Consider the following 72,089-nt stretch of genomic DNA (forward strand, 5'->3'; position numbering starts at 1 on the left):
TTGGGACGGTTCATCCAGGGTGCGTCTCTTTGTCTCCCCGGATTCCAACTTCCATCGGGATTCCAACTCCCCATCGCATTAGCTTGGGCCTGGCACTCTCCTTCCTGAGGTCCATAATATTGCTGAAGTTGACTATCTCCTAGACCTGGAGGTTTTTCCTTCGCTTGTGAGGTTGGTAGTTTGGTCTTCTCGATTGCGTTCAATAGTGCTTTCTCAAGCCTGTCAATACTTGCCTCTACCTTCTCATCATCTTGCTCCCTCATTGCATTAATTGATCCTCTCTTCACAAAATTCCTTGGGTTATCGTATGCCTTCTTGGCATCTATCAATTTCCCAGGATTTCTCTTGCTTCGCTTCCCTTCTTCCTTGTAAAATTTCCCCTTCTCGAGGAGTTCATTAATTCCTTTACTCAGGGTTTGCTCCTTCATAGAATAGATAATAGGTCTCTGCCTCTATCATCCTGTGATTTGGGAGCACGCATCCAACAACCCTTTGAACCTCGACCAATATTGACTCAACGATTCGTCGTAGTCCTGCTTGCACTCCACTATTTCTTTCTTCAGAGCATTTGTTTTGTTTGAAGGGAAAAAGTAATCAAGGAACTCCAGTTTGAAATCCTTCCATGTGCGGATAGAATCCGGGGGTAACCTTAATAACCACGTGTTGGCTTCCCCCTTCAAGGCAAAAGGAACCGCACGCAGGCGATAGTCCTCCTCTGTTGCATCATATGGCCTCTTGTGAATGCTATACAATTTGCTGAATTCGTTCAAGAACTCGTACAGGCACTCATTCCTACGTCCAGAGAATGTGGGTAGGATACCGAGCCCGTTCGTCTTGATCTCAATGGACCTCTGTCATGGATTCATCACTATGGCTTGAGCTGGCTCTCCATCTAGATGGGCAGTGAGCGAACCGATTTCCGGATCTGGATCGACTATGTTTGCCATGTCCCCTATTTCTTCCTCCTTTGTACTTGTTTCTGAAGATGATTTAGGATCCTCCCTTCCTGACGAGTTCCAATCCTCTTCACTTTCCGAACCAAACGGAAACGGATCTCCAGTAGATAATCCCGATCTGGTGGTGACCGTAGATGCTGTGTCCTTGACCTGCCAAATAAACTGATTGTTCTTCCACCCAGACGAGTTACTATGTCCAAACCGTGAGCCTCTGCTCATAAACTGAAAATAAAGGAAAAGAAAGAAAAATCAACGGCGCCATTTGAAGCGCGCCATCCATCCCCGGCAACGGCGCCATTTGAAGCGCGCGAGTGTGCTGATAAACATGTGTTCGTGTTCTATTGTTCTAGGTCGAGCCACTAAATCTAATGAATCCACTAGATCACTTGGTCTAGGAACTCAAGAGAATATAGAAGGCTCAGTCGTTGGACACACACTTCTCGCTTTCAAAGATCCCTCAACCCGTTATACTATAGACTAGTATAGAGAAGTAGGGGTCGATCCCACGAAGATGGATACCTAGGAGAGCATCTGAGGAACTTTGGATTAGAAAACGGCTGTTGCCACGCAAATTTGGGTTGAGCTTTAACTACCACTAGACCTAGGCACGAAATTAACCTCTAGACCTAGGAAACTCTAAACATCATGCTGACATCGAACAACCTTGTGGTAACAAAATAACTAACTAGCTTACTAGACCGAGCAAACGACTCCCTAATATCACTAAACAGAAAGCAGGTAAACAGTGGGGACCATAATCCAGAAACAGAAACGTACGAAATTAAAGCTGCAACTAACTAACAAAGCATTTAACTAACAACGACTCCCCACAATCCAGAAACAGAAACGTACGAAATTAAAGCTGCAACTAACTAACAAAGCATTTAACTAACAACGACATGTATCTTAGGAGCTGAATCAAACTCGAACATGAAGAAAACAGAGCACATATCTAGATTCAAAGAGAATATAGAAATTCAGGCGTTGGAAACTTGCAAACAACCGGAAATAAAACAGATCTACATATACTAGACGGAATGAAATGAAAACACGAAAGCTAGACATAAATCTCAATCACTCTGTTTCAGATCCAACGTCGGATGCTCAATCCACTCCGGATCCAAGCAGTCCGAACCCAACAACAACCAAAATCAGCTCCATAGTTCCCGATTCAACAAGATCTACTCCGATCAACACCAGATTCCAACGATTTCACCCAAACTCAGCAACCAATACGAAGTTCAAACATCAAACTCAGCAATCACAACAAACTCAGAATAATAAACATCCATAATCGAAATCGACATAAGCAGAGAAATTATGGAAAACAGAAATTTAATAACCAAAAGCAATTCAACCGCAAACAGGGCCGAACTTCGAACGGCGAAACTCGGTGAGATCCACGACAGGAAACTAAAAATGAAAGCGTTTAAATTGTATCTTTGCCCTCCTTGAGGACGGTGTTACCCAACTACTGTCTAGCAAACTATAACCCAGAACTACCCTATGATTCCCTCATGAATACCCAAGTGTGCAGAAGTGAGTGAGCTATGAGCTACGATCTGTTAATGAGGCCTCCACCGAGAAGGTCCCTCCAGATTGCATGTTTTCTCCCTTATATAGGTGCGGACATAATCTTCTAGAAGACTTCGTAGAAATCTCCATTCTACCCTTCAACATCTTGATTTCCTCCGTCTTGTAATTTTTCTTCAAATTGCTCACTTATCCGCCAGTTCCTTGGACCATGCAAATGTCCTTCTCTTTTCCTGGATCTGGCTAAAACCTTCTGCATACCTAGCTTAAAACATGTGTTAGACCCCGCAAATGTGTGAATTTAACCCCTTAACCAATGCACGAAATTAGCCTTATCAAGGCCCTTCCCCGCAGGCCCCCTCGTCTCATTTCTGCCATCCTCAACAACGGCGATTTCGGCCTCGATTTAGCTAACCGACCTCGAGCCGCCGTGGATCGAAGCGACTTCTTTCTGTCAGAGCTTCAGCTCCCCCTTTCGCGCCCAGGGACATCCCTCCTCGTTCATCACTTTCCGAGAAAAGGACCCTAGATCCCGGCAACCCCCCCGCCAGTAGATCCTCCATTTCTCCCTGGACCAAGTAACGCAGGGCGAACCCTAGCCCAATTCTCCAAAAAAGAGCAAGCAGAGAATCCACAATCGTGTGTTTAATATATTGATGTTTGCAAAAAAAATATATATGCAGAACTGTCATGCGACCAACATTACATTACTATGATTTTATATCGATCAAAATGATCTTATCTTGATGCAATTCCGTAATACAGATCGTACAATGAAAGTTTATAGGCCAATTGGATTGAAATGGTATGCTTTTTTTTTATCGAACACCTTTCACGGTGGAGGGTTAAGTAGGACCCTCATCCCCTATATATCATCAGAAAAACAAAGAGTTTTAACAAAGACCATCCCAAAAGTGGATTGTCTTGCAATCAGAACCTAAAAATAGGGAGTCCGAGTTGATCCAATCTGCATAACGCCTTTACTCTAGCTGGCGCTTCACATCCTGTGTAAAAATTCCTCGTATCTGCCTGACTGCCCATCTCCGCCAGAAAGTTAGCCGCTTTATTGCCTTCCCTAAAAATGTGCGAAACCCTCCACCTGACTCCTCCCAGTTCCCGTCTGATTTTGGCCAGACTTGTGCAAACCTCAGCCGAGCCCAGCATCCCCGATCCCAGCCATTGAACAACTATCTCCGCATCCAGCTCAATCCATATTTGGTTCCCATACTGTTTAGCCAATGTCACACCCAGGAGTAAAGCCATAATTTCGGCCTCCAATCCTGACTTGCTTCTTAAGATTAGTAGAGAAAGCTATCAGAATTTCACCTTCATGGTTCCTCACCACACCTCCACCTCCTGCTCTGCCAGTAGCTGGTATGAACGATCCATCCACATTCAGTTTGATCCATGGAGGATCAGGGGGTCTCCATTGTACTCTACCCACTTTCCTCGTTCGAGCTTTAATCCCTTCATCATTCATGACATCCAGCCTTGGACAGCAATCTCTCCACTGGTCCGGACCTATAAGCTTTGCTAAAACTAGATTTCTTAGCTGAGAGTTAACTCTCTTGATCACATTCTCCGCCTCAAACATTTTATCCCGGTGAAGCGACTTCTTTCTGTCAGAGCTTCGGACCTCCAGAGCTTTGGCACCCCCTTTCGCGCCCAGGAACATCCCTTCTTGTTCATCAATTTCCGAGAATAGGACCCTAGATCCCGGCAACCCCCCCGTCAGTAGATCCTCCATTTCTCCCTGGACCAGGTAACGCAGGGCAAACCCTAGCCCAATTCACCAAAAAAGAGCCAGCAGAGAATCCACAATTGTGTGTTTAATATATTGATGTTTGCAACAAAAAAATATATGCAGAACTGTCATGCGACCAACATTACATTACTATGATTTTATATCGATCAAAATGATCTTATCTTGATGTAATTCCGTAATACAGATCGTACAATGAAAGTTTATAGGCCAATTGGATTGACATGGTATGCTTTTTTTTTTTTATCGAACACCTTCCCGGAGGAGGGTTGAGTAGGTCCCTCATCCCATTTATATCATCCAAACGAAAGTTTTACAAAAATATTATCCCAAAAGTGGATTATCTTGAAAGCAAACAAAACTAACAATTATTACCACGAAAAGAAAGCAAAGCCAAGTCACTATCTGATATACGAAAAGAAATCCCAGCTGCTCCACTCAAAGGATACACAAAGAGATCAGAATCTGAAATTGGGTAAGCCCGGCTGGTCCAGCCTGCACAAGGCCTTCACCCGAGAGGGAGCCGAGATACTAGAATAAACCATTCTTTCCTGCGACTGGGCTCCAACAACAGCCAGGAAATCTGTTGTTTTATTGCCTTCCCTAAAAATATGTGATATCTTCCATTCTAGACCACGTAATTCCTCTCTAATCTTCCTCAATTCCATATACACCTCCGCCGAACCAAGGTGCTCATCAGCCAGCCATCGCACCACTTTTTCAGCATCCGATTCTATCCAGGATTGAAATGGTATGCTTATTGGCCAAGTAAACTCAAATATGAAGAATTAAGCTTTAAATGAACTTGCACGAGACAACATCGATTATTATGCTCTATTGACAAAAATGATCTTGTCTTCATTGCCATTAAATTACAGACATCACAAAATGTATGATTATCGGCAATTTCGATTCAAAAGGTTTGTTTGTTGGCCATGTAAACCCATATGTAGAACCGTCATGCGACCAACATTACATTACTATGATGTTATATCGATCAACATGATCTTATCTTGATGCAATTCCGTAATAGAGATCGTACAATGAAAGTTTATAGGCCAATTGGATTGAAATGGTATGCTAGTTGGCCAAGTAAACTCAAATATAAAAAGTTAAGCTTTAAATGAACTTGCACCAGACAATAATGATTACTATACTCTATTGACAAAAATGATCTTGTCTTCATTGTCATTAAATTACAGACATCACAAAATGTATGATTATCGGCAACTTTGATTCAAAAGGTTTGTTTGTTGGCCAAGTAAACCAATATATAGAACTGTCATGCGACCAACATTATATTACTATGATGTTATATCGATCAAAATGTTCTTAACTTGATGCAATTCCGTAATAGAGATCGTACAATGAATGTTTATAGGCCAATTGGATTGAAATGGTATGCTTGTTGGCCAAGTAAACTCAAATATAAAGACTTAAGCTTTAAATGAACTTGCATGAGACTACATCGATTATTATGCTCTATTGACAAAAATTATCTTGTCTTCATTGCCATTAAATTACAGACATCACAAAATGTATGATTATCGGCAATTTCGATTCAAAAGGTTTGTTTGTTGGCCAAGTAAACCCATATGTAGAACTGTCACAACATTATATTACTATGATGTTATATCGATCAAAATGTTCTTATCTTGATGCAATTCCGTAATAGAGATCGTACAATGAATGTTTATAGGCCAATTGGATTGAAATGGTATGCTTTTTTTTTTATCGAACACCTTCACGTTGGAGGGTTGAGTAGGACCCTCATCCCCTATATATCATCAAAACCGAAGAGTTTTACCAAAGACCATCCCAAAAGTGGATTGTCTTGCAAGAAGCAACAAACAAACAAAACAACTATTACAAAGGGAAACAAAAAGTAAGTACATATCAGATGAGACTGCATAGTCATCGAACCAGCAACAATCCCCAGCGCCACCCCAGGCCAGCACCGCGCCTCCTACCCCTACCTCCCCATCCATGTCTCCCAAGTAACCAAAGGGAAAATCCAGCTGATCCACAAAATCAGAACCTCCGTCCATTCGGCCAGCCTCACCAGGAACCCCTGCAGCAAAAACCAAAACCAGCAGCCACTTCCAGACACCGAACCAGCCGCGACTTTCTGCACATCAGCTTCCAGCGCCAGCCCCGTACCTTCCTCACCAACCTCCCCACCTCTGTACCCCATCAAAACCGAAAATTCGGTAACCCTAGCTGATCCAGTCTACAAAGAGCCTTGACCCGAGGAGGCGCCGTGGAATCCGTAAAGACAACCTGTTCACCAGCCTGCAGTCCAGCCCCAGCCAGGTAATCTGCCGCCTTGTTGTCTTCTCTGAAAATGTGAGACACCTTCCACTCCAAATCATGCAACGCTTTCTTAATCTTTAGCAGATCAGCACAAACCTCCACTGGACCAAGCTGCCCCGAAGAAAGCCAGCGCACCACCTTTTCAGCATCCATCTCGATCCACAGCCTGCATCCCTGCTGCTTGGCCAAAGACACTCCAAGGAGGAGAGCCACAACCTCAGCCTCCACACCTGAATTCCTTTCAAAACCTGCAAAAAAGGCAGAAATAATATAACCCTTAAAATCCCACAGAACCCCTCCGCCACCAGCTCTTTGTGTTGTCTGAGAAAATGCACCATCCACATTGAGCTTCAACCATCCCGCATCTGGAGGCCTCCAATGCACCCTCCCCACTGCCCTCCTTCTAACCTTACGTACCCCATCAGCCATCACCCCCAGTTGCGGGTAGCAGTTCTCCCAACTTTCTGGACCTAACACCTTAGCCAAAACCAAGTTTCTCAAGTGAGAAGTAACCCTCCTAATCACATTCTCCACTTCAAAAATTTTCTCCGGGTGCACATTTTCATTTCTTTCTGACCAGATAAACCATAAAATCAAGCAAGGAATAATGGTGCATAGATGGTACCCAGCCCGAATTCCTAAATGTCTTTGCCACCACCTAAATCTCAATTCAATGTTCTCCCCTTCTTCCATGAAAGGCGGGACCTATGGGAACCACCTCGCAAATGTTGCCACACTCTTCTAGCTGCCTCGCCATTAACAAATAGATGTAATCTTGACTCAACCTGCGGCTTTTCACAACATCTACATTTCGATGCAAGAGAAATTCCCCTCCATTGCATCTTTGCATCTACAGGAATTCTATTTGCCAGGAGACGCCAAAGGAACATCAAAATTGATAATCCAATGTTTTTACCCCAAATCATTTCAAAAATCAGCCTCTTACCTGCTCTATTCCTTACCAAATCCCAAGCCGAAGCTAATGAGAAATCCCTATTTCCAGAAAGCTTCCAACGTCCCCTATCTCTAGCCCCCCTATCAAAGGGCGTTTGAATACTCTTCTCAGCAATCTCCTCCGGAAAACCCTCTTTCTCCACCAGCAGCCTCACCTTTTCCTCATCCCACTGCTCCCCCACCCAGAGCTCGTTAACTTTCAACGAGGGATATGTTGGGCTTGAGCTGCACAAGCTTGCAAGGGGTGTATTTAGGACCTAGGAGTCATACCATACATTATGTTGCCATCTCCAAGAACCCAACGAACCTGCTCCCGACAAATATTTCCAACCTTGAGCAGCCTCCTCCACATCGGGCTGAACCTATTTGATCTATACATCACCATCGGGAAGGAGATTGAGCAATACTTCTGGAACATATAATGAGCCCACAGAGAATCCTGCTTTCTAAAACGCCACCACATCTTGATACTAAAGTCTGCCAAGCTTCTGATACCCAAACCCCCCTCATCGGTAGGGAGGCATACTCTCTGCCATTTAATCCAAAGGGTCTTCTTTGAGGAATTACAAGATCCCCACAAAAAGCGAGCCATCACTTGTTCTATCTGCCTCAACGCCCCCTTTGTAGGATCTAGCACCTGAAAAATATGCATTGGGAGGGCCCCAAGAACACTCCTTATCAAAGTGAGACGACCCCCAAAAGACAAAAGCCTATGACTCCAACTATGGATTCTTGCCGATATTTTATCCCGGATAAACATGAATAGACTTGTCTTTTTCGGTCCCCGAAAAACAGGAACTCCAAGGTAAACGAACGGAAGACTTCCTTGCTGAAAACCACTCACCTCTTTCACTTCTCTTGCCCAAGCGATATGCTTCTTATCAAGAAAGAAGCAGCTCTTCCCCACGTTTACTTTATGTCCCGAGACCACCATGTAATGGTTTAAGCATTCTTTCACCTCTAGAATAGCCGAGCTTTGAGCCTGAGAAAAAATAATAATGCCATCTGCATACGCCAAGTGAGAAATCCCCAAGGTATATCTTGTCGTGCGATACATCATTTCCTTACGTCCCAAAATGAGGCGATCAAGCAACCTTGACAAATAATCAGCAGCCAAGACAAACAGAGAGGGAGAGATTGGGTCCCCTTGTCTGAGACCTCGTGTAGACTTGAAAAAACCAGCCACGCTCCCATTAATTAGGACTGAAAACCAACAAGGAGAAATGTTGTTTTCAATAAATATTACCCATCTGTCCGAGAAGCCCATCTTTCTTAAAACTTTGAGTAAAAACAGCCATTGGACTCGATCATAAGCTTTCTCCATGTCCAGCTTTAGAACCATATTTGGTGAGGCCACAACTTTCCATATCTCATGGAACATCTCCTTGGCCAATAGCACATTATCGCTTAACAGACGCCCTTGGATGAAACCGCTTTGATTAGGAGCAATAATCAAAGGCAATAGAGGGGCCATCCTTGAAGCAAGGAGCTTGGATATAATCTTATTCATTACGTTGCACAAACTAATCGGCCTAAACTCAACCCATTTTGTAGGGTTTTCCTTTTTTGGAACCAGAACAATTAAAGTTGCCGCAATACCTCTTGGGATTTGAGATCCCGCAAAGAAGTCCAGCGCCGCCGCAGCCACGTCAGCCCCTATGATCTCCCAACAAGCCTGGAAAAAGATGGCAGAATACCCGTCCGGCCCTGCTGCGCTTTCTGCATTGATACTAAAGACGGTCTTCCTTATTTCATCTATAGTAGGAGCCCTCTCCAAAAACTCCATGTTCACTTGAGAAGGGAGGGTAGGGAGGATTTCTAGATCCGGCTCCTCTAAGAATTCCACATCATCAGAAAGAAGACCTTTGAAGAATTTTTCTGGCGAACTTCGAATATCAACATCTTCAGTTAGAGTCTGATTTCCATCCTCAATCGAGAGGATTCTTGATTTTACCCGTTTCTGTTTTACCCAGCCTTGAAAAAATCTTGTATTTCTGTCTCCCTCCGCCACCCCTTTCAAGCCGCTTTCTGACGCCAAAAATCTTCCTCCATCTTTAACCTTAACCAAAACTCAGCTGCCGATTTGTTCATTTCCGATTTAAGCTCAGGAAGAGGGTTCTGCTCATATCTTTCAAGAGCTTCCTTGGCCTCCAATTCGGCTTTTTTCAATCTTTCAAAAATATTTCCAAAAACTACTTGATTCCATATTCTCAAGCTCCTCTTAAGCCGGCTAAGTTTGATTTGCACATTAATCATGCCACTAGTACCAGTTCTCTCCCTCCAGCACCTTTCAACTTCCTGAAGAAACAAGTGATGTCAAACCCACACATTTTGGAACCGAAAGGATGGCTTTATTCTAGGACCCGGGACTTGACTCCTCACCAAAAGCGGGCAATGATCAGACAGGATTCTGGGAAGGTTTGTTACTCTAGAAGACTCAAACATACTCGCCCATCCATCACCGATGAGAACTCGGTCTAGCCTTTCAAAAGTTTCCCCCCTTGCCCAAATAAATTTAGGTCCATCCGCACCCAAATCAAGGAGCTGGCAGTCACTAATAGTCTCAGCAAATTCCAACATTTCTTTGATTTTCCTTCCCTGCCTCCGTACACTTCCCTGTCTCTCCTCTTCCGAAATAAAAATATTGAAATCACCCCCACCAACCAGGGAAGGCCATCTATCTTTGCTGCAAGATCCCGAAGCTTATCCCACATTCCCCTCCTTCCCACCTTAGAACATTTACCATAGGCAACAGAAATGAAAAAGGGAGCAGGAAGAAAAGGGGAAACATATCTGCCATGGAGAACTTGATCTGAGTCATCCCATCCATCCACCTTAATGCCCTCAGCAACAAACAACCATATTTGCCCATTACAAGTAGAACCCTTAAATTGCAAACCAAACACCCTGCTGAAAAAGTCCGGTCTAGGAGCACCAAGTGGTTCGGTTATTGCTAAAACAGAAATTCTATTCTCCTTCACCAATCTCTTGATGATGCTCTGGGTGTTTACATTGGAAACTCCCCGAGCATTCCAAATCAGAATATTAAGCGACATGAGAAACCTCAGCCACCAAAGCCCCTGCATTAGTTATGCCCTTCTTTAACACTTTTTCCCCCTCAATCTTTAAGACATCCCTAGCAGCCCCCCTTTTCTCCACAACTTGGACCTGCTGCATTTCAGAGTCAAGGTCCAAATCTTCAACCTCATCCCCACCTGTCTCCTCTTCATAAGCCTCAGGGTCAAAGTCCCCATTTGGAAGCATCTTCAAATACCTCGGCTTAGACGACAGCCCCCGAACAAGAGCCCCCAAGGAAGCCTCATCCGAACCCAAGGAGAAAGAAGACAGAACCGCAAACCTGTTGGCCGAGGTCTGCAGAGAAAGGTCCTCAAGCCCACCCCCCTACCACACCTTCTATACTGCCCTGGCCACCTTCCCAAGGCTAAGAACCAGACTCCAACGCCAAGGATCCCATGGAGAATTCAGTCGAGCCTACCAGCGGGAAATAGCCGCCAGGCAGCCCACTTCCTCCCCCATCAGCCGAACCCCTCCTTGAACCACCCCCAACCCCCTGACCTCCTTCCCCAGCAAACGCCTCCTGCAACCCTGAGCCCCCCTTCCCCTGCCTCCCTCGTCTCCTTCCTTGAAGTTGAAAACCCCCCTCATCCTGTCCCAGCCTGCTCCCGACCTTCACAACAACACCCCCAGGCGCGTCCTTACACTTTCCCACAGGCGGAACTCCCAACCCCTGAGGGACATCAGCCCCCCTCTCCCCCATCCGAGAGCTCTCAACAACAGGCCTATTAAAAGCCCTACGCACCGGCTTCTCCCTGTTACCATTTGCATAACTCACCTCACTAGAATGACCCACGTGCTTACATTCATGGCAGAAAAGAGGAATACGGTCCCATCTAACTGACTGTCTTATCTCCCTCCCCTGTATGTTTAGGATGATCTCTTGAACCTGCGTTTTGGAGATGTCAATTTCAATGCAAAGCCTTGCAAAGGACAATCTAGAACGAGAAATTGTTGCATGATCTACCAATAAAGGTTCACCAAGAAGCCCTCCAATCGTAAACAATGCAGACTTTTCAAACAAATGAATGGGAAGCCCTATCAAGTTGCACCATACCGCCGCAATAGGGGATTAAAAAAACAGATCAAAATCTGTTGTCCATTTAAACACTCTCATGGGGTGACGATCCAAAAACCAAACCGGCATCCCATTAGGCCCATTTAACAGTTTAGCATAATCCTCAACCAAGGAGAATTGAATTAGCACATGCTTAGCATTTATATATTTCCACGAAAACTCACCCTTGAATTTCATGCCCATGAAAGCCCTCTGTATGTGAAGAGACGAGGGAATAGAATGAGAAAATTTTCCCACAATTGCAAAGCCCATCTTCTCCGCCAAATAAGAGGTCTCCGCACTTGAAAATTGGATTGAAGGAAGCCCACAACTTTCCCCCGGTAAACCCATTTTCCTGATCTTCACTGGATCAAAGCTCACCGGCACCTTCCCCCCATGTTCACCCCATCTGCCACAGCAGCTTTGAATAACTTTGTCCCAGACCAACTGTTGCCATTGTTCTTCGAGCTCGAGCCTTCCTTGTTACTGTTTAGGTTCACCTTGACCGAAGAATCAATCACCCTAGGAACCTCTCTCCCTCCCATTCCTTTGATCCTCTCTTTCTCTTTAGCAACCCTAAGGTTATCCTTGCTCAGCAAGGGAAAATTCTCAATCACTCCCTTTCCCTTATCCCCCTCCGTACCCCCCTTCAACATTTGACTATCCATCCCTGCATACTTATCTACACTTGAAGGGGCTAGCTCACCAATAAAAGCCATCTCCTGTAGAGGTTGTGCAGAAATAAGATCCAGAACCAGATCAGAAAGCGGTCCCGCCAGAATTACTTCTGCCTGTCCCACAAGCTCAGATTCCCCAGATATCACAGTATCCACACCATCAGAAGCACCACAAACCCCTACCTCCCTCTCCTCAACACCAGACCCTGAACCAACAACCATTTCCCCTGCATCAAAAATTACCATAGCGCTATCATCCCCCTCGCCAGCCCCACAACCTTCCAACTCCAGACCACCCAGAGACCCCTCCCCAAAAATCTGAGCATTAGCATTCAAATCTTCCACCATCTCTACCCCATCCCCCTCCAAAGCCCCATCTCCAGCCATCCCCTCCCCACACCCATTAACTTCCCTCAGCCCATCCTTATCTTCCGGAATCGGGTCCATAACCTGCAAAATTTTCCCCCCGCCTTCTTTTTTCCAGAAAATAAACTCAGATCAGAACCATTAAATCCCTTCGATCTCGATGGTCGCAGCGCCTTACCCTTCAAGCCCCCTTTCCTCATTTCCGCCATTCTCATCAAAGGCGATTTCGGTCTTGGACAATCGTTGCGACCGCGAGTCGAGGTAATTTTGTGGCAGTTTCGATCTCTCCGATCGCCTGACCTCAGGCAATTTTGTGTCACCAACCAAAGGCAAAATTTCTTGCCCCTCACTCTCCGGAAGAGGATCCCCCGACCCCGCAACCAGACCCAGCACCTCCCCCAATTCTTCCGACTCCGCCATCTTAGATCCCTAAAACGTCTCCGGTGACCCCAACGACAATCGCTAGAGCACGTGGGGAGAAAATGGCAATCCGAACAGCTATCAGACGGAAAAAGGAGACCCAGCAGTTCAAACAAAAGTTGGAATCAGGAATCAGGAAATTGAAATCGGAAAGCACAGAGAAAACGGAATGAACAGAGGAAACGGAAAGCACAGTGCAAATGAAAATGAAATCAAACGCAAATTCAGTCAGTGTGTGAAAATCGCACACACTGAAGGTGAAATCACCTCAACATTCCTCCTCCGATTCTTTGATTAAAATAGTGAATTGGTTTCCTTGTTCGCCAAGTAAACCCAAATATACAGAGATAGAATCTGAAAGTAAACGTGAAAACGGAAGCTCCACCTTCTCTCTAAGAGCCTTCCACCTATTGTCCCACGTTATTCCTTCTTCCGCCAACCCACCACTCGTCGGCGGCGGCCGACCGTCACCTTGCCCCACGTTAACCACCATCACCCCCACCGGCTCCCGTCTCATCATTCCTCAACATCCGTTCCGAGCCCAAACTATCTCCCAAGCAACCTTCCGTCCTTCCGAACATGCCGGGCGACCCGCCAAGTGAACCACCCCCTTGCGAGGGAGAACGAACCCCCTCGGATCATCAAATGAAGTTTACCTCGAAGGAATCAAACTCTCCGAGGGAGCCTTCTAAGAAAATGGTGTTGAAGGCTGCCAAAGCAAAAATCAAGGCTCGTAAGAGCACTCCGGCCCCGGCTACTAAAGGGGACGGTCGGAAAAGATATGTTCTTTCTCCACTTCCCGAAGACAAGCAACTAAGGAAAAGAATCGACTTTGGGGAGGATGATGGCTCCCCGGTTGAGAGCCCTAAATGTAGAAACACCATCTTTCCGGCGTTTGCGAGCCCCGACATGGAGGACACTTCTCAAGTGGAGGAGAATGAGCACGATGGAAAGGAAGAGGAGATTGAAATGGTAATCCCACTTGAGGTCTGAGATGGAACTTCTGACTTGGTGCCTTTCTCCGGCCAAGATTCCGTCCAAGATGCCGGAGAGGGGACGGCGGACCACGACATGAAGTCCTCTCAACCGAGCCATGAAAAAACCATCGTACTTGGTGCTGCAAAATTACAAGGAGCCTTGGGGGAGGAGAGAGTCAACTTGCCCGATTTGGATATGGGAACAAAAATGCTTTTGGAAAGTAGTTTGATTCCTTGCCACAATGGAGAGTCACATGATGCACTAGCCGTTGGAGACTATTTGCAGCCGGTTTCTACCAATCTTCTCCAAGTTGCCTCATTGATGAGTGTCATGCGTTGGGAAGGAAGGGTCGTGTTGGAGGCAAGGATTACCGAACACCAACCAAGGCGTTCTACCCTAGCCACGATCACAAGATCATCCGTCGATAATGGCGTCCAAAGGCGGCGATTAGGGTTGGCACCTCACCGAACATTGATCACGCGAACAAGGAAAAAGATAGTGGCAACCAAGAGAAGAACAAGGAGGGTACAATGAACGTCGATCCGTTGGCTCCTCGAGCGCCCCTTGGGAGTCAACCAAGCATGGACGAGGATGGATTCCAATTGGTGTCGAGGAAGAGGAAGGTAAGGCACATAAGGGAGACATGCACTCCAAAGCTCAACACATCGACAATTTGCATTTGAAAGACAATGTCGCCACGGTGTCATTCGATCGGGATGACTCTAGTGCGAACGAGCCGAGCACTTGCTCAATGAATGTCTCATGTGGGCTCCCCAACCGGGAGAAGGAAGGCTTCATCGAGGAACTTGATCCGGGAGGGATCGTTCATCGCGGGGGTATCCCTATTGTGGGCCTCAATTAAGTGGCGTACCTTGGATTTTGTGATGTGAAGGTTGCACCATGTTAATTGTAATAGAATAGTGAAGAGTACATTGATGACCACTCTAGTTGGTAGGGAGGCCCTCGTTGTACTCTAATTGGTTTTGGCGAGCCGTCACTTTTGGGCGGCTCGGTGTTCCTGGTTGTTCGTTGCAATTGTCCTTAGTAATGCACAGGTGTGGGTCCGCCTGAACCCTCCACAAAAAAAAATATGCAAATCAGTGCGTGGGGGAACGAACCGATGTGTCCAACCAGTCAGGCGGGTTGGAGCCAAGGGACAAACACGCGGAGGGTGCGGTTGAACTGGGATTCTGGCGGTTAGGAGGTCGTCGTGAGACCGTGCAAGCGAGAGAGAGACTATCCCAACTACTGAGTTAAGATTTTCTGGAAAAAGAGCAGCAAGTAAACTTTGACTTCGAGTGAATTGGTTTCCTTGTTGGCCAAGTAAACCCAAATATACAGAGTTATGCTATAAATTAATTACCACGAGACAACAATGATAATTATTCTATAAAATGATCTAGTCTTCGAAGCCATTGCATTAATAGATAGCAAACGATGCATATTTGTATTCAATTGGATTCAAAACATCGGATATGCTTCTATGTCCAACGGTATCCCAACAATCTACTTCTCCGGTACGGAAATCCAAAAATTGGCGACCAATCTCGGCCACGCCATTGTAGGTAAGTTCTCCCACTCTATCCCGGCCTCGCATCAAATTCAAAAGGCGAAATATATTAATGCGAAACATATTCTTGTGCAATTCGAGGACATCATGGATTATGCTCGGCTCCTTAGTGGTCTTAAAGGAATGCTGGTTTGGTTCATCGACCGCCACCCGATGAGAGTCTTTAAATGGTCGTCGGATTTTGACGCATATTGTGAATCCCCAATAGCGGCGATATGGTGCAACTAATTGGTTTCCCAATCCATCTCTTTGATCAATCGGCCCTTTATGCCATTGGGAAACTCCTTGGCTCTCCCATTTAACTGGATCGTGCCACGGCCAACAAGTCAAGACTCTCATTTGCTCTCATGTGCATCGAAATTGACATCACAAAACCACCACCCGACGAAATCATCTTGGATATTTGTGGGCGTGAAACGGTGCAACAAGTTAAATGGGATAAGATTCCATCCTATTGCCGGGAATGCAAACATGTGGGCCACAAAAGTGACGTTTGTTAGCAGCGGGCAAGGTGGAACGACCCCCGAAATGGAACTACAACATAGTCCCTCCAAAACAGCCACAAAGTGGAGATCATGGTGCCGGAAAAGAAAGTAGTGTGCCGAAACAAAATGGGAATACCATGGAGTGGAAACAATATAGGAAAAACAAAGTCATGACATAACAACCACGAGTAAACCCGAAGGAAAAAGAAAACAAAGGCTCGGAGTGGTTGGGCCCCGACATTATGGGGGAAATGCAAAAGGGATGCGACATGGAGATGGTTCCCTTCCCCGAGGAAGGGGAACGTAGCGGGCGAGAAAGCCCCAAACAACCCAGGGACCCGGCTACTTTAAACCCTTCCTTATAGAAGAGAACGGAGGGGCTCACAGAGAGGACTGAGCATCGAACGGCGTGGAGAATCCTCGACCTTGGCTGGCCAAGGGAGACCGAGAACACCGAGCAGTCACCCCGCCCCCGAGAGACCCGAAGTTCAAGAGCCGAGAAGCCACATGAGTACCAATCGCTATTTCTCCCTCATGGCGAGTGAAAACTATGAGGAGAATGATTTCGGAGAATTTGAAGACCAGGAGACGGACATGCCACTTGACAAAGTTGATGATGGGACCAAACCCACAATCATGGATGCGGAGGCATATCAAGCGAGGAACGACCTCCAAATCATCGAATTCCAAGGGGGGCCTTCAAACCCGCCAGGTACGAACTCCTTTTGTTAAACATGTCAATTAATCGAATCTCACAACATAAAATTTCTTGCAATAATGGAGCCGCTCACAACCCCAAACCTGGAGAAGTTCCTAAAAGCCTTGGGGATGACCTTCTAGGGCTTGAACTCCAACGGGAAGATTTGGGTTTTTGTGGAAGAAGGGGTTGACTTTGAGGTGGAAGATGATTCGGATCAGGTGCTCCATGGGCGGTTTGCTTGTCCTAGACTACCGAGCCCTTTTATGGTCTCGGCCGTGTATGCAAAGTGCACAAGGGGGGAGCGACATGTACTGTGGGACAAAATGAGGGACTTTTCCCAAGCCATCGAAGGAATGCCTTGGATCATTGGTGGGGACTTCAACAGAATTTTCTCGACGCGGGATCGAGCGGGAAGCAATACAAAACGGCAGGCGGAGATGATTGATTTTTCCGAAGCCATTGAGGATTGCAGGCTACTTGATCCTGGCTTTGATGGCTCAGACTACACATGGGCCAAGAATGGGTTGATGGAAAGGTTGGATCGAGCCTTGGTGAGTGAACTGTGGACGAGACTCTTTGAGGCGATCAGGGTGACAAATCTCCCTCGGGTAGCCTCGGACCATGGACCGGTCCTTGTTAGGTGCTGGACGGTGAACCATCCCGAGGGTGGCAGAGCGTTCCGATTCCAGAACATGTGGGTCCGACATGAGGGTTTTGCTGACCTTGTGCACGATGCATGGACGGCTCCTACAGAGGCGGAGGGTCTTCTCAACCTACAGATCAAATTATCTAGGATCCAAAAGACTTTCAAACGGTGGAAAAAGGAGATCTTCCGGAACATCCATTCCAACCTCAGAAATAGTGAAAAGAGTATTGCCCAGGCCCAGGCCGAGTTTGAATCAGACCCCTCACCCCGGAATAGAACAGAGATTAACAAACAGATTGCGGAGTACATCCTTCTCCTCAAGATGGAAGAAGATTTCTGGCGCCAGAAAGCGGCCCTCCGCTGGCTTGATGAGGGAGACAAAAACACAAGGTTTTACCAAAGCTGGATTAAGCAGAAGAGAATCCGGCTCCGAATACAAAAGATCAATGCCAATGGGAGGGAAATCACAGATAAGTTAGAAATCAAGAACTCGGCGGTCGAGTTCTTCCAAAACCTCCTCGCACCGAATTATCCGGAACTCACCGAACCGGACCTTGGCCTCATGCAACAGCTCCACACCTCGGCGCAATTGGAGGACCTCCCCAAGCCACCAGATGCGGATGAAGTCAAACGAGCTGCCTTTGACATCTCAGGAAATAGTGTTCTAGGACCGGATGGTTTCTCGGCCACCTTCTTTCAAGTGTGCTAGAACATCGTGGCGCCGGATGTGGTGACTGCGATCAGACAATTTTTTTGTGGGGCTTTCCTCCCCTGAAGCATCACGACTACAAGTATTGTTCTCATTCCTAAAAAGCCATCGCCGGAAACTTGGGGAGATTATCGGCTTGTGTAACGTCATCAACAAGGTCATCACAAAAATCCTAGCAAAGAGACTAACCCCATTTCTCCCTAGAGTCGTCTCACCGAACCAAAGTGGATTCGTGAAAGGGAGGCTTCTAAATGACAACGTCCTCCTCACCTAGGAAATGTTCCATGAGCTTCCTAGATGCACACCAGCCCCGAATGTTGCCATCAAGATTGATATGGCTAAGACCTATGACCTGGTGCAATGGCCCTTCCTCATCAAGGTCCTCAAGCAAATGGGATTTCCGGAGTCATGGATTACACTTATTGAGAGGTGCATTGGTACATGCTGGTTCTCGGTCCTTATCAATGGTGCCCCGGCCGGCTTCTTCAAATCCACCCGGGGGCTCAGACAAGGAGACCCCATTTTCCCCACCCTTTTTGTGATCGTGACGGATTACCTCTCAAGAGCTCTTGACAAACTGATCCTCGGGAACAAAGAGATGACGTTCAAAGTCACCCGGGGATGCATGGAGATTAGTCACCTTGCCTATGCCGACGACATCATCATCTTCACACAAGCGGCCACGCCCTCCCTTAGAAGACTGCGAACTTGTGTGGATCACTTTGCAGAGTTGTCGGGCCAACAGATCAACCTTGCCAAGAGCAACTTTTACATTGCTGAAGCGCATGAAGGATGGACAAATTCAATACAAAGAGTGAAGGCGGCTTCTCCCGAGGTACTTTCCCTTTCCTTTACTTAGGAGTCCCTATTTACAGAGGAGTGAAGCGCACTGATATGTTCATGTTCCTTCGGGAAAAGATTGCGGCTAGGATCTCAGGTTGGGCCCCTCTCCGGCATCTTGGACGGAATCTTGGCCGGAGAAAGGCACCAAGTCAGAAGTTCCATCTCGGACCTCAAGTGGGATTACCATTTCAATCTTCTCTTCCTTTCCATCGTGCTCATTCTCCTCCACTTGAGAAGTGTCCTCCATGTCGAGGCACGCAAACGCCGGAAAGATGGTGTTTCTACATTTAGGGCTCTCAACTGGGGAGCCATCATCCTCCCCAAAGTCGATTCTTTTCCTTAGTTGCTTGTCTTCGGGAAGTGGAGAAAGAACATATCTTTTCCGACTGTCCCCTTTAGTAGCAGGGGCCGGAGTGCTCTTATGAGCCTTGATTTTTGCTTTGGCAGCCTTCAACACTATTTTCTTAGAAGGCTCCTTCGGAGAGTTTGATTCCTTCGAGGTAAACTTCATTTGATGATCCGAGGGGGTTCGTTCTCCCTCGCAAGGGGGTGGTTCACTCGGCGGGTCGTCCGGCATGTCCGGAAGGACGGAAGGTTGCTCGGAAGATAGTTTGGGCTCGGAACGGATGTTGAGGAATGATGAGACGGGAGCCGGTGGGGGTGATGGTGGTTAGCATGGGGCAAGGTGACGGTCGGCCGCCGCCGACGAGTGGTGGGTTAGCGGAAGAAGGAATAACGTGGGACAATAGGTGGAAGGCTCTTAGAGAGAAGGTGGAGCTTCCATCTTCACGTTTACTTTCAGATTCTATCTCTGTATATTTGGGTTTACTTGGCGAACAAGGAAACCAATTCACTATTTTAATCGAAGAATCGGAGGAGGAATGTTGAGGCGATTTCACCTTCAGTGTGTGCGATTTTCACACACTGACTGAATTTGCGTTTGATTTCATTTTCGTTTGCACTGTACTTTCCGTTTCCACTGTTCATTTTGTTTTCTCTGTGCTTTCCGATTTCAATTTCCTGATTCCTGATTCTGACTTTTGTTTGAACTGCTGGGTCTCCTTTTTCCGTCTGATAGCTGTTCGGATTGCCATTTTCTCCCTACGTGCTCTAGCGATTGTCTATGGGGTTGCCGGAGACGTTTTAGGGATCTAAGATGGCGGAGTCGGGAAAATTGGGGGAGGTGCTGGGTCTGGTTGCGGGGTCGGGGGATCCTCTTCCGGAGAGTGAGGGGCAATAAATTTTTCCTTTGGTTGGTGACACAAAATTGCTTGAGGTCAGGCGATCGGAGAGATCGAAACTGCCACGAGTTACCTCGACTCGCGGTCACAACGATTGTCCAAGACCGAAATTGCCTTTGATGAGAATGGTGGAAATCAGAAAAGGGGGCTTGAAGAGTAAGGAGCTGCGACAATCGAGATCGAAGGGATTTAATGGTTCTGATCTGAGTTTGTTTTCTGGAAAAAAGAAGGTGGGGGGAAAATTTTGCAGGTTATGGACCTGATTCCGGAAGATAAGGATGGGCTGAGGGAAGTTAATGGGTGTGGGGAGATGATGGCTGGAGATGGGGCTTTGGAGGGGGATGGGGTAGAGATGGTGGAAGATTTGAATGCTAATGCTCAGATTTTTGGGGAGGGGTCTCTGGGTGGTCTGGAGTTGGAAAGTTGTGGGGCTGGCGAGGGGGATGATAGCGCTATGGTAATTTTTGATGCAGGGGAGATGGTTGTTGGTTCAGGGTCTGGTGTTGAGGAGAGGGAGGTAGGGGTTTGTGGTGCTTCTGATGGTGTGGATACTGTGATATCTGGGGAATCTGAGCTTGTGGGACAGGCAGAAGTAATTCCGGCAGGACCGCTTTCTGATTTGGTTCTGGATCTTATTTCTGCACAACCTCTAAAAGAGATGGCTTTTATTGGTGAGCTAGCCCCTTCAAGTGTAGATAAGTATGGAGGGATGGATAGTCAAATGTTGAAGGGGGGTTCGGAGGGGGATAAGGGAAGGGGATTGATTGAGAATTTTCCCTCGCTGAGCAAGGATAACCTTAGGGTTGCTAAAGAGAAAGAGAGGATCAAAGGAATGTGAGGGAGAGAGGTTCCTAGGGTGATTGATTCTTCGGTCAAGGTGAACCTAAACAGTAACAAGGAAGGCTCGAGCTCAAAGAACAATGGCAACAGTTGGTCTGGGACAAAGTTCTTCAAAGCTGCTGTGACAGATGGGGTGAACATGGGGGGGAAGGTGCCGGTGAGCTTTGATCCAGTGAAGATCAGGAAAATGGGTGTACCGGGGGAAAGCTGTGGGCTTCCTTCAATCCAATTTTCATGTGCGGAGACCTCTTATTTGGCGGAGAAGATGGGCTTTGCGATCGTGGGAAAATTTTCTCATTCTATTCCCTCGTCTCTTCACATAAAGAGGGCTTTCATGGGCATGAAATTCAAGGGTGAGTTTTCGTGGAAATATATAAATGCTAAGCATGTGCTAATTCAATTCTCCTTGGTTGAGGATTATGCTAAACTGTTAAATGGGCCTAATGGGATGCCGGTTTGGTTTGTGGATCGTCACCCCATGAGAGTGTTTAAATGGACAACAGATTTTGATCAGTTTTTTGAATCCCCTATTGCGGCGGTATGGTGCAACTTGATAGGGCTTCCCATTCATTTGTTTGAAAAGTCTGCATTGTTTGCGATTGGAGGGCTTCTTGGTGAACCTTTATTGGTGAATCATGCAACAATTTCTCGTTCTAGATTGTCCTTTGCGAGGCTTTGCATTGAAATAGACATCTCCAAAACGCAGGTTCAAGAGATCATCCTAAACATGCAGGGGAGGGAGATAAGACAGTCAGTTAGATGGGACAGTATTCCTCTTTTCTGCCATGAATGTAAGCACGTGGGTCATTCTAGTGAGGTGTGTTATGCAAATGGTAACAGGGAGAAGCCGGTGCGTATGGCTTTTAATAGGCCTGTTGTTGAGAGCTCTCGGATGGGGGAGATGGGGGCTGATGTCCCTCAGGGGTTGGGAGTTCCACCTGTGGGAAAGTGTAAGGACACGCCTGGGGGTGTTGTTGTGGAGGTTGGGAGCAGGCTGGGACAGGATGAGGGGGGTTTTCAACTTCAAGGAAGGAGACGAGGGAGGCAGGGAAAGGGGGGCTCAGGGTTGCAGGAGGGGTTTGCTGGGGAAGGAGGTCAGGGGGTTGGGGGTGGTTCAAGGAGGGGTTCGGCTGATGGGGGAGGAAGTGGGCTGCCTGGCGGCTATTTCCCACTGGTAGGCTCGGCTGAATTCTCCCTGGGATCCTTGGCGTTGGAGTCTGGTTCATGGCCTCGGGAAGGTGGCCAGGGCAGTATAGAAGGTGTGGTAGGGGGGGTGGGCTTGAGGACCTTTCTCTGCAGACCTCGGCCAACAGGTTTGCGGTTCTGTCTTCTTCCTCCTTGGGTTCGGATGAGGCTTCCTTGGGGGCTCTTGTTCGGGGGCTGTCGTCTAAGCCGGGGTATTTGAAGATGCTTCCAAATGGGGACTTTGACCCCGAGGCTTATGAAGAGGAGACATGTGGCGATGAGGTTGAAGATTTGGACCTTGACTCTGAAATGCAGCAGATCCAAGTTGTGGAGAAAAGGGGGGCTGCTAGGGATGTCTTAAAGATTGAGGGGGAAAAAGTGTTAAAGAAGGGCAAAACTAATGGGTTCAGGGGCTTTGGTGGCTGAACCCTAAACTAATGCAGGGGCTTTGGTGGCTGAGGTTTCTCATGTCGCTTAATATTCTGATTTGGAATGCTCAGGGAGTTGCCAATGTAAACACCCAGAGCATCATCAAGAGACTGGTGAAGGAGATTAGAATTTATGTTTTAGCAATAATATAACCACTTGTTGCTCCTAGACCGGACTTGTTCAGCAGGGGGTTTGGTTTGCAATTTAAGGGTTCTAATTGTAATGGGCAAATATGACTGTTTGTTGCTGAGGGCATTAAGGTGGATGGATGGGATCACTCAGATCAAGTTCTCCACGACAGATATGTTTCCCCTTTTCTTCCTGCTCCCTTTTTCATTTCTGTTGCCTATGGTAAATGTTCTAAGGTGGGAAGGAGGGGAATGTAGGATAAGCTTCGGGATCTTGCAGCAAAGATAGATTGCCTTCCCTGGTTGGTGGGGGGTGATTTCAATATTTTTGTTTCGGAAGAGGAGAGACAGGGAAGTGTACGGAGGCAGGGAAGGAAAATCAAAGAAATGATTGAAATGATAAGCTTGTTGGCCAAGTAAACTCAAATATAAAGACTTAAGCTTTAAATGAACTTGCACGAGACAACATCGATTATTATGCTCTATTGACAAAAATTATCTTGTCTTCATTGCCATTAAATTACAGACATCACAAAATGTATGATTATCGGCAATTTCGATTCAAAAGGTTTGTTTGATGGCCAAGTAAACCCATATGTAGAACTGTCATGCGACCAACATTAATTACATTACTATGATGTTATATCGATCAAAATGATCTTATCTTGATGCAATTACCTAACAGAGATCGTACAATGAAAGTTTATAGGTCAATTAGATTGAAATGGTTTGCTTGTTGGCCAAGAAAACTAAAATGTAAAGAGTTAAGCTTTAAATGAACTTGCACCATTCAATAATGATTTTTATGCTCTATTGAAAAAAATGATCTTGTCTTCATTGCCATTAAATTACAGACATCACAAAATGTATGATTATCCAGCAGAGCATGACAATCTTCGGAGGTAGGCCTCCGAAGATACCTATCCCCGAATATCTCTCTAACGCCCTGACAAAAATACTTCAGGCAGTCGCGGCAGTCGTCTCGAAGATGTGTAGGTACTCGTCGAACATGTCGCCCGAACCTCCGTATGCCAACTGCCTAATTGCGGCAGTGCACTTCTGAATCAGCGTGTGGCCCGATTTACCAGCCGCATCCTCCCGCACCCTAAAATACTCGTATCGACGCTCCAAAGCGCCCACGATACGCATAAAGAGCGGACGATGCATCCTAAACCGTCGCCGGAATAGGTTCTTCCCAAACCATGGCTTCGGCCCAAAGTAATCCTCGTACAACCGCCTGTGGGCAGCGAGGTGGTCCCGGGGCACTATAGTGCGACGATGGATGGGTCGAGGCACCACCGACGCTGAGGCCGCTTGTTCCTCCCTCTCCGCGGCCTCCCGCACACGTGCGTCTTGTTAGGTTTAGTATACTGAAAAGCTTGTTTCGAGCGAGTTCGCACGAATAGAATCTTGCTTGTGTACGAAAAAACTCTACAATTCACTTTTGACCCGATTCAGTATCATTCGAGTAGTTTACACGAATAGAATCAGTATATTATTACATTGTGTTTGCTTGTGCGTTTATAAGATGTTTTATAAACATTTAAATGCATAAGAAGTAAACAAAGCCTAAGTCTTTTGCTTAGTAGACTGGTTGTGGGCGTCGTCCACTTTAAGGTAACTACAGTCGGTTCTATGCAATGCTTTGCAAAAGAAAAAGAAGAATTTCACAACCTAGATAGGCTTTGGCTACCTATCGTGAAAGGTTGCAATGTCAGTCCGATTATTTCTAAGCCTTATTGAAATAAGATGACGTTGGTGTGGTATAGCACTGAATGGATCTAACAACAAGACGAGTCTTTATGCTATCTACTAAAAGACGAGGTCTTGATAATTAATTTCTTAATCTACATACGTTAGCATTGAGCATACGACATTGAGTATCTACTACTTTGACTTACCAAAGGTGCGGGTTTTTCGTCACCCAACGATCCAGGTATATTGGGTACTGGTGATCATTATCTAGTGGTGCTAGGATTGCTATTATGTTGAATCGTGCACGAGGTGAGTCTCGTTTGATAATGTCCTCAAGAGGAGCTTGAACAAGGTTTTATTATTCGGAAACTGGCCAGTTGGAGTTTTATTACTCTATGAATAATAAATAAGTGTTTCTTGCTAAGTCTACTCTTGGAATTAATAAGATGTTAATTAATTAAGTCCATAGCAGACTTTAATTAATTAATGGGCATTTATATCTTAAGCGCGGGAAATAAATAATAAACAAAATGGAAACCCGGAATACTTATAATTTCGGATTTGGATGGGGAGTTCGATATTACTTCTGTAGTGGCTGCTCGTAATATTCCAATATAAGCTTGTATTAAATTGTGGGTTCAATTTTATTAGTAAAAAGCTAATTGGGGGAGCCCATATCCAAAACTTCCATAGATCCCTGACTGGGCCCAATATGAAATATTATAAATAGGAGAATAAAAGAGACAGAAAATCAATTTTTTTAGAGTGAAATTTCGTTCCCCTCCTCTCTACAGTAGGGGACGAAAATTTCAATGGAATTTCTCATCCGTGAGATTTTCAGCTCCTCCTCCGTGAGAAAGTTCTGTCTTCTTTGTTCGAGTCCTAGTGTTTCGATAAGATCAGCCCACCCTGATGTCGGAATACAGTTCGGGACACCAGTCAGAAGATCTGTGGTCTAGTATTGAAGATCATCGTGGAGAAGGCGCAAGCAATCGACGTTTCTTTGGAGAATCAACGAGGTAAATTGGCTAACTCCGTAGGATTCATGTTTAGGATTTATATTCTATGAGCATGAATTATTTGCGTTCTAGCATGCAATTCTGTGTTAACATGTGAATAGATTAATTCCATAATCGGTCAAATAGATCCTACGTCTGATTTATTTGTTTGTACAAGTCTTCCACTGTGCAAGGGGCTCCAAAACCCCAACACGTCTATCATCCGCATTATGTGTTCATAATGCCCACCACCACCACTACCACTACCACCACCACTACCACTACTACTACCACTACCACTACCGGTCATTACAGATATATAAAAGAAATTTAGAGAGAGAGAAACTTATTAATACAAGTGGTGCGAATGAAATGAAGTTCAACGGGATGTATTTATAGGAACCGCAAAAAAAACATTTAATGCATTAAACGGGAATTCAGCGCGAGTCAACGCAATGGCGGACGTCAGCGTGGAATTCCCTGCGAAATTCCGTGGAACTGCGAATTCCTTTGCGAAATTCCGTATTTGTGCATGGGACGCACAATGACGGACGTCCGCCACGGAATTCACGCACGCCGGTGGGAATTCCGCAGCGACGTCCGCCATTGCTGATGCTTTTATTTACATTTCTTAAAATTCGTGCCCACACCAAGTATGACTCCTAATGTGGGCCGGAGGTAGTAAATAGTAAGGGTATGCAAATTGCAATTCTGAGTTCAATTTACTTTTTTAAGTAAATGGTCTCACACTACACATAATTAATACTTTCTCACTTCATCTATAAAAAATTGTCTCATATTTTCTTTATTAGTATTTCGTGTACTATAAAATATTTTTCGAGTGCTTGAATATTGTAAAAATCCTTCGATTATTTTCAAGGAATAAAACAAATTATTTTTTGTCATGTGTTATATTTTTATATTTAATGGTTGTTTTACATATTTAAATGTATAATAAAAAAATAAGTCAAATCATTTGTTTAGTAGATTGGTTGTGCCAAAGTATTTATTTTTCGGAAAAGAAGTTTTGTTAAGCCAAATAAGTATGCTCCCCTTGTTAGTCAAACAAATAGAAAATGATCAAAACAAAACATGGCATTACATAACATCATTTTCTCATAAAACATACATGAAACTAACTTATACTCCCTCCGTCCATAAAAAATAGTCTCATTTGTGGACGACACGTGTTCTAATGAGAAATTGATAGAGTAAGAGAGAAAGAGAAAAAATAGATAAAGTATGAGAGTGAAACTTTCTATTTTTTAAGTAATGAGACTATTTTTTATGAAAATCCCATAATGAGAAAATAAGATTATTTTCCATGGACGGATGGAGTATTTAGGAAGAAATACCACACAATAATAATAATGTAGGATAGAAAATCCACCACGTTTGCTTAGATTATTAATTGGAATTCTCAGTCCAGTCTTAACTTTCTTGTCGTTATAGTTCCTTCTAAAAGAAGAATAACATACTAACCAGACTCAATAAAATATTCGAACTTCAATAGAATACATGCGTGATAATTTTATTTCCTAGTCTTTTCTTAGGGAACTTTACAACATTCTTTTGCATTGATTAATTAAATCTGGATATTAATTCGTGTCGAAGTTACTAAAATAATCCAACATATTAGCCACCATTAAAGTAATCAATCTAGACCAAAGAATTAATTAATCAACCCATTTAAAGAATTATTTAAATATAGTCCACTTAAAGTCAGCCCTATTTTATACAATTCATTGGCCCATCATGGAAGTACTCACAGCCCCAAGAATATGTCTATACTGTTGAAGGGGAGTTTTGGGAATATTTACAAAATTACCATTTTAAATTAAAAATTAAAATTTAATTATGAATTTGTACATTTAACTGCCAGTAAAGTAAGCCTTTAAAATGAGTCACCTTGATAATTTATAGGGTACACGTTTACACCATATTTTTTCCTCCTTTTATATATATATATATTTATATATATATTTCTTTTATGTATTTATTTAAAAACATTATAAATCTACATTAATAATTAGCAAATTAGACATGCAAAATATAATAGTGGCAGCATTTCACTAAATCATACTCAAATGTGTTGTTTTTGAATAAACTGCACAATTGAAACAAAAATATAACATGATTTTAATTACTGAATTTTTGATTGATTGACAAATCAATTAATGAGATTAATCTTAATTTATGGGATTGATGAGATTAACTATCATTTAATTTGTAGTTTTGAAATTTAGAGAAATTAGGTTGTTAAGGTAAATTGTCGATTGATTGGCAATTAATGAGACTCTAGGTTTTCAATACAAACATGTCGCACTTCTTCTATAAAATTTACTCCTATTTTCGATTAATTTATCCTCTGAACTTATCTTCTAGTTTCACTCTGTCTCTTCTCCTAATTTATTAGGAGACTAAAATAAAAATTTAAATAAAAATTAAAATAAAGAAGTGGCAGTGATTAAAAATTGAACATGATTTTAATTGGTGAATTTCGCCAAATTGCGAATTCATTCTTAATCTATGGAATTGGGCTATTGGCGACATTAATATGTAGTCGGATAGGCGTTCATTAGTATTTTTAGTTTTTTTAATGGTTCAATTTCTGCCACGTTATAAGGACATTCCACTATACAATGACAGACATCCCCAAGGACATCCCGACGGACTTATCACAATAATAAAAATTCATAAATTCACCAAATTAAATAATTTACGGAATTAAACAATTTACAGAATTAAAATTTCGACACAAATACGTCCCGAAGGACTTCTCACAATAATAAAAATTCACAAATTCACCAAATTAAATAATTTACGGAATTAAACAATTTACAGAATTAAAATTTCGACACAAATAAGGATGAAGAAAGTGCAATGATAATTTCATTAAATAAAAAAAATAAAATAATTATAATGCAATAGACACTTCATCGTCCCTTTTATTTTTTAACTTGTACACTCTATTAATGTACGTGCATTCCAAAAAAAATGACAAGTGTTATATTGATAGTAAATTTACGAAGTACTATAAATTAATAAATAAAAATGTTCATGGTTTCCTCTCAAATTTCAATTGCCGTTATCTCTTTCAATTTGAATTTACTTTCCCCCAAATCATAGATCCCCAAATGAAGGAACCAATTCCAATCGGCACCCTTCCGTCTTTCTCACGCCGGCGACTACACTCCATCACCGGTCCGATTTCTCCCCAAACAATTCGACGCAGTCTCCGTTCGGTCGATTAAAGCCATTTTGAATTCCTCCCAAATTTCAATTCCGCCTGACCGCTACTGCGGTCGGTCAACAACAGCCGGCACCGACTCTCCTTTGCGCACACACTCGCTGGACTCGCTTGCAGACATCGGCATCCGTCGCTTCGGAGTTGCTCCCTCCGTTCCAGTTGCACTCTCCTCGGTCTGGAATCGCCGACGTCGCGCACACAAGCCGCCGCGTCGCAAGGCTGTCATGCCGTCAGTCCATCCGTCGGATATCAGGTGCCGCCGAGCGGTTGGAGGCACTCGAGAATCCACCGAGCAGTCGCTGCCGTCGGGGTCTCACTTCGGTCTCCAGCCATATCGGCTGCATTGTCACAGTGAATTTCGTCGGACAGCCGTGGACTTCTCGGCTTAGGTAAGTTTCCATTAATTTTTCAGTTTACAAATTTATCTTCCTGTTTGGCTAGATATGTTAGGGAGTTAGATTTGTATTCATGAGATTGGGTTTTCTTCTTGATTTGTGAAGCTAATAAACTTGTTGTGATGTCCAAACATTCTTGGGTTGATATTGCTTGCTTATTTGTAGATTGGTGTTATCCCTTTGAGCATTTATCATATAATTTGGGCTCAACCATTGTGAAAGCTAGACCACTGACTCTCTATTTCTCTCTCGGTTTTGGTGGTGAAACAATTGTGTGATAGTGAAACTGATTGGGAGTAGGAGTATATCTATCTATCTATCTATCTATCTATATACACTATAACTGTAGTTTGTTGGGATTTTCGGCAGAGGTGAAATCTGCAATTTCTTGGCTTGTTGTATCTGGGATGTACTCATAGAAATTAATAGGGTTGTTGCTAAAGTTGTTATTTGTGTTACAGATATTGTTATTGCTATTTACACGTCAGAATGCACATGATTATTGCAGGTTGACTGGCCTCTATGTGGAATTCTTCTCTTACATTCTATGTGTGATCTTGCCTCTCGGGTGGGCAAAATTGAACAGGTTATCGGAAGTGATACTGTGTTATCTATCATCATATCAAGCAGATGGCATTGCTCTATTTTTTTGTTAATTTTCAAAAGTCCTATATTACACTTATAATTGGATTTGTGTGCTGATTGATGCAAGACAACGAACATAAACGGATGGAAAGAAAATCTTTATTTTGACTTGGTTGTTTTACTAGCGACTTTATTCTCTGTGGTTTTTTTCCACTGCATCATGTAACATTATGTTTGTTTCCGCTTTCCTTTTTTTTGCTTTATGTTGCTTTTGGTTGCTTCTCGTTTTTCATTCTCAATCTTATGAGATTTGCAGTCAGGTTTACAAGTATTTTAACAAGTTTTTTTGTAGTTATCCTGACAACCTTTCTGCATAATTTCCTCTAGTTTTCTGTAACAGAAGTTGCTAATGTTTTTGCATAAACCACAACTTTCTAAGATCATAAACTCACCCATCATTTGTATGATATGAGCTACTTAATGCTTTATAGGTTTTTTAGTTCCACCTCTCCAGAGCCCTTTAACCTTTAACCTTTAATAACTTTGATTCACAGCTGCTTATCTTCACATTGATCCTAGCTCATTCTCAACATCTGGCAACATATTTTTTACGTGTGTTATGATGTGGTTATATGCGTATACATCCTCAGTATGCCCCTTAATTCATATATCATCATATGTTTTCTTCAGATATTGCTTGAAGATATGAAGATATCAGAACAACTGATTGACCTGGTCTTTTATCTGTTGTTTGTAGATATGTACTTACTTCTTCGTATCCAGGAATCTCACACCATTCCCAATGACATGGTTCTTCTTCATGCGGCTCTCGTAGCTTGCAGTCTACAATTGTTGACAGTCATTGTTTCTCCACATTACCAAGAGGTTGCTCAAGCATTGACTGCGTATTACAAGGTAGCAATCCAGGATTTGGTGAAAACTGAGAACATTAAATTACTAGTTTAATGTTATAAATCTTCCCACTTCATCTTCTTGATTGTTGTTATTTCAAAGTGTTATCAAATTATGTTGTGGTTGAGTAAGTGGAGTTTGTGGCAGGTGTATATATTCAAAGAGGCAGCATTTGCTGCTGTTTGTGTAGATGTCAAGTATCTGCAGACCAACGATTCATCTAGAAGTGCATACCCTACTACTGAAGAGACCTTGAATCATCTCTGGCAGCAGTGTGATTCTTCTCTTCAATTTCTACAGCCCCTGTGTCAGCAAAAGTTGTTCCGGGAATGCATTGTTAACAACCAGGTTTTTCTAGATTTTACCCTGTCATTTGATTAGAATTTTTACTACCTGAACGCATTGACATTTCTTTAATAAACCTGCTTCACTCACCACATTTATCATTATATGCATGCATGCATTCTGTACTTAATGCATTTTTAAGGCTATCTAAGTTTGACAATCTTCTTTGTAGGTTATTTATAAGTCAATTTGAGTCCCGAATCGTTCGTTCTGCATCGGAAGATCATTTAGTCCATGTAAAACCTCTCTGGCTTAACCTAGCTTAACCTATGGAAATCAGTCATCCTTTTCCATAAAATGTTAAGTGCATCTGTTTTTATCATAACCATATCCATTGTCTTCTTGATAAGATTTTAATGAAGTTTGTTTCTTCTTGCAGGAGCTTGGGAAGGGGTGGACTGCAGAGCAACTAGCTTCCTGTGTTGGACTCGGCCCTGATGAAAAAAGGAGTAGCTCTACTTCTCATCTTTGTAGTCCTGGTCTTTGAGGATTCTGGTAACTCTACTTCTCATCTTTTTCGGGTGTTATTCAAACCCGTATATACTCAACTTGAGATGTTTCCTACTTATACATGAGTGTCTAGCTGCTATTTTTTCTCATTCATGCCTGATATGTTGAATTTTATAGAGAATTTAAATGTTAATTGACAAGTTATGATTAAGAGTAAATTTTCGAGAGGTTGTCTGTCACGGCTCTCTAATATGTGCATCTCCCTAGTTTTTAATGATTTCATACACATCACCAGTTGATAAACAAAGGATATTAGCTTCATAAATATCCAAAATTTGCCCTAGTACTATGCTACTTTGTAGTGAGAACGAAAAGCTTCCACGAACAGTGTTTCACCACTTGCTATTTGTGTGTGCAAGCAAGATTTTCTCTCCATTGATTGTCACTACTTTCACCACTTTTTTTGGGTTATTAGTGTAGAGTTCGTTTCTCTCGAGGGTTGGTCCGTAAACTTGTTGTTGCTTACTAACTTCTGGAGAACTAGGTTTCCCGTGCTTCAAATACAGTGACAATAGTGTTCTTTGGTGCCCGATTTCTTGAGCTAAGGAGAGAGAACTATTCCGGTTTTGAAAAATTAATTGAAAAAGCCATAGGGTCGATCAACTGAATGAGAGCTTTATGAGTTGCAATCTTGTTGATATTGGTGCATAAAAATGATTTAGGCAATAGGACTAAAAGCCTCATATCCAAATTATCACATGCCTAACCCTACATAAACCACTAGTGAGCCGGTTTGAGCCCCAAAAGCCTAATTTCTTTGTTGAAAATTTTGAAGTCACTATATTAGCCTACTTATTATATCCGTTTGTTGGCCTATATTTTCTACCCTAGTCACTAAAATTAAAGTGCTAGCACTTTCTTGGGAGGGTATTTATGGTGGTAAGGAAAAGTTGGAAGTCCTGGAACATTCATTAGGTTGTATTCATTTATATTGAGATACAAATGAAAAAAGTTGTCTCTTCAAACAAAAGTAAAATAAAAAGGCTGCCTTTAATGTGTAAAAAAAAGCCAAGGCTTGAAAAAATAAAAAATAAAAAGGCAGCCTTTCATGTGTAAAAAAAAGCCAAGGCTAGAAAAAAATAAATAAAAAGGCAGCCTTTCATGTGTAAAAAAAAGCCAAGGCAAGTAAAAAAAAATAAAATAAAAAGGCAGCCTTTCATGAGTTAAAAAAGCCAAGGCTAGAAAAAAGAACATCGAGCAAAAAATAGAATTATGCTCAAAAGAATAAGATGACTTGGTTTAGATGGTAGAAAATTCTCAAGTTTGGGGTGTTGAGCTGTCAGAATTTTGTACGCATTCAGTGAGATGGGAAGGATGTTGTGAAGGATGTTGTGAGGGATGTGCTAGTATTTTAAGAATGGTGATAAGCTACTTATCCAAATATGATCACACCTTTACCAAAAGCCCCGTTACATCCAAATGAAAAAGACCTTTTGATTTATGCATCATATTGACTTGTGAGCGGTGAATTTTGCTTGATTTTGGGAGAAAGATCTTATGTGCTTAAAATAAAGAATAGCTGGAAGAACTTCTCTTTATGAATTAGCGACGATGGTTTGAGACTCCCAAGACATAAATCGAACTTACATTGAAGCATTGGATGCCTAGTTCTTAGGGAATTAGTTCGTGTACAATTCTTGTTCTAAAGTCTTACTCGCGCGTGAATTCGGGCTCAACCTAATTTCTCTAAATGATTCATGCGATTTGACGTAACTTGAAGTAGAGGATTATCAAATGTCCTGTGAATGTGCTTATTTATCTAACTTGCTTGAGGGCGAGCAAGACTTATGTTTGGGAAGTAATTGATGTGTGTGGGTAATTGTTTAACTTGTTATTACAAAATGGATGAAATGGAGGGTAGTGTACTACTGCTCCAGTTCAATTTTGACCACCTCACTATTTATTCCAGCGAGTTGAAGGGTATAAAGCTGCAACCAATATTTGCTTCAATATTCAAACATTTATTTAATAAACCTAACTTTAGTTCGATATTTAATGTGTCATTTCATACTAAAGCCATCAATGAAGAACTATTGCCAAATCTTTATGATGCTCTACACTTGTTGGTACCTGATAAAATTGGGGTTGGACTTGCTTTGTCTAATTCTGAAGAACACGATATCATCATGATACCAGGATGTGTGGTTAGTTATTCTCTTCTTTGTACATACATTTAGACATAATTTTTTGTTTAGTTGTAGGAAGTGGAATACATACAACAGTTTATTATTTTTATCTCCTTGGAATTCTTCTACTTGTTGCACTAAACCTGTAACCCTTTTCTTGGCTGTGTATTCAGGAAAGACTTTCTGTTTGAGTCAGATTACAGAGCTGCTGTGTACCAATCCTGTTGCGTTTGAGGCTATTGAGATAATTCAGCATATTCTCATGTTACTCTTAGTCGATTTGAAGGCCTCTCTAACCATTTAGATTCGTTCTTGCAAATGTTATCTCTCGTGGAACTAAGGTGATTTCTGTGATAGTTCCTAGTGCATAAATAGACTAGAAAGTACTTAGTCGATCTGAAGGTCGAGGGTGGTAGTGGGCGACTGAGTTCTTAACTTAAAAGATGAGGGGGAAATGGTGGAAAACTGAAGGCAAAAGTCTATTTATTGATTTTTGAGCTTGCTTTGTGATCTTCTGTTTCTGGGTTGTTGCGCCTCTATTTTTCCTACTTATTTAATTCATTCTTTTCTGCATTTTGCAGCTTTATAATTGATCTGTTACATATATTATATTTTTGTTTGTTATATTGTGCCTGACGTTTTTCTACTTTTTCTAATCCACTTTTTGCTACCTTGCAGCATAATTAATTCATACATACATAGATAGCATCCTATTTTTCTTTGTCTCATATGCCCTATACAAATATGTGCTATATAAGTGTTTCTTTGATATGTAAACCCCATTGATTGTCAAGTCTTGGCTTCTTAATATATCTGTTAAATGTTTTTATAGGCTCTTTCCCAGTTACTTACTACACACATTTCCTTTTTACTTTGGCATTCAGTTTGCAGGACTTGCTTCTAAAAAAGAAATCGTGGGCCTTGGAAACTGGTTGAGCACTCAATTAGTGTCAAGTAAAGATACTTTATATGAGGTTAGTGTTGCCACTACTGTAGCAGGGTGACTGATCTTTGGTGACTGATCTTTCTCATGATTTTAATATTTTTGCAATGCAGGAATGGAAATTGCAGCTTGTTGCCACTATGTAGTAAATACTTTAACTACAATAGATGGAATCTAGACTACTTCGATTTCTGTATATTTGAGTTTGTTTTCTTTACCTGTCCGTTTGATGATTATGATTGATACAACAAATTCTGGTTTACTGAGTGAACATAAGAACAGATTAATAGTGTTGTAATATACTATTCAACTTAACTATGAGTTGTAATGTTACGCCGTTCTAAAATTTTCAGCTTGCCTGTAATGTTTATCCTTTGTGAATGCTGCTGCTTCAGTATCATTCAATAATCATCACTTGTGACTCACCATATGCTGTGTATTGCTGCATCAACTTGTGACTCACCATATGCTGTGTATTGCTGCATCAACTTGTGACTCACCATATGTTGTGTATTGCTGCATCAACTTCTGACTCACCATATGATGTGTATTGCTAGAGCTGCTTTAGATGCTTTGGGGAAGCTTGCAAATTCAAGAGTTTGTTCCTTCCTAGGTTATTGGTTAATGTTATTATTTTGAATTTTAGTATAACCTTGGATTTAAGACATTCCCATGTTTTTCTTCGAGAGTAAGGTATTAGAGGAGTTTCTGGACCGTATCATTGAGTAGTACTGCTCCAGTTTAGTTTTGACCACCTCTCTATTTATTCCAGCGAGTTGAAGGGTATAAAGCTGCAACTAATATTTGCTTCAATATTCAAACTTTTATTTATTAAACCTAACTTTAGTTTGATATTAAGTGTGTCATTTCATACTGAAGCCATCAATGAAGAACTTCTGCATAATCAGTCTGATGCTCTACACTTGTCTGTACCTGATAAAATTGAAGTTGGTCTAGCTTTGTCTAATTCTGAAGAACACGATACCAGGATGAGTGGTTAGTTATTCTCTTCTTTATACATACATTTAGATATAATTTTTTGTTTAGTTGTAGGAAGTGGAATACATACAACAATTTATTATTTTTATTTCCTTGGAATTCTTCTACGTGTTGCACTAAACGTGTAACCCTTTTCTTGTCTGTATGCAGGAAAGAAATTCTTTTTGGGTTAGATTTCAGAGCTGTGTGCCAATCCTGTTGCACTTCCTGTTGCACTTGAGGCTACTGAGATAATTCAGCATATTCTTTTTGAAGTGATCTGTTTGGTCAAGTTCCTCAACAATTTATTTTGACCTAACATCTCTTATATGCCAGTTAGGTAGTTTTATACTTAGTCTACTGTGTTTGAGTTTTTTTATCTTTACTTGTCCGTTTGATGTTTATGATTGATAAATCAAATTATTGGTTTACTGAGTGAACATGATCCCAGATAAATAATGTCATAAAATACTCTTCAACCTAACTATGTTAATTGTAATGTTACCCTGTTGTAAAATTTTCAGCTTGCCTATAATGTTTATCCTTTGTGAATGCTTCTACTTCAGATCAGTCATTAAGCATCAACGCGTGACTCACCTTACGTTGGGTATTGCTTTACGAGCTGTTTTAGATGCTTTGTGGAAGCCTGCAGATCCGGAAGTTTGTTCCTTCCTAGGTTATCAGTGAATGTTATTATTGTGAATTACAGTCTGACCTTGGATTTATGACATTATGATGTTTTCATTTGGGAGTAAGGCATTGGAACAGTTTGTGGACCGTCTTATTGAGTGGCCACAATACTGCCATCATATCCTACACTTTGCAGCATTTATAGAGAGGGATCTTAACAGTATTTTAGCAGCTTATACTTAACCTGATGTTGGCTGCCATAGTGCCAATGCTGATCATCGACGCGGTCATTTTGGTTTCAGATTGCAGGCCCATCATTTTCTCTGATCGGACCCACAATGCAGTCACTCAGTGGTGCTTCGCTGTCAATACAATTTGCCTCATCGGGTTTACCACGGTCTTCTAGATCAACCTCAGCAAGTAAATTATCACGTTTGACTATGCTACTTTCTCTCATTGTGCGCTTTATGGATTACATTAACATTGGGATTGGTGTTACAACTTTGAGAACAGAAACTCTCGTAGAGGTGATTGGATGTAACTGTCTTATAATTTTTTGGTCTCTGTTTACACTTTATCTTGATCCTTTTGGTTTTCCTATGCTTTTATGACTTAGCATATTACAAGTTCTATTAATAGCACATATAACTTTATCCTACCGGTTAAATAAAATCTCACACTTCTGAATTCTTTCTTCATTCCTGATTACTTTCTCGTTTTCCTTTCCCCCCTTTGTTTCTTTATTATTTGTTTTAATTCAGAAGTAGTGCACTTTTGGTTTCCTTTCACACCGGGTAATGGAGGCGTTCTGATTCTGGTTCAGGCCGTCATGAACTTAAAGTTATCGGGCTCAGAGAATATTTCCTCATACATGGCTGCTATCTCCCGCCTAAAATCTAAAGCTTTATCTATTGTGAGTGCACTTTCCAATTAAGATAAGTTGATATGTGTTTAAATCTTAAAACTGTTGGTAAAGTTAGCACACCTTAAAATTTTATGTGCTTGTACTTGTGCTTGGTGTGGTTGTGTGAACAGGCCCTAAATTCTTTAAAGTGTGATTTTTTCCGCTGCAGCTTTTGCAACACTGTGAAACTGAAAGTGTATCATACCTGGATGAGGTGGCCAGCAACACAACAACTCAAAATATGGCAAAGTCTGTTGGACTCGAGGTATTGGTTTCTAAAATCAAAGTATCATGCAGTTTCTGTCATAACTCAGAGAGAGATATATGTTCATTGCATTTATAATAAAAAAGATTTCCCAGACCCTTTAGATCTATTGTTACAATTACATTGAAAATCAAAGTTTTGTACTCTGAAATGAACTGAAATAATCTTAAATGTACTGCAGAAATTTAACACATCGAGAAAATCCAAATACGACACATTTCCAACTTTTTCTTGTGATTTTTAACTACTTATTAGTAATGCCTAGTCGCAATTGGGTCTATAACAAATGTTTGTAGTATTTACTGTACAATAAGCATTGCAATATCTGCACTTTGAGAAGATTTTGCCTTCTATACATATTAGTTATCAAAATTTTCATTTTTCCTTGGTGCTATCATTATCATGGGCATTTGTTTTGTGTAGGTTCTTGCATTGCTGGTAAAAGCTTGGAATAGATTCAAGACAGGTATATGCTCCCTCCGAGGCAAGTTACTAGACTGGAACTTAATATAAAGCGCTTAGCAGATGTCGTCCCAGATGCTTTAAATTTTTCGGTCATTCAAATTTTAGCTCTCTCATCATTTTATAAATTTGATCATTCTATAATTTTTTGTGGGGATTGGATCTCCTTGAGGACACCCTTCGGTTCCTTGCTTGCATTTTTCTACGCTCGCCTTAGTTTTAGCACCTTCTACCTCCTCTTATGAATACAGTCGGCAACATATAGTTTTTGGTATCATGATGATAAGAAAGCTGAAATTCACTGTGCTGAAGAATGACATGATTGCATCTGCTCATCAAGTTCAGTCTGCAAAATAAGTTGCCTTAAGAAACATTCTGGCATCTGAGAAGATTAAGAAAATTAGCTTGGTTCCAGAGCATGTGTTAATGACATAGCTCTGAAGTATTTGTTAAGATTTACCTTTTCCTTCTATGGTTTGAGGGTGTTCGATACATTTGGATCTATCGCCTAGGTTAATCAATAAGTTTTGTTTTGTATGCATTTGCATCCTTATGCATTTGTTATGTATGTGTCTCAGCTGAGAAAAACTCGATTGTTAAAAATTTAAATTCTATCATCTTTCATGGAATATAGCTTCCTGATAACTGCTTGGTTTCCTATGTGCAGGTACTGGCTGCAGTCATTACGGCAGGTGCTTCTAGAGAGCATGAAATCCTAGCTGAAATAAGAGATGCTGTTTTTTCTTTCATTCGTAAAATGGAGCCTAGAAGAGTGATGGATACGATGCTTGTCTCTCGTGTTAGGATTTTCTATATAATGTCCCTGCTTACTCGATCACCGGAGCTACAATCAATTAAGGTGCCTCCCTGTCATGTGTCGATCTACTAGTTGAATAGACAAATTTTTCTACTTGAGTGAAACATGAAATCTTATAATATGATAAGCATCGAGTGTAAAAGTGAAAATGTCTTTCGTGATGTAAGGTTTCTCCAGTTGAGCGTTGGAAGATCTCTAGTTCGTTACGATTCTAGTTCAAGGAATATGCTGGTTAGGGACCGAATTTAAGGGTTCAAAGTAAATATAAAACCAGAGAAGAAGTCAAAGTTGTCATCAGTAGTTCTGAAGATACGTGGAATTGATCAGGTAAACCAGAGAAGAAGTCAAAGGTCTGTATTATAGCGCGCTGGATCTCTTTTTCTTGGTTACCTCACTTCTCAAATACTGAAATTCTGCAAACACTGTTTACTCGAATCAGATTTTACAACAAATGAAAAACGACGCAGAGATGTTAAATTTAGAAAGTGGCGCTGCACCTATTCGGAGTCCTTCCACTTCTGCTGAAGATGCAAGGCTAGTGCCGTTAATCTCCCTCGACAGCATACTGAAGCAAGTCAAGGTTTTTCATCTTTCTCCAATTTCTCATCTTTTAACTTTCTGGGATGTCGCAGATGCTTCAACTTTTCTGTCATTCATCATGAAGTGTGTTTATAGTGTCTGTATTTTCTGTATGTGTAAAGTGTGTGTATTTGTGTAGTGACGGCAGTGTATACATTTTATGTATTTTGTGTATAGTGTGTGAAGTGCAGTGTGTTTATTGTGTGGGCACTATGAGTATTTTGTATAGTGTAAGTATACTTTGTGTGTAATGCATGTATATTGTGTATATGGTGTACAGTTGGGGTATATTTTGTTTGTACTGGGCGCATAAAGGGTGTTATTTTTTTTGTACTTTGTTTAGGTATGTTTTTTTGTGTATAATGTACGGGTATGTATTTTGTGTATAGTGTAAGTACTATGTACAATATATGTATTGTGTATGTATGTTTGTAGTGCATGTATTTTGTTTATATGTGCACACTATAATGTCTTGTGTGGGTATGGTGTGTATAGAATGTGTGTTGCATAGTGCGTGTTTTTTGTATAGTGAGCAACATGTGCATTATATGTATAGTGTGTGTGTGTGTTTTATTTATATTGTGTTTGTGTATTTTATTTATATCGTGTTTAATGTTTGTAGTGTGTACCATGTGTGAAATTGTGTATTTTAATTGTGCATTTGTTGTATAGTGTATAAGTAGTTAATATTTATAGTATGTGTAATTTTATTTATGAAGTGAGTTTTATTTATATTGTGATTGTGTATTTTATTTATAAAGTAGTTAATATTTATAGTATGTGTAATGTATTTACCATGTATGTAGTTTATTTATTTATAGTGTGTTTAATATTTGTGGTATGTATAGTGTGTAAATAGTGCGCAATGTGTATGAAGTGTGTTTTATTTATATGGTGTTTGTGTATTTTATTTATAAAGTGGTTAATATTTGTAGTATGTGTAATGTATATATCATGTATGTAGTGTGTGCATTTATTGTATAGTATATTTAAATTGTGTATTTTGTGTACGTAGTGAGTGTGGGTTGTATGTGCAGTCCATTTAGTGCGTAGTATAAATTGTGAATTTTATGCGTAGTAGAAATTGTCTTATAAATTGTCTGTAGTGAGTGTGCGAAGTAGGTACCACGTATGTATAAATTGTGAATTTTATGTATATATTTGATGTGTAGTATATAAATAGAGTATTTTGTTTTATTTATAGTGTGTTTAATATTTGTGGTAATAGTGTGTAAATAGTGCGCAATGTGTATGAAGTGAGTTTTATTTATATTGTGATTGTGTATTTTATTTATAAAGTAGTTAATATTTATAGTATGTGTAATGTATATACCATGTATGTAGTTTATTTATTTATAGTGTGTTTAATATTTGTGGTATGTATAGTGTGTAAATAGTGCGCAATGTGTATGAAGTGTGTTTTATTTATATGGTGTTTGTGTATTTTATTTATAAAGTAGTTAATATTTGTAGTATGTGTAATGTATATATCATGTATGTAGTGTGTGCATTTATTGTATAGTATATTTAAATTGTGTATTTTGTGTACGTAGTGAGTGTGGGTTGTATGTGCAGTCCATTTAGTGCGTAGTATAAATTGTGAATTTTATGCGTAGTAGAAATTGTCTTATAAATTGTCTGTAGTGAGTGTGCGAAGTAGGTACCACGTATGTATAAATTGTGAATTTTATGTATATATTTGATGTGTAGTATATAAATAGAGTATTTTGTTTTAGGCATTTGTTGCAGAGTGTATAAATAGTTTATTTTGTAATAGTATCGGTAGTGTGTGCACAATGTGTGTATGTATTTATGTTATGTATGTGTTTTGTGTATTTTTTTATAGTATGTGTAATATTACTCGTTGTATGTGTCAGAGTATGTATAGTATGTTTTATAATATTTGTATTTAGTTTTTCGTGTACAGTGTATTGTTTGTTTTATATTTATGTGTTTAATGTGTGTGCATGTATCTTGTGTAGTGTAGTGTGTGTATTGCATATTTTGTATGGACAGTGTGTATTTTGTCTATAGTGTAATGTTTTTATTTTTGTATAGTGGTGTTTAGTATGTTTATTTTGTGAATTGTGTACTAGTGTGTATTTATTATATAATGTGTAGTATGTGCAGTCCATTTAATGTTTGTTTATTTTATATATATTGTGTTTGTTTTTTATTTATATTGTGTTTAATATTTGTAATATGTGCCATGCATGTATAAATTATGTATTTTATGTGTATATTTGTTGTATAGTGTATAAATTGAGTATTTTGTGCTACTACCCGTAGTGTGTGCAATGTATGCATGTATGTTTACGGTACATGTGTAGTGTATTTTATTTATAGTGTGTTTAATATTTGTGGTATGTATAGTGTGTAAATAGTGCGCAATGTGTATGAAGTGTGTTTTTTTATACTGTGTTTGTGTATTTTATTTATAAAGTAGTTAATATATGTAGTATGTGTAATGTATATATCATGTATGTAGTGTGTGCATTTATTGTATAGTATATTTAAATTGTGTATTTTGTGTACGTATTGAGTGTGGGTTGTATGTGCTGTCCATTTAGTGCGTAGTATAAATTGTGAATTTTATGCGTAGTAGAAATAGTCTGCGGTGAGTGTGTGTAGTAGGTGCCACGTATGTATAAATTGTGAATTTTTTGTATATATTTGTTGTCTAGTATATAAATAGAGTATTTTGTTTTAGGCATTTGTTGCAGAGTGTATAAATAGTTTATTTTGTAATAGTATCGGTAGTGTGTGCACAATGTGTGTATGTATTTATATAGTGAGTGTGTGTAGTAGGTGCCACGTATGTTTAAATTGTGAATTTTATGTATATATTTGATGTGTAGTATATAAATAGAGTATTTTGTTTTAGTATATGTAGCGTAGCGTTTGCAATGTATGTAAGTATTATTTTTGTACATGCGTTTTAGGTATGTTTGTATATTTTATTTATAGTATGTTTACTGTTTTGTTTGTAGTATGTGTCGCGTACTGAGTGTAGTGTTTTTGTAATGTTAGTGTTTTGTATATGTATTTTGTGTACATTGTGTAATTTTTATTTAATATGTATGTGTGTAAAGTGTGCGTATATGTGTGATGTGCTGAGGGTGCGCAATGTGTATTATGTTTGTTTTATTCATTTTTTTCAGTGTGTCGTTGAGTTGTATGTGTGTGTGCTATATTTATATTGTGTTTGTGTATTTTATTTATATCGTGTTTAATTTTTGTAGTGTGTACCATGTGTGAAATTGTGTATTTGAATTGTGCATTTGTTGTATAGTGTACAAGTAGTGTATTTTGTATTAGTATTTGTAGTATGTGTAATGTATATATCATGTATATAGTGTGTGCATTTATTGTATAGTATATTTAAATTGTGTATTTTGTGTACGTAGTGAGTGTGGGTTGTATGTGCAGTCCATTTAGTGCGTAGTATAAATCGTGAATTTTATGCGTAGTATAAATTGTCTTATAAATTGTCTGTAGTGAGTGTGCGAAGTAGGTACCACGTATGTATAAATTGTGAATTTTATGTATATATTTGATGTGTAGTAAATAAATAGAGTATTTTGTTTTAGGCATTTGTTGCAGAGTGTATAAATAGTTTATTTTGTAATAGTATCGGTAGTGTGTGCACAATGTGTGTATGTATTTATGTTATGTATGTGTTTTGTGTATTTTTTTTATAGTGTGTGTAATATTATTTGTTGTATGTGTCAGAGTATGTATAGTATGTTTTATAATATTTGTATTTAGTTTTTTGTGTAAAGTGTGTATTGTTTGTTTTATATTTATGTGTTTAATGTGTGTGCATTCTTGTGTAGTGTAGTGTGTGTATTGCATATTTAGTATGGACAGTGTGTATTTTGTCTATAGTGTATAGTTTTTATTTTTGTATAGTGGTGTTTAGTATGTTTATTTTGTGAATTGTGTACTAGTGTGTATTTATTATATAATGTGTAGTATGTGCAGTCCATTTAATGTTTGTTTATTTTATATATATTGTGTTTGTTTTTTATTTATATTGTGTTTAATATTTGTAATATGTGCCATGCATGTATAAATTATGTATTTTATGTGTATATTTGTTGTATAGTGTATAAATTGTGTATTTTGTGCTACTACCCGTAGTGTGTGCATTGTATGCATGTATGTTTACGGTACATGTGTAGTGTATTTTATTTATAGTGTGTAAATAGTGCGCAATGTGTAAGAAGTGTGTTTTTTTATATTGTGTTTGTGTATTTTATTTATAAAGTAGTTAATATTTGTAGTATGTGTAATGTATATATCATGTATGTAGTGTGTGCATTTATTGTATAGTATATTTAAATTGTGTATTTTGTGTACGTAGTGAGTGTGGGTTGTATGCGCTGTCCATTTAGTGCGCAGTATAAATTGTGAATTTTATGCGTAGTATAAATTGTCTTATAAATTGTATGTGGTGAGTGTGTGTAGTAGGTGCCACGTATGTATAAATTGTGAATTTTTTGTATATATTTGATGTGTAGTATTTAAATAGAGTATTTTGTTTTAGGCATTTGTTGCAGAGTGTATAAATAGTTTATTTTGTAATAGTATCGGTAGTGTGTGCACAATGTGTGTATGTATTTATGTTATGTATGTGTTTTGTGTATTTTTTTATTGTGTGTGTAATATTATTCGTTGTATGTGTCAGAGTATGTATAGTATGTTTTATAATATTTGTATTTAGTTTTTCGTGTACAGTGTGTATTGTTTGTTTTATATTTATGTGTTTAATGTGTGTGCATGTATCTTGTGTAGTGTTGTGTGTATTGCATATTTTGTATGGACAGTGTGTATTTTGTCTATAGTGTAAAGTTTTTATTTTTGTATAGTGGTGTTTAGTATATTTATTTTGTGAATTGTGTACTAGTGTGTATTTATTATATAATGTGTAGTATGTGCAGTCCATTTAATGTTTGTTTATTTTATATATATTGTGTTTGTTTTTTATTTATATTGTGTTTAATATTTGTAATATGTGCTATGCATGTATAAATTATGTATTTTATGTGTATATTTGTTGTATAGTGTATAAATTGTGTATTTTGTGCTACTACCCGTAGTGTGTGCAATGTATGCATGTATGTTTACGGTACATGTGTAGTGTATTTTATTTATAGTGTGTTTAATATTTTTGGTATGTATAGTGTGTAAATAGTGCGCAATGTGTATGAAGTGTGTTTTTTTATATTGTGTTTGTGTATTTTATTTATAAAGTAGTTAATATTTGTAGTATGTGTAATGTATATATCATGTATGTAGTGTGTGCATTTATTGTATAGTATATTTAAATTGTGTATTTTGTGTACGTAGTGAGTGTGGGTTGTATGCGCTGTCCATTTAGTGCGCAGTATAAATTGTGAATTTTATGCGTAGTATAAATTGTCTTATAAATTGTATGTGGTGAGTGTGTGTAGTAGGTGCCACGTATGTATAAATTGTGAATTTTTTGTATATATTTGATGTGTAGTATTTAAATAGAGTATTTTGTTTTAGGCATTTGTTGCAGAGTGTATAAATAGTTTATTTTGTAATAGTATCGGTAGTGTGTGCACAATGTGTGTATGTATTTATATAGTGAGTGTGTGTAGTAGGTGCCACGCATGTTTAAATTGTGAATTTTATGTATGTATTTGATGTGTAGTATATAAATAGAGTATTTTGTTTTAGTATATGTAGCGTAACGTTTGCAATGTATGTAAGTATTATTTTTGTACATGTGTTTTAGGTATGTTTGTATATTTTATTTATAGTATGTTTACTGTTTTGTTTGTAGTATGTGCCGCGTACTGAGTGTAGTGTTTTTGTAATGTTAGTGTTTTGTATATGTATTTTGTGTACAATGTGTAATTTTTGTTTAATATGTTTATGTGTAAAGTGTGCGTATATGTGTGATGTGCTGAGGGTGCACAATGTGTATTATGTTTGTTTTATTCATTTTTTTCAGTGTGTCGTTGAGTTGTATGTGTGTGTGTTATATTTATATTGTGTTTGTGTATTTTATTTATATCGTGTTTAATTTTTGTAGTGTGTACCATGTGTGAAATTGTGTATTTAAATTGTGCATTTGTTGTATAGTGTACAAGTAGTGTATTTTGTATTAGTATTTGTAGTATGTGTAATGTATATATCATGTATATAGTGTGTGCATTTATTGTATAGTATATTTAAATTGTGTATTTTGTGTACGTAGTGAGTGTGGGTTGTATGTGCAGTCCATTTAGTGCGTAGTATAAATTGTGAATTTTATGCGTAGTATAAATTGTCTTATAAATTGTATGTAGTGAGTGTGCGAAGTAGGTACCACGTATGTATAAATTGTGAATTTTGTGTATATATTTGATGTGTAGTATATAAATAGAGTATTTTGTTTTAGGCATTTGTTGCAGAGTGTATAAATAGTTTATTTTGTAATAGTATCGGTAGTGTGTGCACAATGTGTGTATGTATTTATGTTATGTATGTGTTTTGTGTATTTTTTTATAGTGTGTGTAATATTATTCGTTGTATGTGTAAGAGTATGTATAGTATGTTTTATAATATTTGTATTTAGTTTTTCGTGTACAATGTGTATTGTTTGTTTTATATTTATGTGTTTAATGTGTGTGCATGTATCTTGTGTAGTGTAGTGTGTGTATTGCATATTTTGTATGGACAGTGTGTATTTTGTCTATAGTGTAAAGTTTTTATTTTTGTATAGTGGTGTTTAGTATGTTTATTTTGTGAATTGTGTACTAGTGTGTCTTTATTATATAATGTGTAGTATGTGCAGTCCATTTAATGTTTGTTTATTTTATATATATTGTGTTTATTTTTTATTTATATTGTGTTTAATATTTGTAATATGTGCCATGCATGTATAAATTATGTATTTTATGTGTATATTTGTTGTATAGTGTATAAATTGTGTATTTTGTGCTACTACCCGTAGTGTGTGCATTGTATGCATGTATGTTTACGGTACATGTGTAGTGTATTTTATTTATAGTGTGTAAATAGTGCGCAATGTGTAAGAAGTGTGTTTTTTTATATTGTGTTTGTGTATTTTATTTATAAAGTAGTTAATATTTGTAGTATGTGTAATGTATATATCATGTATGTAGTGTGTGCATTTATTGTATAGTATATTTAAATTGTGTATTTTGTGTACGTAGTGAGTGTGGGTTGTATGCGCTGTCCATTTAGTGCGCAGTATAAATTGTGAATTTTATGCGTAGTATAAATTGTCTTATAAATTGTATGTGGTGAGTGTGTGTAGTAGGTGCCACGTATGTATAAATTGTGAATTTTTTGTATATATTTGATGTGTAGTATTTAAATAGAGTATTTTGTTTTAGGCATTTGTTGCAGAGTGTATAAATAGTTTATTTTGTAATAGTATCGGTAGTGTGTGCACAATGTGTGTATGTATTTATGTTATGTATGTGTTTTGTGTATTTTTTTATTGTGTGTGTAATATTATTCGTTGTATGTGTCAGAGTATGTATAGTATGTTTTATAATATTTGTATTTAGTTTTTCGTGTACAGTGTGTATTGTTTGTTTTATATTTATGTGTTTAATGTGTGTGCATGTATCTTGTGTAGTGTTGTGTGTATTGCATATTTTGTATGGACAGTGTGTATTTTGTCTATAGTGTAAAGTTTTTATTTTTGTATAGTGGTGTTTAGTATATTTATTTTGTGAATTGTGTACTAGTGTGTATTTATTATATAATGTGTAGTATGTGCAGTCCATTTAATGTTTGTTTATTTTATATATATTGTGTTTGTTTTTTATTTATATTGTGTTTAATATTTGTAATATGTGCTATGCATGTATAAATTATGTATTTTATGTGTATATTTGTTGTATAGTGTATAAATTGTGTATTTTGTGCTACTACCCGTAGTGTGTGCAATGTATGCATGTATGTTTACGGTACATGTGTAGTGTATTTTATTTATAGTGTGTTTAATATTTGTGGTATGTATAGTGTGTAAATAGTGCGCAATGTGTATGAAGTGTGTTTTTTTATATTGTGTTTGTGTATTTTATTTATAAAGTAGTTAATATTTGTAGTATGTGTAATGTATATATCATGTATGTAGTGTGTGCATTTATTGTATAGTATATTTAAATTGTGTATTTTGTGTACGTAGTGAGTGTGGGTTGTATGCGCTGTCCATTTAGTGCGCAGTATAAATTGTGAATTTTATGCGTAGTATAAATTGTCTTATAAATTGTATGTGGTGAGTGTGTGTAGTAGGTGCCACGTATGTATAAATTGTGAATTTTTTGTATATATTTGATGTGTAGTATTTAAATAGAGTATTTTGTTTTAGGCATTTGTTGCAGAGTGTATAAATAGTTTATTTTGTAATAGTATCGGTAGTGTGTGCACAATGTGTGTATGTATTTATATAGTGAGTGTGTGTAGTAGGTGCCACGCATGTTTAAATTGTGAATTTTATGTATGTATTTGATGTGTAGTATATAAATAGAGTATTTTGTTTTAGTATATGTAGCGTAACGTTTGCAATGTATGTAAGTATTATTTTTGTACATGTGTTTTAGGTATGTTTGTATATTTTATTTATAGTATGTTTACTGTTTTGTTTGTAGTATGTGCCGCGTACTGAGTGTAGTGTTTTTGTAATGTTAGTGTTTTGTATATGTATTTTGTGTACAATGTGTAATTTTTGTTTAATATGTTTATGTGTAAAGTGTGCGTATATGTGTGATGTGCTGAGGGTGCACAATGTGTATTATGTTTGTTTTATTCATTTTTTTCAGTGTGTCGTTGAGTTGTATGTGTGTGTGTTATATTTATATTGTGTTTGTGTATTTTATTTATATCGTGTTTAATTTTTGTAGTGTGTACCATGTGTGAAATTGTGTATTTAAATTGTGCATTTGTTGTATAGTGTACAAGTAGTGTATTTTGTATTAGTATTTGTAGTATGTGTAATGTATATATCATGTATATAGTGTGTGCATTTATTGTATAGTATATTTAAATTGTGTATTTTGTGTACGTAGTGAGTGTGGGTTGTATGTGCAGTCCATTTAGTGCGTAGTATAAATTGTGAATTTTATGCGTAGTATAAATTGTCTTATAAATTGTATGTAGTGAGTGTGCGAAGTAGGTACCACGTATGTATAAATTGTGAATTTTGTGTATATATTTGATGTGTAGTATATAAATAGAGTATTTTGTTTTAGGCATTTGTTGCAGAGTGTATAAATAGTTTATTTTGTAATAGTATCGGTAGTGTGTGCACAATGTGTGTATGTATTTATGTTATGTATGTGTTTTGTGTATTTTTTTATAGTGTGTGTAATATTATTCGTTGTATGTGTAAGAGTATGTATAGTATGTTTTATAATATTTGTATTTAGTTTTTCGTGTACAATGTGTATTGTTTGTTTTATATTTATGTGTTTAATGTGTGTGCATGTATCTTGTGTAGTGTAGTGTGTGTATTGCATATTTTGTATGGACAGTGTGTATTTTGTCTATAGTGTAAAGTTTTTATTTTTGTATAGTGGTGTTTAGTATGTTTATTTTGTGAATTGTGTACTAGTGTGTCTTTATTATATAATGTGTAGTATGTGCAGTCCATTTAATGTTTGTTTATTTTATATATATTGTGTTTATTTTTTATTTATATTGTGTTTAATATTTGTAATATGTGCCATGCATGTATAAATTATGTATTTTATGTGTATATTTGTTGTATAGTGTATAAATTGTGTATTTTGTGCTACTACCCGTAGTGTGTGCAATGTATGCATGTATGTTTACGGTACATGTGTAGTATATTTTATTTATAGTGTGTTTGATATTTGTGGTATGTATAGTGTGTATATAGTGCGCAATGTGTATGAAGTGTGTTTTATTTATAATGTGTTTGTGTATTTTATTTATAAAGTATGTAATATTTGTAGTACGTGTCATGTATATATCGTGTATATTATGTGTGCATTTATTGTATAGTATATTTAAATTGTGTATTTTGTGTATGTAGTGAGTGTGGGTTGTATGTGCAGTCCATTTAGTGCGTAGTATAAATTGTGAATTTTATGCGTAGTATAAATTGTCTGTGATGAGTGTGTAGTAGGTGTCACGTAAGTATAAATTATGAATTTTATGTATATATTTGATGTGTAGTATATAAATAGAGTATTTTGTTTTAGTATATGTAGCGTAGCGTTTGCAATGTATGTAAGTATTATTGTTGTACATGTGTTTTGTGTATGTTTGTATATTTTATTTATAGTATGTTTACTGTTTGTAGTATGTGCCGCTGATAAGGCTAATTTCATGCATTGATTAAAGAGTTGAATTCGTGCATTTACGGGGTCTAACACTTCTTTTTAAGCTAAGTGTGTAGAAAGTTCGCCAGGTCCAGGAAGAAGAGAGGACAATTGCATGACCCAAGGAATCTGACGAATAAGTGAGCATTGTGGAGAAAAATGACTAGACGAAGGAGATCATGAAGCTGAAGGGCAAAATGGAGATTTATGCGAAGGCTTCTAGAAGATCAAACCCGCACCTATATAAGGAAGAGAGCATACAATCTAAAGAGGGGGGAGGACTTTTTTTTTGGGCACTTTGCTCTTGGCTCTCTTAGCCCACTCACTTCCACACACTTGGGGGGGCTGTTCGGGAATTTGTAGGGGTTCGGGTCATTTCATTTACTGTTTGATGTTGGGTAACACTGTCCTTGTGTAGGGCAAAGATACAATTATTTGCTTTCATTTTATTTTTGAATTTCACCGAGCTTCTTTGTTCGAAACTCGGCCCTGTTTTCTATTGAATTCTCGTTATCTATGCATTTTCTGTTTCCGTATTTACTTTACTGCTGTTGATTTTGATTATGGATGCAAATTGTTTTGAGTTTGACGTAGTTGCTGAACTGGATGTTTGTTTCTCGCGTTGGTTTATTGAGTTTGAGTAGAATTGTTGGAAGCTTGTGTAGATCGGGGCAGATCTATTGAATCGGAAGTTATAGAGTTGATTTTGTTTGTTGTTTGGTTCGGAATGCTTGGATCCGGAGTGGATTAAGCATCCGACGTCTGGATCGGAAACAGAATTGGTTGTGGTCGATGCTTGGTTTTTGTGTTTTCGTTTCACCCGTCTAGTATATGTAGATCTGTTCTATTTCCGGCTAATTGCAAGTTTCCGACGTCTGAACTTTTACATTTTGTTTGAATCTGGATTTGTGCTCTGTTTTCTTCATGTTCGCGTTTGATTCAGGTAATGAGATGCACGTCTTTGTTAGTTGCAACTTTTCTTCCGTACTATCTGTTTCTGGAAAATGGTCCCCACTGTTTACTCGCTTTCTGTCTAGCTATATTAGGAAGTTCTTTACTTGGTCTAGGAAATTAGTTTGAGATCTCGTGGTTATAAGGATGTTCGGCGTCAGCATGATTCAGTTTCCTAGGTCCAGTGTCTGATTTTCGTTCTTAGGTCTAGTAGTAGTCAAACCTCAACCCAAAATTGCGTGGCAGCAGCCAACAACTTGCCCAGAGTCTCCTAAATGCTTTCTTACACGTCCATCTTCGTGGGATCGACCCTTGCTTCGTTATACTAATCCATAGTATAGCTGGTTGATGGTTTGTGTGTCCGACGACCGAGACTTCTAGGATCCTCTGAGTTCCTAGACCTTGTGATCTAGCGGATTCTCTAGACCTGAGGGCTCAACCTAGTATAAAAGTACACACGAATCTTCGGTTAAATATGCTGCTTCAAATGGCGCCGTTGTCGGGGATGGATGGCGTAGTTTATGATTGTGTTTAGAGATTTTGGTATATAGTTTTGATTTGTTACGGTTTGGACACTGAGGTAACTCATCTGGGTGGAGGAACGATCAGTGTACTTGGAAGGTCAGGGACACAACATCTACGGTCACCACTAGATCGGGATTATCTACGGGAGATCCATTTCCGTTTGGTTCAGAGAGTGATGATGATTGGAGTTCGTCAGGAAAGGAGGATCCAAAGTCAACTTCAGAAACAGATACAGAGGAGGCAGGGATCAGAGACATGGCACACGTAGTCAATCCAGATCCGGAGATCGGTTCGCTCACTGCCCATCCAGATGGTGAGCCAGCCCAGACTATAGTTATGAACCCTTGTCAGAGGGCCATCGATATTTAGACAAATGTGTTAGGCATTCTACCGACGTTCTCTGGACGTAGGAACGAGTGTCCATACGAGTTCCTAAATGAGTTTAGCAAGCTGTGCAGTATTCAGAAAAGGCCCAATGATGCGACGGAGGAGGACTACCGCTTACGTGCAATTCCGTTCGCCTTGAAGGGAGAGGTCAATACATGGTTGCTGAGGCTACCCCCGGATTCTATCCGTACATGGAGGGACTTCAAGTTGGAGTTCCTGGATTACTTTTTCCCTTCGAACAAGAAGAATGCCCTCAAGAAGGAGATCGTGGAATGCAAGCAGGAGTACGATGAGTCTCTGAGTCAATATTGGTCTCGATTGAAAGGATTGCTAGATGCATTCCCAAACCACGGGATGATCGAGGCAGAGATTTATTATCTGTTCTACGAAGGAGCAAACCCCGAGTCAAAGGATTTGATGAATTCCTCGAGTGGTGGAAATTTTACAAAGAAAAAGGGAAGTGAAGCAAGAGAAATTTTGGGAAAGCTGATAGAGGCTAAGAAGGCATACGACAGTACGAGGAATGTTATGAGAAGAGGGACGGCAAACGCTCTGAGAGAGCAAGATGACGAAAGAGTCGAGGCGAGAATAGATAGGCTTGAGAAAGCACTCTTGAATGCAATCGAGAAGACTAATCCACCAGCCTCACAAGAAAAAGAAAAGCCTCCAGGGCCAGGAGAAATTTCACCCCAGGAATATTATGGTCCTCAAGAAGGAGACTACCAGGCCCAAGTTAATGCAATGGGTAGTTGGAATCCTGATGGGAGTTGGAACCCGGGAAACAGAGGGATGCACCCTGGAGGAACCATCCAAATTTTAGATGGTCTGACAACGATCCGACCCAGCCACTTCCACAACAGCACGCCCAGTTAACACATCAACCAGAAAGGTAGACTAACTGGTCTGGGAGAAATCAGGAGGGGCAGAACAGTTGGAGCAACCAGAACCAGGGAGATCACTCTAATTGGGGAAACATGAATCAAAACCACCAGGGGAACTCTTATGTAACGCCACACCAAAGAAACTACCCAAGAAATTATCAGAATACCCAACCTATTTACTAGGGAAACCAAGGGCCAGGAAATCAGTACACCAACATTTCAGGAGGTCTGCGGAACTTTCGTCATAATCAAGGAAGTGGACCACATCTGGGTCCAAGACCAAGTTCCGGCCAGTCTAGTTCTAAGATACCAAGGAATCTAGATGACATGGTGTATGATCTAGTTAATTCTCAATAGCATATGCAGAACAACTTGCAGAACAACTTGCAGTCCAACAATGACGTGGTGCATAAGCTTCAGGATGCTCACCTGGAGTAGAAGACAACAATGGATATGCTGGCAAAGAATTTGTCTCAGATCGCAACTTCCTTGAGCGAGATACGAGGAAACGAAGGAAAGATTCCTATCTCAGTAAGGCCGCCGGATAGGGAAAATATCAGTCAAATCACTTTGAGATCTGGGCGAGGATATGAAGGTCCAGCAATGAGGAAGGATGAAGAAACAACTCCAGTGAAGGGCAAGGAAGGGAAGGATCTAGTTCCTCAGTCTGAAAATTTTGGAGCAGGAAGTTCCGAGAGAAGAGATGACATTCGGGAAGGTGATTTGAGGAAACCATTACCGAGTATGGCTGAACCATTTTTCGTAGACCCAGAACCAGAAGTGGAAAATGAGGTAGTGAGGAAAGAACGGGTGAGTTTTCAGCTAAAGGACCTACAAGTCCAGGGAAACAATTGAAACCATTTCCGCACCGAGGAGAGGCTAAGAAGAAAAAGGATGAGCCGGTGGATTTCATGGACATCTTTGGGAAGTTGGAGATAAACCTGTCGTTCTTACAAGCTTTGAAATTACCGATCTTCAGCAAACTCATCAAGGAGTTTATAGCTGGGAAGAAAAGGCCTAGTGGGAACATTCTGATTGGAGAAAATGTTTCCGCGGTGATTCAGAAGCGAAGGATGCCCTCGAAATGCACTGACCCAGGTATGTTCACCTTACCCATTTCAATTGGTGATGTCAGAATTGAGCATGCCATGTGTGATTTAGAAGCATCGATAAATGTTTCACCGCTTTCCATTTACAAGAAGTTGGTAGGAGTAGGGATGGTAGATACAAAGGTGGTAATCCAATTGGCGGATAGGTCGTGCATTTGTCCAGAGGGAGTCTTAGAAAATGTTATCATCAAAGTGCATGATTTTCTGTATCCTGCTGATTTCCATGTTATCAAAATGAGTGACAATGAGTGTGCTGAGTCTAGCGGTGTACTTTTAGGGAGACCTTTTCTCCATACTGCCAAGATCATAATTGATGTTTTTATTGGAACCATATGCCTGGATTATAATGGGGAAAATATACATTTAGCATAGATGAAGCAATGAAGAAACCATTAGATGTTGAGAATATGCATACTATCGATGTTATTAACCCCCTGGTCCAGGAATATCTTGAGACTGAGTTGATGCAGGAGCAGATTGATAATTCAGAATTAAGTCACTCTATTGACAGAGAAGTAGCTGGATGGTGCGAGGCAATGAATACAAGGGAATTATCAGATGAAGAGCTAGCCGAAGCTATTTCGGAATTTTGTACGAATCCAGAGTCAGCCAGGTCAAGGGGATTAGTTCATGTAGCTAGTATGGAAAATTCTTCCAGGTCTGGAAAGGGAATGATAGCTGATGTGAAGGAAAAAGATCCCTTGCCCCAGGAAACAAGTACCCCCAAGAAGGAACTGAAAACTCTTCCACCAGGCCTTAAGTATGCCTATCTAGAAGAAAATGAGACTTTCCCGGTCATCGTCAACAGCAATTTGACCGAGGAACAAGAAAGAGACATACTTGAGGTAATCAGAAGGAATAAAAAGGCAATACGATGGATTCTCTCAGACCTAGTAGGGATCAGTCCGGATCTTTGCATGCACCACATCAGGCTGGAGGAAGGTGCGAAGGCCTGTAGAGACCCGCAACGCAAGCTGAATCCAAATATGAGAGAGGAAGTTTTGAAGGAAGTTTTGAAGCTGCTTTCGCTGGGAATCATCTACTCTATTCCAGATAGTGAATGGGTCAGCCCGGTTCACATGGTACCTAAAAAGTCAGGAATTCATGTAGTTAAGAATAATAAGAATGAATTGGTGCCTACCCGACTTGTCACTGGATGGAGGATGTGCATCGACTACAGGAAACTGAATGAAGCAACCAAGAAAGATCATTTTCCTTTACCCTTCATTGATCAGATGCTAGAGAGGTTGGCTGGGAAGCAATATTTTTGTTTCCTTGACAAGTATAGTGGATACTTCCAGATCTATGACTTCCAGATCTATGCAGACCCCGAGGATCAAGAGAAGACTACGTTTACTTGCCTTTTTGGCACGTATGCTTACAGAAGAATGTCGTTTGGACTGTGCAATGTGCCAGGCACTTTTCAACGTTGCATGATGAGTATCTTCTCAGATCTACTAGAGGATTGTATCGAGATTTTCATGGATGATTTTACCATATATGGGGACTCGTTCGATTCCTGTTTAGCTAGCCTAGACGTAGTATTAAGGAGGTGCCAGGAGAAGAATTTGGTCCTTAACTTTGAAAAATGTCACTTTATGGTACCCGAGGGAATTGTCATGGGGCATGTAGTCTCAGAGAAGGGCATACAGGTGGACCAAGCAAAGGTCGATGTGATTTCAAAATTACCTCACCCTACGAATCAGAAAGAAGTCAAGGGATTCCTAGGGCATGCAGGGTTTTATAGGAGATTCATAAAGGACTTTGCAAAGATTGCTCAGCCACTTCCCCATCTTTTGCATAATGATGTTGATTTCATCTTCGACGAAGAGTGTAAGAAAGCTTTTCAGCTATTGAAGGATAAGTTAGTATCTGCCCCTATCACTAGGGCACCCGACTGGAATCAGCCGTTTGAGATAATGTGTGATGCGAGCGACTTCGCAGTGGGGGCGGTGCTAGGTCAAAGGATTGATGGAAAAAATTACGTGATCTTCTATGCATTGAAGACACTCAACCAGGCCCAGAAAAACTATGACACCACGGAAAAGGAAATGCTGGCAATCGTGTATTCATTTTAGAAATTTCGCCCATACTTATTAGGGTCGAGAGTGATAGTTTTCACCGACCACGCGGCTATCAAGTACTTGGTGGCGAAGAAAGAATCGAAGCCAAGGTTAATCCGTTGGGTGTTGCTTTTGCAGGAATTCGATTGGGAAGTCAGAGACACAAAAGGGACAGAGAATTAAGTGGCTGACCATCTGAGTCGGATTTTTCGGGGGGAAACGGACGAAGCTATACCTGATGTATTCCCTTAGGAGCATCTATACCATTTAGGAAAATTTCCTAGACCTATCAATTGGGATATGATAATGGCGGTAACAGGTCCAGGAGATTCCGAGAAAGGGAAATGTCATCTGAACACTGAGCCATGGTTCGCAGACCTGGCAAATTATTTGGTCACAAGAGAGGTGCCTAGTTCACAAGAAATTTCCCGGGCCCAGAAGATGATACTCAAGAGCGAGGCCAAGTATTACTTCTGAGACGATTCTTACTTGTGGAGAATGGGAGCTGACCAGATAATCCGAAGGTGTATCCCAGAATGGGAGCAGAAGGATGTGCTTAATCATTGCCATGCGCTAGCGTGTGGAGGTCATTTTTGACCGAGGAAGACAGCGAGAAAAGTCCTAGACAGTAGATTTTATTGGCCTACGTTACACAAGGACGCTTTTGAATTCTGTCAAAACTGTGAGAGATGTCAGCAAACGGGGGAATTTCTAAAATAGATGAAATGCCGCAAGTCCCAGTGATTGTCTGTGAGATCTTCGATGTCTAGGGGATGGATATCATGGGTCCATTACCATCTTCGTACGGGAATACATACATACTTGTGGCAGTTGACCATGTTTCAAAGTGGATAGAAGCCAAGGCTACCACATCTTGTGAAGCCAAGGAGGTGGCTAAGTTTCTTAGGGCTAACATTTTTAACAGATACGGCGTGCTCCGAGCGATTATATCTGACCAAGGGACGCATTTCCGTAACCGAACCATAGAAGCTTTGATGAGGAAGTACGGAGTCCACCACAGACTTTCCACCCCATACCATCCTCAGTCTAATAGGCAGGCAGAGATCTCCAACAGGGAGATAAAGGCGATACTGGAGAAGACTGTGAATCCGTCAAGGAAGGCTTGGAGTAAGAGGCTTGGAGATGCATTATGGGTTTACAGGACAACGTACAAAACGCCTATTGGGATGTCGCCCTACAGGTTAGTGTTTGGCAAGATGTGCCACTTGCCGTGGGAATAGAACACCGAGCATATTGCGCGGTCAAGGAGATCCACATGAGACCCCAATCCTGCGAGGAAGAGCGGAAATTGCAACTTCAAGAGCTGGCGGAGCTAAGACTGGAGTCATATGAGTCTGCAATGTGGTACAAGGAGAAGACAAGACTCTGGCATGACAAGAACCTCCGGGTCAAGGAACTACAAGTGGGTCAGAAGGTCCTCCTTTTCCAATCCAGGCTCAAGCTGATGCATGGGAAGCTGAAGTCCAAGTGGATAGGGCTGTACACTGTTGTCAGTCTTCGAGCAAACGGAGCTATGAAAATCTAGGGAAGTGCCTTGAACTCTACTCCTTTCCTTGTTAATGGTCATCGGGTGAAGGTTTTTAGGGATAATTTTGAGTCGTGTGTGGTGGAGGAAGTGCTACTACGCGCACTCTCTATTATCACCTGATTGGTCTAGTAAGGAGTGCTCTCGACGAATTCCTGGGTCAGGTAAATAGGAATGCATCTTTAATCTATATACTAAACTAGGGGATCTCGGGAGTACTAAATTGAAAGTGTAAATATTTAGTTATTTTATAAAAGTAAAGAAAAACCCAAACAAAGAAAAAATTTAATCTTCCAAAAATATTTTCGGAATGTCAGATTTCTTTAGGGAAATTGTTTTGTCACCTTTGAATCCTTGACCTAGGAGTCTGGCGTTTCATTTTTGTTGTTTTTGCCTAAGTGTGGTATTGCGGGAAGGTAGCGTTTACATGGGGCAGAGAGATTTTAGTTTGGGAGGGAAGTGGTAAAGTTTCGAAATTCAAATTTTCACTTTACGGGGAGGCGTACGGTTGCTTACATCATGCCTCCAACCGCCTGCAAACCGTTCCCATCCCTACCTAAATTACTTCTTTTCCTTCTTTATTCTTTATTTCCCACACTAAACTCTCTCTCACTCTAAAAAAATCCCCGAATTCTCTCTCGCAATACCCACCTTTCTCTAACCCTAATCGGAATTTTTCTCCCGAGAATTTTGTGTAATTTCAGATTCAGATCATGGAGAACGCACCAAATGCAGGGAACCCCACCACATCTGCCGATTAAAGTGCGGCAACGTTCATGGTAGAATTAATGCAGAAATTCGGCGTTGCAGAAGAGGCGATGAATGTTTTCGCCCTGTTCACGACGATGAAAGAGAAAGAAGCACCTACCGCACCACCACCACCGCAAATTTCGGAAGTTATCGAAGGCCCAACCCGCTATTGTACATACAGTAGCCGAACCGTCCGCCAGCACACCGAAGAAATACGCCGCGTTAGGCGAAGAACAGGGACAGGAGGCGGATCTGGCTGCGGGGTTGGAGAAAATGGCAGTTGGTGATCAAAGGTTAGCACATTTCGTTGAGGGGGAAACCCCTGTTATTTCTGCGAGTATGGGTGAGGGGGAAACCCCTGTTTCTGTTGACGGTGTGATTGAGGAGGAAACCCCTGTTGTTTCTGTTGAAGTTGCTGAGGGGGAGACCTCTGTCGGTGTTTTGGAGGGGGAAACCCTTGTTATTTTTGAGAAAGTTGTTCAGGGGGAACCCCAGAAAGGCTCGTGGGCAGTGAAGCCCTAATTTCTGATCAGACAGCTGCTGGGGGGAAACCCCTGTCTACATTGAGGGGGCGACCCCTATTTTGTCTGGTGGGGAGGAGGCCCCCATTACTGATGAAGTTTCAGAGCCCATGGAGAGCGAGCTTAAGTTGATAGTTGATCTGGAGGAGAATCCGGCGAACGCAGATTCACCGGTGGACAAGAGAGCGGCCAGGCGTAGGGCCCGACAAAACTTGAGTGACGAGATTGAAGATCTGACTCTACCCACGGAGGGGGAATGTCTAACCTCGGGAATGGAGGGCGAACGAGAGGAGATAGTCCCTGGGTCTAGCAGGGATGAGGACGAAATAGAAGCGCGCCGCCTGGCGGCAGAGCGGATAAGGAAGGGCAAACATACTGCTACTTCCCGGGTCAAGAAGTCCAAGCAGACTACAGAAGGCAAATCTGTTGAAGCAACACTCCCATCCCCTACTCAAGTTCCTTTCGCCAAGGAACGAGTTGGCCCTACCCCAGAAAGCGAGTCTGAAGAGGAAGCGTTGGATGAACCAGAGGAGGTGTTGAATTTTGAGCCAGCTGTAGTTTGGATAACGAAGGGATTACTGGAAGCAATGGGGAAGTTCGAGGATCCTAAGAAAACGACAACATACAAAGAGAGATGTGGTTCTAGAAAGCTAGCGAAGTCCGGGAAACGATATGTTCGGGAGGAGTTGGAGGAGATAGACTCCGACGAGGAGTTTCGTCAGTTCATCGGCGCAATAGGGTTTGATTGGTTGTTAAAGCACAGTGACAGGGAGGTACCAACAGCATTGGCCCGGGAATTTTTCTCCACCTTCCGACTGAAGACCACCGCTGATTTGGATGCGAACTCAATTACTTTCCGACTCTTTACAGAGGAACATGAAATGAGCATCAGGGACTGGTCCCTCCAACTGGGTTTGTTTACCCGCGCAGAAGACGACGAAGGTATCTGGAATGAGCGCGTGGTGGGACCACCAAAGTACACTCCTGGATTCAAACCACAATCTGCTTGGGAGTTTGTCACACATCCGAAACTGGGACAGTTTAAGACCTGCTACTCGAAGGCCTTCCATATCAACAACCGAATCCTGCGTTTTGCTCAACCTTTCATAAGCTATAATTTAATGGGAACTGCCAATTCTGCTTTGACTACAGCCGACCTATACTTCACATGGTGCATGGCCAAGGGTGTGAAAGTGCATCTGGGTTATTGGTTAGCCTAGGCCTGCCATCAGATAGCCGCAAATCCTTCCCGCCACATGTACACATGCCACCTTCTCGGTGCTTACCTTCAGCGAAACTCAATCATGAAGATAGCAAAATCTACGCCGGAGGTAGTGATGTGCGAGCCGCCCGAGATCTTCAGTGTGGACTACTTCTTCAACAAGGGCTTGCTCTACATGCATGGGAAGGATATTTGCTTTTATGAGGTCAGCAGAATGGAACCCCAAGTGAAGCCAGAACAGGATGTTGTCAAAACGGTGGCCAGTGTAGAGTCTGACGAGATGAGAAAGGAAGTGGGATTGATGCGGAAGGAGCTTGGTGATGTCAGGGACGAGATTAAGGCCCTTAGGGGCAGTTTTACTGAGCTGGCGGGGAGGTCATCCTCGCAGAATGATCAAATGGCGGAGGCCGTAACCTAGATGATGATAATGACGAAGTGGCTGAAGGAGAAATTTCTCGAGTCCCCGAAGAAGTTGGCCGCTGGACCCAGCAATGTGTCCAAGCCGCCAGGGCAGGGAAGTTCTTCCCTCCAGCAGCCCCCACCAGTTTCCAAGCCCCTGATAGCCCAGTCTGCATCGAAGCCCGTGACAGTTAAGAAGCTAGTGTCTAGACCGAGTGAGAAAGAGGAGGATAAGCCGGAGTCGCCGACCAGGAAGAAAGCAAAAGTGGCCGACCCTACGTACCACCCCAGTTTGGCTCCTGAGGGGGCCAAACCCCAAATATAAACCCCCCTTGACCAAGTAACTTTACTTTCAGTTTTCTTTTATCTTCTTTCAGTTTTATTATTATGTTTGTTTGCTTGTTGTTTGTGTTATGTGTTTGTTTTTTCCAACATGTAGCGTGTTGTATATATTTGTCTGCGCCTATATGTGTCTTCTCCCACTTAGCCCAATTTTTGGTCTAAGTGTGAGAAGTTTGAGTTTCTTTTGAGCATGTTTTGGTTTATGTCTGTTGTGCTTTCTCTCACTTAGCCCGTTGCTCGGTCTAAGTGTGAGAAGTTTGTTTTGTTTGTGCATGTCTGTTGTTATGTGTTTCGTGGTAGTCTGTTTTGTACTTCCCTGTTTCCCCCCTTCACTAGGATAGCTTGGGGACAAGCTTGAGTGAAGTGGGAGGGGGAGGGAGTCGTACAGTTGTGTTTTAATGTGATTAGGTGTCTTTAGGTTTAGTTTCTTTATGTGTGTCGCTTGAGCTAGTGAATATAATAAGGCAAGATTCCCTTAGTTAGAGGTATTGAAGATAGGATGCATGTCAACTTTGAGGCCTTTTTCCTTAATAAGCTGAATTCGGTTTGAATGAAGTAAGGAAGATAGAAGATGCCTTAGAATACCTAGCTGTGAAGCTCTACTATAAATGTGAGTTATAAGCCTATACACTTAGAGCTAACTTGTAAGAAAGGGGCCACCACTTGATGCTTAGGGAGTAGAGTCTGGTTCTGGAGGTATAAGCTGGAAGTTCAAGAAATTGAGGTATAAGCTGGACGAAGTCCAGGGGAGGAGTAAAATAAAATAAAAAATTGGAGGTATAAGCCGGACATGTCCAAGGAAAAATATATAAAGAAAAGGAGTAGCAAAAGAAAAAAATTCCTAAGGGCAAGAAGCAATAGTACCCTGACCCAGAAAGGAAAAAAAAGGGGAATCTAGGAAAGAGAAACTCTCATAACCCGACGCATCAGTGGTATAATGTTGACTTAAGAGTGATTCGATCCTAACATCCCTGGTGAGGAATGAGTGATCGAGTGAATCCAACAAGTGGGAAGTTAATAGGCTATCTTGATGAACCGTCAGACCGATTAGGTAGAAGAAGGAAAAAGGAGGATTTGGAGACTGTAGACGAATCGGATAGACCTTAAGCTTGTGGGGGCGGCTGCCTAAAAATGGAAACTAGTTCATGCCTTTGTGTGTTGTTTTTTTAGTGTTATTTTCTCCTTGTTAATCTGTTAGTGTGTCTAGGTCCAGTAGTTTTGGGTTTTGTTGTGTCTGTAGAGTTGGTCATAGGATAATCATGCATTGAAATTCGCCTTATTTCCTTTTATTGTCTTTATACTTGAGGACAAGTATGGTTTAAGTACGAGCAGTATGATAAGGCTAATTTCATGCATTGATTAAAGGGTTGAATTTGTGCATTTACGGGGTCTAACACATCTTTTTAAGCTAGGTGTGTAGAAAGTTCGTCAGGTCCAGGAAGAAGAGAGGACAATTGCATGATCCAAGGAATCTGGCGAATAAGTGAGCATTGTGGAGAAAAATGACTAGACGGAGGAGATCACGAAGCTGGATGGCAGAATGGAGATTTCTGTGAAGGCTTCTAGAAGATCAAACCCGCACCTATATAAGGAAGAGAGCATACAATCTAAAGAGGGGGGGGGGACTTTTTTTTTTGCACTTTGCTCTTGGCTCTCTTAGCTCACTCACTTCCACACACTTGGGGGGAATGTTCGGGAATTTGTAGGGGTTCGGGTCATTTCATTTGCTGTTTGATGTTGGGTAACACCGTCCTTGTATAGGGCGAAGATACAATTATTTGCTTTCATTTTATTTGTCATCGTGAATTTCACCGAGCTTCGTTGTTCGAAGCTCGACCCTGTTTTCTGTTGAATTCTCGTTATCTATGCATTTTCTGTTTCCGTATTTACTTTACTGCTGTTTATTTTGATTATGGATGCAAATTGTTTTGAGTTTGACGTAGTTGCTGAACTGGATGTTTGTTTCTCGCGTTGGTTTATTGAGTTTGAGTAGAATTGTTGGAAGCTTGTGTAGATCGAGGCAGATTTGTTGAATCAGAAGTTATGGAGTTGATTTTGTTGGTTGTTTGGTTCGGAATGCTTGGATCAGGAGTGGATTAAGCATCTGACGTATGGATCGGAAACAGAATTGGTCGTGGTCGATGCCTGGTTTTTGTGTTTTCATTTCATTCCGTCTAGTATATGTAGATCTGTTCTATTTCCGGCTAATTGCAAGTTTCCGACGTCCGAACTTTTACATTTTGTTTGAATCTGGATTTGTGCTCTGTTTTCTTCATGTTCGCGTTTGATTCAGGTAATGAGATGCACGTCATTGTTAGTTAAATTCTTAGTTTCTTAGTTGCAGCTTTTCTTCCGTACTTTCTATTTCTGGAAAATGGTCCCCACTGTTTACTCGCTTTCTGTGTAGCTATATTAGGAAGTTCTTTACTTGGTCAGCCAACAACTTGCCCAAAGTCTCCTAAATGCTTTCTTGCGCGTCCATCTTCGTGGGATCGACCCCTGCTTTCCTATACTAATCCATAGTATAGCTGGTTGAGGGTTTTTGAAAGCGCGGGGGGTTTGTGTGTCCGACGACCGAGACTTCTAGGATCCTCTGAGTTCCTAGACCTTGTGATCTAGCGGATTCTCTGCATAAAAGCACACACTAATCTTCGGTTAAATATGTTGCTTCAGCCGCGTAGCATTTTTGTAATGTTTGTTTTTTATATATGTATTTAGTGTACAATGTGTAAATTTTTTTAATATGTATGCGTGTAAAGTGTGTGTATATGTGTGATGTGCAGAGGGAGTGCAATGTGTGTCATGTGCTAAGGTGTATAGTACATAGTATGTCTGCAGTGTTATTCATTTTTTAGTGTCATTGAGTTGTGTGTGTTTGTGTTTTATTTATATTGTGTTTGTGTATTTTATTCATATCGTGATTAATGTTTGTAGTGTGTACAATGTGTGAAATTGCGTATTTTAATTGTGCATTTGTTGTATAGTGTATAAGTAGTGTATTTTGTATTAGTATTTGTAGTATGTGCCGCATATGTATTGTATGTTTTATAATATTGTGTGTATTGTTTGTTTTATTTATATTGTGTTTGTGTATTTTATTTTTAACATTTTTAATGTTTGTAGTATGAATCACGTGTGTATTAGTTGTGTATTTTATTTATGCATTTGTTGCAGAGTGTATAAATAGTTTATTTTTTAATAGTATCTATAGTGTATGCACAATGTGTGTATGTATTTATGTTGTGCATGTGTTTTGTGTATTTTATTTATAGTGTGTGTAATATTATTCGTAGTATGTGCCGAGTATGTAGTATGTTTTATAATATTTGTATTTAGTTTTTCGTGTATAGTGTGTATTGTTTGTTTTATATTTATGTGTTTAATGTGTGTGCATGTATCTTGTGTAGTGTGTGTATTGCATATTTTGTGTGGACAGTGTGTATTTTGTCTATAGTGTAAAGTTTTTATTTTTGTATAGTAGTTTTTAGTATGTTTATTTTGTGAATTGTGTACTAGTGTATATTTTGTATATAATGTGTGTAGTATGTGCGGTCCATTTAATGTTTGTTTATTTTATTTATATTGTGTTTGTGTATTTTATTTATGTTGTGTTTAATATTTGTAATATGTGCCACGTATGTATAAATTGTATATTTTATATGTATATTTGTTGTATAGTGTATAAATTGTGTATTTTGTGCTACTACCCGTAGTGTGTGCAACGTAGGCATGTGTGTTTATAGTACAATGTGTAAATTGTGTACTTTGTGCTACTACCCGTAGTGTGTGCAATGTAGGCATGTGTGTTTATAGTACATGTGTAGTGTATTATATTTATAGCGTGTTTATAATGCGCAATGTGTATGAAGTTTGTTTAATTTATATTGTGTTTGTGTATTTTATTTATAAAGTATTTAATATTTGTAGTATGTGTCGTGTATATATCGTGTATTTTATGTGTGCATTTATTGTATAGTATATTTAAATTGTGTATTTTGTGTACGCAGTGACTGTGGGTTGTATGTGCAGTCCATTTAGTGCGTAGTATAAATTGTATGTAGTGAGTGTGCGTAGTAGGTGCCATTTATGTATATATTTGTTGTATAGTATATAAATAGAGTATTTTGTTTTAGTATATGTAGCGTAGCGTTTGCAATGTATGTAAGTATTATTGTTGTACATGTGTTTTGTGTAAGTTTGTATATTTTATTTATAGTATGTGCAGTGTTTGTAGTATGTGTCGCGTACTGAGTGTAGCGTTTTTTTAATGATTGTATTTTGTATATGTATTTCATGTACAATGTGTAATTTTTGTTTAATATGTATGCGTGTATAGTGTGCGTATATGTGTGATGTGCAGAGGGTGTGCAATGTGTATGTCACGACCCATTTCTTGCTAAGGGTAACAAGAATGGGTAATTCATGACTAATAGGGGGATTAAAGAAGTGGGGTAGAAAGGGGGTGAAATTTAAGGAAAACTTGACGAGAGGCCAATCAATGAATACTACAAAGTAGGAACCGAATATTTGATTACAAATTCTCGAAATAGAATAATTCATCGTGTCAACAAAATACAGCGGAATAGGTCCCTACTAAACGACTTCGTGTATGAAGACACGAATCGTCTAGCAATCCACATGATTATTTAATAGCATCGACTCCGATCAACCCTCCTTCCTCTTGACGTTTAACCTGCACATTTATACATACATGCAGGGCTGAGTATGGGAGTACTCAGTTGTCACGACCGCCCTTTAGGGTTAATAAATACGGGCGATTGTAATTGAAAGAATTTAATAAACAGACGAAGGGAACTTGGGATTCAATAAAGAGCTTGACCAACAATTAGTATTCAAAGAAAATGACCAAGAGTTTGACGTTAACCAAAAGGTACCGAGTATTCAAATATCCAAACAATTTAAGTTGCTGGCCAAATAAACGATAAGTAAAAGCAATGTCACTGTGGAAACGACCAAGAGAAAGAGTGACGTCATGTGTGAAGACACAACAACACTCATAGTTCGAAGGTAAAATTTAATCCTCGAGACAACCTTCTCACGAATAAACATGAACATATCGGTATGCTTCACCCCTCGGTATATAGGGACACCTAAGTAAAGGAAGGGAAAGGTTCCACGCGAGAATCCTCTCTCACTTTGGATCGATTGGGCCCACTCATCGTGTGTCTCCACAATATAGAATCTGCTCTTACCAAGATTGATCTGTTGGCCCGAAACCTCGACGTAGTTCTCAAGACAGTTTCTAAGCCTTCGGAGGGAAGTCGTGGCCGCTTGTGTAAAGAAAATGATATCATCGGCATAGGCAAGGTGGCTGATCTCCATGCATCGTCGAGTGGCCTTGAATGTCATTTCTCTCTTCCCCAAGATTAGCTTATGGAGGGCTCTCGAGAGGCATTCCGCCACGATCACGAACAACGCTGGGGATATGGGGTCTCCTTGTCGAAGGCCTCTGGTTGAATTGAAGAAGCCTGAAGGTGCCCCGTTGATAAGCACTGAAAACCAACATTTGCTGATACATCTCTCGATCATCGACACGAACATGTTTGGGAACCCCATGCTCCTCAGGATTCTAAGCAGAAAGGGCCACTGGACACGATCATATACCTTGGCCATGTCAATTTTAATCGCAACATTTGGCGTTGGGACGCACCTTGGGAGCTCATGGAACAGTTCCTGAGCGAGGAGTACATTGTCGTGTAATAACCTTCCTTTCACGAAGCCACTTTGGTTTGGGGAGACGACCTGTGGAAGAAGAGGTGTTATTCTTTTTGTGATGATTTTAGTGATGGCCTTATTGATCACGTTGCATAAGCTAATCGGGCGGTAGTCCCCTCAAGACTCCGGTTGAGCCTTTTTCGGGATGAGCACTATGCTTGTGGCCGTGATGCTCCGGGGGAGGAAAGCCCCAAGAAAGAACTGCCGAACCCCTGCCACCACATCCGGACCCACAGTGCCCCAGCAAGCTTGGAAGAAAGTGGCCGAGAACCCATCCGGGCACGAGGCGCTATTCTCGGAAATATCAAAGATGGCACCCTTAACTTCCTCCGCATCCGGGACAGTCGTCAGATCATCCAGTTGGGCCGAGCCAGGGAGTTGTCGGATTAGAGAGAGGCCCGGGTCTGCCAATGCTTGGGGTTAGGCGCAAGAAGATTTTGGAAGAAATTAACGGCCGAGTGCTTGATCTCATTCTCGTCCAAGAGTTCGTGACCCTCAGCATTGATTTTGTGGATTCTCATCCTGACACGCTTTTGTTTAACCCAACTTTGATAGAATCTCGTATTTTTATCCTCTTTCGCGAGCCAACGGAGGGTCACTTTCTGACGCCAAAAGTCCTCTTCCATCCTCAGGAGGAGAATATAGTTGGCAATTAGCCTATTGACCCCCATTTTATTCCGGGGTGAGGGATTCTCCTCGAAGTCGACATGCGCCGAGGTAATATTCTCCTCAATAACTCTAATGTTGGCGTGTATGTTTCCAAAAAACTCTCGGTTCCACCGCTTAAGAGTCTTCTTGATTCTTCCGAGCTTAATTTGGAGGTTGAGTAGCCCCTCTGCTTCCGTAGGCTGCATCCAATCTTCGTGCACGAGGGCCTCAAACCCGTCATGTCGCACCCACATGTTTTGGAACCGGAAAGCTCTCCCTCCCTGATTGCTGGTTGGGGCTTTGCATCTGACAAGGACCTGCCCGTGATCCGAGGAAATTCGAGGAAGATTTGTAACTCTCGTTGCATCGAATATCCGAGCCCACGCTTCATTCATAAGGACCCTGTCAAGCCTTTCAAACAACCCATTTTTGGACCATGTGAATTCTGATCCATCGAAGCCCGGATCAAGGAGTCTGCAGTCCTCGATGGTCTAGGCAAAATCAATCATCTCGACTTGTCTGTTTGTATCGCTACCTACCCGGTCCCGCGGAGAAAGGATGCTGTTGAAGTCCCCTCCAATGATCCACGGTGTCCCCTCAGTGGTGTGTGTAAGTTCTCGCATTTTGTCCTAAAGTTGGTACCTCTCCGCCCTCGAGCACTTCGCATAGACAGCCGCAATGGTGATGGGGTTCGCAAGGTGGGGTGATGCGAACCGTCCTTGAAGGATCTGATCCGAGTCATCCTCCAACTCAAAACTAGCCCCTTCTTCCACAAAAATCCAGATTTTCCCATTTATATTCGAGCCGGCGAAAGACAACCACAACTCTCTAGTGAACCTCTCTGGGTCGGGTGTTGTGAACGGCTCCAAAATTGCAAGAAAATTAATATGATGAGACTTGATTAATCTTTTAAGGACGTTTTGGGTTGGCGCATTTGCGATACCCCTAACATTCCAAAATAAGAGATTTATAGACATAATTAACAAAGGAAATCCATACCCGGTGGGTTGGGAGGACCCCCTTGAAATACGGTAAGTTGAAGGTTGTACTCTTCGGGGAGAGATTCGGCCGTCATGACCGAATCGGTATTCTCTTCGGTTTCGGGGCAAGTCTGCATCTCCATTCCTGTTGTATCCCCTTCCCCAACACCATCCTCCTCATAGCTCTCTTCTGCCATTAGGGCGTAGTATTGATTAGTGCTCAAGTGTTTGCTTGACGCTTGAGGGCCAACGGCCCCCGAACTAGGACGTCGCCCGGGATCTCTAGTTTTCGCGTGAGCAAGACGGGGCATCCCGAAGCATTCGGGGTTGTAACCCCCAGCTGTGGCCGCATACTCACTCTCTCGCGGGATGAATTTGGCAAAGTGTCCCTTGGGAAGTTTCGGCGTCTCTCGACCAGCTCGGTCTTCGGGCCGGATGTCTGAAGATTTTCCACGATCTTCTTGGAGCGTTCCCAAGATGTCGGGACCAACCTTTCCCTGAATGGTGTTCACACTAGCATCCGACCCCTTGCCCGTAAAGCTTTCCGATCCATCAGGCCTTCCGACTTGTCTCCTCTCCTTATGGTTCCCGTTTTTGTTTCGGTGTGTCATATTTCCCTTGCCATCCTTGAGCCCCAGCATGTGACTGTTTTGTAGGAACCACATTGTAGTTCTTTTTAGGGGGGCATTCACCTCGACCGGCCGCATAGCACACCTCACTTTTGTGGCCGACATGTCTACATTCTCGGCAATATGAAGGAATTTTATCCCATCTGACTTGTTGGACAATCTCCCGGCCACAGATATCAAGTATGATTTCGTCGGGGGGCGGTTTCGTGATATCGATTTCAATACAAATGCAGGCAAATGAGAGTCTTGTCTTGTTGACGGTTGCACGGTCTACTTGTATCGGCGTTCCCAAGAGCTTCCCATTGGCAAACAATGCCAATTGTTCGAACAAGTGGATAGGAAGCCCTATTAAATTGCACCATATAGCCGCAATGGGTGATTCACAATATGCATCAAAGTCCGGTGTCCATTTAAAAACCCTCATCGGATGTCAATCAACAAACCAAACCGGGCTGCCTTTCGGGCCACTAAGCATCCGGGTATAATCCGCAATATCCTCGAATTGAAAAGGATATGTTTAGCGTTAATGTACTTCCACGTAAAACCACGAATGAATTTGATATTATCAAGCACCTTATGAATTTGGTGGGACGTGGGGATAGAGTGGGAAAACTTACCAACGATGGCGTGCCCGAGATTCGTCGCCAATTTTTGGATTTCCTCACCGGAGAAACAAATTGTCGGGAGGCCATTTGAGACGGTTGCGTACCCTATACTTTGGATATTATCCGGGATAAACGCTTGGGGACCGTCGGTGGTCGAACTATCCCATACCAAGTCCGCCATGGATCTCGGGTGGCTCATTCACGTCGCACTAGCGTCAGACTCTCGGGGTCTATCTTGGTTCCTCCGGAGTGTTCCTGAGTCTCCCACCGGGGTTTTCAGCTTCGTCGTTGGTTCGTCGGCCTGGCTAGGACCACCCATGTCCGAAGACGAGCTCGTGGGGGCTTCCGTATTTCGGGGGGGCTGGATACCCGTCTTCAGTCTTGGCCACGTCCCTTTAATCTCCGGTTGCGGTTGGCCATGTTCGAAAGAGGCTCGCAGCCTCCGGATTCTTCCCCGTTCAAGTGGTGGGGATTCCTCGTAGGATAGAGCAAAGGGAGCATCTTGCGTCGGAATTCAGGGTTCGGTGGGTGCCGGGAGAAAGGGGAAGGGGTTCAACCAACATTTGTTCCGCCGCCGGTGTCACGACCGCCCTTACTAAGGATAGTAAAGACGGGGAAATCGTGACTAGGGAAGGGACTAAGGAGCGGGGAAGAAGAAGGGGAAAACAATGAAAGACAACATCTTAAACAAAGCTTCAAAAGAAAAGTTTTAATCAACTAAACAATTAAGCAGTGTGTTAATATCTCAAGGTAATTAATGTCACAAAGTAGTGTAGAGCAAAACGAAAGACTTTATCAAAAAACGATTCGAAACAAGGCAGCGGAATAAAGGTATCTAGAGAGTCAAAGGGAGACGCCTATGTATGAAGAACGATGCATCCGGAATTTCTTAAGGCTCGACTCAACATCCGCCGCAACATCACCACTCAACCTGCACATAAAGAATACATATGTAGGGCTGAGTATTTCAGTGAACACACGCAAAAATATTTGATAAAAGTTATGTCATCTATACCATAGTAAACTCGAGTTTTAACATTTTAGAAAAGAAGTATCATCGAGTATCACAAAAACATTTTCATAGCCTGGCCAGGCAAAACAATCTCCCCACTTTCTCAACAATCAATCATTCACATCCTCTTACCATAGTGCGACGAAAGTGTGACCACACTATTCGCCCACGAGACCGGCCGACTAGCAAGGACGGCTCACGATCCCACATGTGTACACAGCCTGATAGGGTTTGCGGCCCTACTCAAACCTGAATACGTTTCACACATAGCCCTATAGCCTAACGGAGCAAGCTCAAACGAACTAGGCATCAGGCAACAATCTCAACATCAAAACAATCACAGCCCTATAGCCTAACGGAGCAAACTCAAACGAACTAGGCATCAGGCAACAATCTCAACATCAAAACAATCATGGCATGACATAACACTTTAAACCACCCTTATAGCTCCACAATCATATTTTTGAAAGCGTAAAAGAGTTTTAGTAAAGAAAGCCCACCTCGATTGCTTACAAAACACCGTTCACAACTTTATTGAAACACTTGCTCTTCGTACCCACGTGCGCACAACAACCTTTGTCAACACCATAAATATATAGCACAATCAGCCTTCCATCACAACAATTATCATGCATGCCCTAACGTTCCTTTCATCGTATCTTTAATTTACCCATCCCAAACGTTCACAACCATAACGAAACAACACCCTAGCATACATCAACGTATAACACATAACCACGTCATAAGATACATTCCTAAATCATACATGCATCATATAATTCACTCAAACTTGCCAACAAGTGATATTTCCACATAACAAAAAATCTGGCAGAACTGCGCGGTTGGCTTGAAAAATTCACCAAATATCCAACCGATGTCCAATGAGGCTGAAATTTTCTCGCAACTCAGAAGACACTTCAAATTTCATCTAGTTCAAAATTTCACATCAAAAAGAGGCCATTTGGTCGGTCAAATAGAAAACGAAACTTTCTGGGCGAGAATACTAGTTTCTGGCAGAATTGCGCAGTCAACTTCAAAAATTTATTAAAAATTCATCTTTCGTCAAAAGGGGCTGAAGTTTACACACAACACAGAAAACACCTTGAAGTTTACTCATTTAAAATATCGTGTCAAAATTCGATCATTTGGTCAGTCAAACACACGTCGGAATCCACTGTCCGAACACCACAGTTTTCAGGCTGCACAATTTCGAAATTAGGGTTTCTTCCTCATTCATCCGAACACAATTTTTCATGCTCCCCACACACAAACATGCTTCAAAAGGTTTTCACAATCATGTTCTCATATAATCACATATCATTCACCAATGAATCATTCAAACTTCACACATATTCATTCAAAATCGCATATTCACAAATCTCCTCACACAAAACACAAATTCCGACCGATTAATTATGCGATCTATGATTCCTACACTCACTATATGCATGAGGGAATCAAGAACAAGGATTCAATGGAAAAAAATGAGAAAGAGAATTCAAATATATCTTTCTTGTTCAAAAACAATCGGTATGAAAGATAATTGATGCGATTCTTCGATGAATCTTGAATTTCCAACTCCAAATTGATGCAAGAACAAAGGAATGGTGAAGAATTGGTGGAGAAGGAGAGGAAGAGAGGAAAAAACATATGGGAGAGAGTAGAGGGAGAGAAAAAGGCGTTGAAATAATGGGGCTAGGGTTTGGGTTTCTCCCTTTTTATATTCTAGGATTAATTCCCCACTTAAATAAACAAAAATAAAAAAATAAAACAAATTGTGGAGTGAAAATAGGGAAAAGGGACGTGTACTAGGGGAGTATTTTAAAAAAATATATTTAAATCCTCAATTAAATAGGAATAGGATTTAAATTGGTAATTTCTTGTAGGAAAAGACTCCCACAAAATAGGTAACAAATAAATTAATCCCACAAGTAATTGAAAGGCATATGGGTGAAAATTATGTAGAATAGCATAGGGATAATTTGGTTTAGATTTAATTTAGATAAATATCCCAAAGCAATTAATTAAATCCAAGAAAGGAAGTATTATTTCCAATGGATAGGAGGGCCAAAAATTCCAAATAATATGGCTAGAAATATATGCATGATCCCACTTAATTTAATTCACACATTGGAAGCTTAATCACATTAACTCACATAACCAACAACAACTAATTTTACATAAT

At 40.6% G+C, this 72,089-nt stretch overlaps 2 protein-coding genes across 5 annotated transcripts; both read left to right on the forward strand.

Moving 5' to 3' along the window:
* The first annotated feature begins 29,982 nt into the window (after positions 1 to 29,982).
* LOC121799205 (nodulin homeobox-like) lies at positions 29,983 to 32,620 on the forward strand. 3 transcript variants are annotated; one of them, XR_006050184.1, is made up of 4 exons: positions 29,988 to 30,705; positions 30,850 to 31,050; positions 31,220 to 31,346; positions 31,427 to 32,620. XR_006050184.1 is itself a non-coding variant. In XM_042198546.1 (4 exons), the coding sequence occupies exons 1-3, from the start codon at positions 30,442 to 30,444 to the stop codon at positions 31,238 to 31,240; spliced, it is 486 nt and encodes a 161-aa protein (XP_042054480.1). In that variant the 5' UTR covers positions 29,988 to 30,441; the 3' UTR covers positions 31,241 to 31,283; positions 31,427 to 32,620. The 3 variants fall into 3 exon arrangements, 2 of the variants coding, with proteins under 2 accessions (XP_042054479.1, XP_042054480.1); XM_042198546.1 differs by having other exon boundaries at positions 31,220 to 31,283; XM_042198545.1 differs by lacking the exon at positions 31,220 to 31,346 and having other exon boundaries at positions 29,983 to 30,705.
* Positions 32,621 to 32,643: 23 nt separating this feature from the next.
* On the forward strand, positions 32,644 to 39,399 carry LOC121799206. 2 transcript variants are annotated; one of them, XM_042198547.1, is made up of 9 exons: positions 35,430 to 35,622; positions 35,776 to 35,939; positions 36,537 to 36,761; positions 37,058 to 37,147; positions 37,308 to 37,403; positions 37,827 to 37,887; positions 38,533 to 38,724; positions 38,850 to 39,009; positions 39,122 to 39,399. In XM_042198547.1, exons 2-7 carry the CDS (start codon positions 35,934 to 35,936, stop codon positions 38,565 to 38,567), a joined length of 513 nt encoding a protein of 170 aa, XP_042054481.1. In that variant the 5' UTR covers positions 35,430 to 35,622; positions 35,776 to 35,933; the 3' UTR covers positions 38,568 to 38,724; positions 38,850 to 39,009; positions 39,122 to 39,399. The 2 variants fall into 2 exon arrangements, 1 of the variants encoding a protein (XP_042054481.1); XR_006050185.1 differs by lacking the exons at positions 36,537 to 36,761; positions 37,058 to 37,147; positions 37,308 to 37,403; ... (2 more) ...; positions 38,850 to 39,009; positions 39,122 to 39,399 and adding exons at positions 32,644 to 34,024; positions 34,568 to 34,657; positions 34,740 to 35,409 and having other exon boundaries at positions 35,506 to 35,622; positions 35,776 to 36,431.
* The last annotated feature ends 32,690 nt before the right edge of the window (positions 39,400 to 72,089 follow it).

Source organism: Salvia splendens, chromosome 4 (assembly GCF_004379255.2).
Source record: "Salvia splendens isolate huo1 chromosome 4, SspV2, whole genome shotgun sequence".
In the NCBI taxonomy this organism is placed as follows: domain Eukaryota; kingdom Viridiplantae; phylum Streptophyta; class Magnoliopsida; order Lamiales; family Lamiaceae; genus Salvia; species Salvia splendens.

Bases quoted from the DNA above. Each gene is read 5' to 3' on its own strand.
- LOC121799205 (XM_042198545.1), top strand. From the start codon at position 30,442: ATGCCCCTTAATTCATATATCATCATATGTTTTCTTCAGATATTGCTT. The intron at 30,706-30,849 runs GTAGCAATCCAG...AGTTTGTGGCAG, and splicing joins CATTGACTGCGTATTACAAG to GTGTATATATTCAAAGAGGC. The intron at 31,051-31,426 runs GTTTTTCTAGAT...TTCTTCTTGCAG, and splicing joins AATGCATTGTTAACAACCAG to GAGCTTGGGAAGGGGTGGAC.
- LOC121799206 (XM_042198547.1), top strand. The intron at 36,762-37,057 runs GTGATTGGATGT...ATTCTGGTTCAG, and splicing joins GAACAGAAACTCTCGTAGAG to GCCGTCATGAACTTAAAGTT. The intron at 37,148-37,307 runs GTGAGTGCACTT...TTTCCGCTGCAG, and splicing joins AATCTAAAGCTTTATCTATT to CTTTTGCAACACTGTGAAAC.